The sequence below is a fragment of the Schistocerca piceifrons genome, chromosome 8 (assembly GCF_021461385.2).
Source record: "Schistocerca piceifrons isolate TAMUIC-IGC-003096 chromosome 8, iqSchPice1.1, whole genome shotgun sequence".
Taxonomy (NCBI): Eukaryota; Metazoa; Arthropoda; class Insecta; order Orthoptera; family Acrididae; genus Schistocerca; species Schistocerca piceifrons.
Window position 1 is genome coordinate 152,498,009 of NC_060145.1, and position 72,089 is coordinate 152,570,097.

Sequence of the window (72,089 nt, forward strand, 5' to 3'; positions counted from 1 at the left end):
CAAACAGAACACAGCATGTTGTTATCAATGGAGAGACGTCTACAGACGTTAAAGTAACCTCTGGCGTGCCACAGGGGAGTGTTATGGGACCATTGCTTTTCACAATATATATAAATGACTTAGTAGATAGTGTCGGAAGTTCCATGCGGCTTTTCGCGGATGATGCTGTAGTATACAGAGAAGTTGCAGCTTTAGAAAATTGTAGCGAAATGCAGGAAGATCTGCAGCGGATAGGCACTTGGTGCAGGTAGTGGCAACTGACCCTTAACATAGACAAATGTAATGTATTGCGAATACATAGAAAGAAGGATCCTTTATTGTATGATTATATGATAGCGGAACAAACACTGGTAGCAGTTACGTCTGTAAAATATCTGGGAGTATGCGTGCGGAACGATTTGAAGTGGAATGATCATATAAAATTAATTGTTGGTAAGGCGGGTACCAGGTTGAGATTCATTGGGAGAGTGCTTAGAAAATGTAGTCCATCAACAAAGGAGGTGGCTTACAAAACACTCGTTCGACCTATACTTGAGTATTGCTCATCAGTGTGGGATCCGTACCAGGTCGGGTTGACGGAGGAGATAGAGAAGATCCAAAGAAGAGCGGCGCGTTTCGTCACCGGGTTATTTGGTAACCGTGATAGCGTTACGGAGATGTTTAATAAACTCAAGTGGCAGACTCTGCAAGAGAGGCGCTCTGCATCGCGGTGTAGCTTGCTCGCCAGGTTTCGAGAGGGTGCGTTTCTGGATGAGGTATCGAATATATTGCTTCCCCCTACTTATACCTCCCGAGGAGATCACGAATGTAAAATTAGAGAGATTAGAGCGCGCACGGAGGCTTTCAGACAGTCGTTCTTCCCGCGAACCATACGCGACTGGAACAGGAAAGGGAGGTAATGACAGTGGCACGTAAAGTGCCCTCCGCTACACACCGTTGGGTGGCTTGCGGAGTATCGATGTAGATGTAGATGTAGATGTAGATGTAGATCCAGCAGAAAGCCCATTCCCGCCTCCGCTTGCTGAAACTCCTGTCCGGCCGGACATAGGGATTGCATCCTTCAACCATCCTCCACACCTACAAATCCCTCATCCGTCCTATCCTCTGTTATGCCAGCGTCGCCTGGATCTCCGCCCCCACCCGCTTTTACAAGGCCCTCCAAATCCTTGAACGCCATGCGCTCCACCTTGCCTTCCGTATCCGCCTTCCTTCCCCCACACGGCTCCTGTATGAACTGATCCCCTTCCCCCACCTCCTCTTGTTCCTCCAACATCTCCGCATCCTTTACATTGTTCGCAGGGTTGATCCCCCCCACCCTCTGGTTTCCTCCTTCCTCTCCACCCCCCGCCCGTTGCCGCGCCTCTATCGCTGTATCCCTCCCTCTCTCCACCTCTACACCCTCCATCTCCTTCATCAGGGCAATTTCCAACGCCTCCCCCTCCCGGATGACGAACTTCGCCGTGACATATACCCTTCCTTCCAACTATAACCCGGCCTTGTTCCCCCCCCCCCCCCTCCCCAGGGCCCCCTTCTCCTCTTTCCTCCTTCTCCCAGAGCGGATTTTCCTCCATCCCCCCCTCCCCTGAGACCCTGCACCCCATACTTGCCTCTCTCCTTCCCACATCCCTCCCTACCTGGCCCTCTTCCGCGCGACCCCCATTCCCCCCCCCCATCTCTTCCCCTCCCTCCCTTCTTCAGGTCTCCCTCATCTCCTTGAACCTGGCAGATCCTCTGTATTGATCATCATCAGTGTGCCACATCAGTGTTGTGTTTAGTGCTGTTTCTCGTGTGCGTCAAGAGGTGTGATTTTAATTGTGTACTGCCTTGAGGTTCGCCGTCAGTGTTACGTTGTGTGCTATGCCATCCGTCAACACCTTTATGCTCCAGTCATACTGTGTGTTGTGTTCTTTTAATCGTCGCAGTGTGTGGCTTTTTGTGTGTGCTACTTTTAAACAGTTTTTTATCTCCATTTTACAGTCACCCCATTTTTTTTTTTCCTTGTCTATTGCCTTCCATGATGTTCTCCCTTTTTATATATATGTTCGCCTTCTTCTCTCCTTTGCTGTTTTTAAATGTCTTCTATTTGTTTTGTTCTATGTCTTTCGGCTGAAGAGCAGCGCATATGCTGCTGCCAGCCCGCCCCGATGGGGAATTGAAATACAATAAAGAAAAAAAAAAAAAGTCGACCACAGTTCCTAGCATGTTTACGCCAAACACAAAAAGAATTTCCTGCAAAACTACAACACGTAGTAACTCTGATCGAAAGAAACATAGCCTTATTATATCACATATAGCTAGTTCAGATAGAGAAAAATTACATGTATCCATTCAATTCCCGACAGTGAGCATGAATGTATAATACTAATGTTGAACCATTCACCCTCATCCGATAAAATGCCGAACTGTAAAAAAGTGGGTCCAAATACAAACCAAATAAGTATTATTAAATGCAGAACAAAGAGAAGCTTACGTTCTCAGGTCTTTAGAAGAGTTGCAAGACTGTATAACAGAAATCAGCACGTTTTGTCTAGCCATGGGGTTACAGACTAATGTACACGGCTGTTGCACTTGGTCGGTCAATACAGGGACGGTTAATGCTCCCCGGTCAGGGCACCAAATGCGGACATTTGTGGTGTGGTGTTAACGGCAGACTACGGATGGTATGGTAATTTCCTAGTCCAGTTTCCACTAGTCTCCGAACAGTGGTGCGGGATGACAGAATGTTGCAAGAAGTCAATTAGTTGTTTCCGGATGGCAGGCGTTAATGTGAAGGAGTTACAATGTGCCTGGTGCATAACACGTTGATGCTCCCTTGTAGTGGTCAGATACGGTCGACTGGATCCTGAACGACGAGCTCGGCTGCCCTCACGTACCAGTGCTGTCCTACATCGGGCCACGGTCACAACCGAATGTCCCTGAAATCTGGGTACAGCACGGTTCGGCCAGCTGCCGAAATGGAGACACACAACGAAGCCCCTTCTAACCTCTGTCAGGTGCTGATAACGATGTCTCACACCAACACGAGGCCTCTCCGACCCCTTCACAGTGATCACTCAACACATAACGCTGTTCACGCCCCTTATACGCCTTTTCAGGCCTGGTAACATCACCAAACACAAACAACACTAACGTACTCTGATGGCCGTTTAGTTTGGCAGAGACAATTGCGACTGATAACTAACACACGTGGTGACGGTGTATGCCTGTACGGAGTTACGCTGACCTTCGACCGTGTCTTACTGTGTTTCACATTTTTTTGTCACCCAGTGCATTTTGAAATTACAGGAGAGTAGAAGACGCTACATAATGGAGGTTCACATAGTACAAAATAACTTTTCATATCTTCACACCTCTGTGCTATCATGGTCTTCTGACTTCGATTATCTTGTATAGCCTGTTAGGAATATAGTGCTATACTTTTCAAAATCCGGGTACTGTCGCTAAAGTCACACAGGTGTAATTTGTGTTAGGGACAATACGTGGCTGTTAGCTAATTACCACAGAAATGAGAATAATTTGGATGTGAAGAATCATGGTGGAAGTAGTTTTAAGTGTTTCGTATTTACATCGTTTTCATTGTTGCGTTTTGGTAGTGACATCAGTATCTTGTTAAATTTGTCAACTTTCCGCGGGAGGTAGCTTTTCGAGATTTCACGACCGCCAAAGACTGAATCGCCAAAAAAATGGCTCTGAGCACTATGGGACTCAATTGCTGAGGCCATTAGTCCCCTAGAACTTAGAACTAGTTAAACCTAACTAACCTAAGGACATCACACACATCCATGCCCGAGGCAGGATTCGAACCTGCGGCCGTAGCGGTCTCGCGGTTCCAGACTGAAGCGCCTTTAACCGCACGGCCACACCGGCCGGCTGACTGGAAGGACGATTCATAATCAGTGTTAATTGTGCCCCGTGATATGTGGCTACACTGGTTAAAATACGTGTAAGTCTGAGTCATATAGCATGTAAAGATTACGATAAAATCGTCTTGCCATTTATGTAATGAAAAATGGATATTGGTGTTAAGAGACCTTTTCCTAGGTGGTTGTTTACAGCTGTTATATATTAAGGAAAAAGCATATTTATTCCATCAGCTGTACAATTTTGTGTTTATTCTCCACCGGTTTCGATTGTTACTATCTCCGCAGGAGAAAAACAGCGTACATCAGTGGATCAAACAGACATTGTCGTCATATGTGAGCCAGATTTACGAAGGTGGTTTGAAAAGTTCTCGGAATCACCACGAGAGGTCAGCGCTAGCACAACGAGTTGTTCAAGTGATATTCATTGGGCTGTTGCCTGTAAACCCGTGCCATGTCACTGCTTTTGGAAGAGAGCTGTAGCGGTGACGTGGCTCTGTTGTTGTTCCCGCCTAGTGATTTGAGAAGACGGAAAAAAAATGAGATTCGAGCAGTGATTAAGTACTTCGCAAAGAAAAGTATGAAAGCAAAGGACATTCATGCCGATTTCTTGAATACAATGGGGGACTCTACTCCTTCGTATTCAACTGTTGCCTAGTGGACAAATGAATTTAAATTTGGTCGGAAGAGCTTAGATGATGATACGCGCAGTGGCGCGGCCAAGATGTGTCACTACTCGAGAAATCATTCAAAAGTGCACAAAATGGTCATGGAGGATCGCCTTTAAATTGCGTGAAATTGCTCACGCTTGCCAGATGTCACCTGAAAAGTGCGTATCACATTTTAACTGAAGAATTAGAAATGAAAAAATTATCTGCAAGACGGGTGCCGCGACTCTTGACGCTGGATCAAAAACCCATGCCGTCGCCATGTCAAAATTACGCGAACAAAGTTACGAAATGTTGCCACACCCGCCTTGTTCACCTGATATGGCTCAGTCACACTTCCATCTCTTCCCAAGACTGAAAATTTTTCTTGGTGTGCGGAATTTCACTTCAAACTAAGAACTGATACCCGGAGTTAACAACTATTTTGGAGGCCCGAAGGAAACTCATTTTCGAGATGGGATCAAGGTACACGAACATTGTTAGACCAAATGCGTTAATCTACAAGGAGAGTACATTGAAAAATAAAAAAGTTTTGCCGGCCGCGGTGGTCTCGTGGTTCTAGGCGCGCAGTCCGGAACCGCGGGACTGCTACGGTCGCAGGTTCGAATCCTGCCTCGGGCATGGATGTGTGTGATGTCCTTAGGTTAGTTAGGTTTAAGTAGTTCTAAGTTCTAGGGGACTGATGACCACAGAAGTTAAGTCCCATAGTGCTCAGAGCCATGTGAACCATTTAAAAAAGTTTCAGTGATGTAGTACATTTTTTCTACTCCGTTCCGAGAACTTTTCAAACCACCCTTGTAGAACATGTATAATTGTAATAACAGTATGTTTTAAAACAGTCCGTGTAAACGCCATTTGTTGTGACACAATTACAGCGTTGCACACTTGGTGATAATTCTACAAGTAGTAATTAATATTAATGTTAAGTGTGGAGTTATCATCAAGTGTGCGGTACTGTAATTATGGCAAGGCACAGCACGTTTTTAAGGTGTGTATTAAGAAAGACTATGACAGTTACATATGTTCTGCGTTTGGTTGTCTCATATATGACGAAAATTTATGTTTGATCCATTGAGGTACACTGTTTTTCTTCTGAAAGACGATTAACAATCGAAACTGATAGAGAAAAAACACACAACTCTACAACTGATGGAACAAATATGCCTTTCCCTAAATTAATGTTAGGTTTGTAGGAAGTGTAAGAGTAATAGGAATTTAAAGGAAAACTGTCTAGAAACGAAAACTGAGGCGAGTATTTTGTTCCTGTAGAACAAGAAATGATTCATGTCAGAAAGTGTAGATTTATTCCAAATATAGTGTCGATAACTATGAAACTTGTTACAGTTTATCGTAGATTACACCTTTATTTGGAAGAACTATTTTACTGTTTCCCGTAAAAATATATAAAGTCAAGTGCAGACTAATTTTAACGTGAAACTCGTATCTCACTTACTATGGCAGTTACATATTCGTGCTTTAATTACACAAGACTTCTGCGATGTATTCATCACTAAGTACTTAAATCAGAAAGTTCACAGTTAACGTGTTTGTTATGTCATATTTGTCTCGTGCTGTCTCTCTCTCTCCACTACAGACGTTGACAACGGGAAATTAATAAACGCATAAAGAGCAGTATAATAGCATAATGTCAGTGTTAAAAGCACTTCCCGGTTTCTCAATACTACATTGGTTGGTGACCATTCATCTGTCTACCCACCTACCATTAGTCTTATGAGTGACTAGAATGTCGAGATACCCACGATCCAGCAGAATAATGTCAAACAATGAATTAAGAGACATGTCAAAGAGGACAGAAACAAGTTTGCTCTGAAAACGCATGGAGACTAAACGGCCAGTGTTGTGAGTAGCCTCCAAAACATGGCGGACGCAGTGTGTCGCCAGGTGCTGGCCCTATTTACGTTGGGTTCCGAGAGTACATAGAGGCGTGACACCATTAGCTGCAGACTTCTTCATTCCTTCTTCGTTGTTTTCTTTTTCTTCTGTTCGTGTGACGCAGAAGTTCTGGCTGTGATTAGCCTGTAGAGTGTCCTGACTGCCACGACAGCGATTGTGAGAACTAGGAGCGCTCCAGACAGCAGCAGGGCAGCGACGTCCAGCAGGAGGTACTGGTACCAGCTGAGGTGGAGGGCGGCGCTGCGCAGGTGGGGGGCGCCCCGGTGCCTCAGCACGTACTCTGTCCAGTACACGGCCGTCTCCACAGGGCTCTCTGGACGGTCCCAGAACAGGCGGGACCGCAGCTTAGCGTTCTCGCGGTACCTGCAAACAACAACAGCCGACATCTGGTATGAAAATTCACTCGGTTTCATAACAGAAGTTAAAAAATGGTTCAAATGGCTCTGAGCACTATGGGACTTAACATCTGAGGTCATTAGTCCCCTAGAACTTAGAACTACTTAAACCTAACTGTGGTGTCACCGCCAGACACCACACTTGCTAGGTGGTAGCTTAAATTGGCCGCGGTCCATTTAGTACATGTCGGACCCGCGTGTCGCCACTGTGTAATCGCAGACCTAGCGCCACCACCAAGGCAGGTCTCGTGATACGAGAGAGCACTCGCCCCAGTTGTACGAGAACCTAGCTACCGACCAGATGTACGAAGCCTTTCTCTCTCATTAGCCGAGAGACAGAATAGCCATCAACTAAGTTAATGGCTACGAACTAGCAAGGCGCCATTAGCCATACAGTGATTGTACTTAAAGTCTCCTGTGTATCGTCAAGATCGATGTACCACAAGGATTAATTAAAGTTAAGTATTAAACCTGCTCCGTACTTTTCTTCCTAACATTAATTACGTATCCTGTTCCAGTACTTCACGCCCGTCTGCGTTAGTCTAGCTTGCCTTTTCAGCCATCTCAACTTCACGGTGTCGGCCCAGCTACCGACACAACACTAACAAACCTAAGGACATCACACATATCCATGTCAGAGGCAGGATTCGAACCTGCGACCGTAGGGGTCACGCAGTTCCAGATTGAAGCGCTTAGAACCGCTCGGCCACACCGGCCGGCTAAAGTTAAAAACTATACATACTTGAACAAAAGAATGGTTGCACAAAGCGGGAAACGATAATGCGGCAAAAATAAAATACGAAAATATAGATCCAAACACGTTTGAAACACAAATAAGGATGTATCAGTTTGGGATGACACAAGTAACATCAGTACCCTTAGCAGTACTAGAGAACTCACGTTATTGTACCTGGTAGTAATAATCAAAATACTGCTACTCACAGAGGTCCAGCGTGGACCTTAATTATCCCATGGCACCGAAACGTGGCAGGTATTCTAATGCCTTCAAGTGGAAGCTGTTATGTATGAGACAGAACTATGGCGCTCATGGAAAGCGGCTAAGTCACGCAATTTGAGTCTTAGTCTGATCACGAGATGTGTCTATTAATTGCACGCGTTGATTACGAAGGCTGACGTGAGGATCAATGAACTATACTTGACGGGATGTATCTGGAACATCTTAGGTGATTAGAAAGTAATAGACAGGAATACAATTAAATACTTAGCTTTAAGTCAGCATCAGCGATGAACGTCGATCTTGACTTTGTACAATAATATTTACAAGTGCAGTTATAGACTGAACTGCGAGTACTGCTTTACAATTCCGATTGCTTCACAGTCAATTGGCAATCCATAAACGGTATGTGGCGCCTGGCTAGGTCATAGCTACTGACTTAGCTGAAGGCTATGCTAACTAGCGTCTCTGCAAATGAGACCTCTGAAGCTATAACAAGTGAACTATTCCTATTAAAGTCGGCTGTAGAACTGGGCAGTGCGCTAGCTTGTCTCGTAAGACCAGCCGAGTGGCTGCGCTCGGTCTGCTAGCGTCGACAGTGGCGACTCGCGGGTCCGATGTGTACTGACGGACCGCGGCCGGTTTGAAGTCTACAACCTAGCAAGTGTGGTGTCTTGCGGTGACACCACAGAAGCGATTTACAAAGGGAAAAAAAAAGTAGTTCCAAGTTTGGCTACCAGATGCTGTGATTGCAAGAAAGACGTATAGAAATGTTTCGGCATATCCGTCACTGTTAAACAGGACAATTACAGTTTTCAACACTGCATTCAGCTGTAATTTCATTATCAATTTATTTTCAACTGGTTTCGACGATGCGCTTTGTCATCGTCAGTCCCTCCAAATACACAGTGTCTTACTTTTCCTGAAAGACATCACTCAGGAAGTCCCAAGTGGAAATAACCGGTATCCGCCTAAGCTTTTGTAAGTAATCACACACGGTGAGATCACAAACTTCTGTTTGCGGTCTCACCACATGTGGTTGCTTACAAGAGCTGATATGGATGCCGGTTATTTTCACGTGGGACTTTCTGACTGATGTCTTTCGGGAAAATTTGGTCACTATGTATCTAGAGAACCTGCAGATGACGAAGTGTATCGACGAAGCTCTCCGTCCGAACAGGCCATGGAGGCCCAACGGTAGCGACCGGCTGCCGTATCATCCTCACCCCACAGGCGCCACTGGATGCGGATATGGAGGGGCATGTGGGCAGCACGCCGCTCTCCCAGCAGTATGTCAGTTTACGAGGCCGGAGCCGCTACTTCTCAATGAAGTAGCTTCTCAGTTTGCTTCACAAGGGCTGAGTGCATCCTGCTTGCCAACAGCGCTCGGCAGACCGGATGGTCACCCATCAAAGTGCTAGCCCAGCCCAACAGCGCTTAACTTCGGTGATCTGATGGGAACCGGTGTTACCACTGCGGCAAGGCCGTTGACATCGTCGAAACTAGTTGACAATAAATTGATCGTGAAATTACAACTGATGGTAGTGTTCCAAACTGTAGTATAGTAATATTTCCATTTTAATGGATTAGGAACGGGACACGAGCAAGAAAGGTCAAGCAAGTGGAAGAGGAATAATAATGATTTCATTATTAACTGCTGCTTACACAGTTTGTTCACTATGTGCACCAAAGACGTCGATGAGATACCGTACACCGCCATATTTACGCCTGGCGATTAAAATTAGAATTTTTTTCCAGTATAAATCGGTTCCGCATTAAAGTGTTAGCATATCTAACAAGGTTCGCTGCCAGATGGTAATTACACAGAACCTCCGTGAGTAGCTTCACTTTAACTATAGCCACATAATGTGATGCCCTCGACGTTCTGTATGAGCTCCATTAGAACTGAATTCAATATCCGTCGCAACGTTACACTGAGGGCGGAAAGGCTCTAGGGATGGACTCCCACGTGCATTCCAAATAGCCACAGTAGAATATTAGGTTAGGTGGTCGAGGTAAGCGATGCATCCTCTACACTATTTGCTATTTGCAGGGGTCTACTTCAGAAGTCTTCCAGTTTTCCCAGGTGGCTGAACTGTAGTTCATGCACAGTAGTAGAAAGCTCGAGTTTCGGAGATGTCTGAAGGGGAAAATGACACAGCCCATCAACTTGGAAGATTTTGCCTTCAATGACAGCCACGAGCTCATGCAGAGTAAGATTACGCTTGCTTACCTCTGAACAGAAAAGAGAAGGGGGCGGATTGTAATGTGGACCAAAATTCGTCTGCTTTGCCGACCTGGACTTCACCACCGAATATATGAACATGGATAAATCAAGCTTCTTGGCAGATGAAATGTATGTGCTGCACTCGAACTCGAACCTGAGACGTTTGCCTTTCTTAAGCAAGTGCTCTACTGACTGAGTTATCCCAACACTACTTATGAGCCGCCCTCGATACATCACTTCCACCAGTACTCCATCCCCTACCTTCCAAACTTCACATTACTGCTGTATACATTGTGGGACTGTCACTCCTGGAAGAAAAGCGCACGGTTTAATCTGCCAGGAAGTTCCAAATCATCGCACACTCCGCTGCACAATGGATAAATATTGAGTGTAAGGTTCGGAGCCCGAGATGAGGCAGCAGAGCAAGCAATGGAAACAGAAGCACCGGTGAAAAGCACACTGAAGTGCCAAAGAAACTGCTACACCTGTCTAACATCGTATAGTGTCCCCGCGAGCACGCAGAAGTGCCACAACACGACGTTGTATGGACTCGACTAATGTCTGAAGTAGTGCTGGAGGGAACTGATACCATGAATCCTGCCGGACTGTCCATAAATCCGTAAAAGTACGAGGGACGGAGATCTCTTCTAAACATGATTTTCCAAGATATCTCAGATATGCTGAATAATGTTCATGTCTGGGGCGTTTGGTGGGCATCGGGAGTGTTTAAACTCATAAGAGCACTCTTGGAGCCACTCTGTAGCAGTTCTGCACGTATGGGGGGTTGCATTGTCCTGCTGGAATTTTCTGTCGGAATGCACCATGGACATGAATGGATGCAGGTGATACGTACGTGTCACCTGTCAGAGTTGTATCTAGACGTAGTATCAGGAGTACCATATTACCCCAACTGCACACGCCACACACCGTTACAGAGCCCCACCATCTTGAACAGTTCCCCGCTAAGATGATTGGTCCATGGATTCATGAGGTTGTCTCCATACCCGTACACGTCCATCCGCTAGACACAATTTGAAACGAGACTCGTCCGACCAGGCAGCATGTGTCCGGTCATCAACAGTCCAATGTTCATGCTGACAGGTCCAGGCGAGGCTTTACGTCGTGCCGTCATTAAGGGTACACGGATGGGCATTCGGCTCCGAAAGCCGATATCGATGATGTTTCGTAGAATCACTCGCACGCTGAAACACGTTGATGGCCCAGAATTGAAATCTGCAGCAGTTTGCGGAAGGGCTGCACTTCTGTCTCGTTGAACGATTATTTTGAGTCGTCGTCGGTTCCGTTCGTGCAAGATCTTTTCCGGCCGCAGCGATGTCGAAGATTTGATGTTTTACGGGATTCCTGATATTCACGATACACTCGTGCACTGATCGTACACGAAAATCCCCACTTCATCGCTACCTCAGAGGGGCTGTATCCCATCGCTCGTGCACCGACAATAACACCACAATCAAACTCATTTATATCTTGATAACCTACCATTGTAGCAGCAGTAACCGATCTAACAACTGCGCCAGACACTTGTTGCCTTATATAGGCGTTGCCGACCACAGTCCCGTATTGCATGTTTACATATTTCTGTCTTTGAAGACACATGGCTATACCAGTTCCTTCAGTGTATGCGTGTGTCTGTTTGTGTTCAGATAGGCTCTGAGAACTATGGGATTTAACATCTGAGGTCATCAGTCCCCTAGAACGTAGAACCACTTAAACCTAACTAACCTAGGGACATCACACACATCCATGCCCGAGGCAGGATTCGAACCTGTGACCGTAGCAGTCGTGCGGTTCCGGACTGAAGAGCCTAGAGCCGCTCGGCCACCGCGGCCGGCTGTGTTTGTGTGTTTGTATGTGACAGAGAAGAGGAGAACGAAGAGCACAAACGTAATTGTGGATGGTAATTTTGAAAAACATTTTGGAGTATCTGAAAGAAATTTTGGAGTATCTGTGGTGCTCTGTTGCCAAATGACGCCTGCGTATACTAGAAAATTATCGAGTCGTAGGAACTGTCTGATGAAGTGCTAGAAGAAGGAATGGCAGACAATGTGGAATACATAGGGCATCCAGAATTAGAGTCAGAGTTTAAATGAACTCTGAATGATTTTCGATCAAATAAAGCGGAAGGCATACATAACAATTCGCAGTTTCGAAATCATTGGCAGAAATGGCAGCCAAACGGCCGTTCAGGTTGTGTATAATCTATGAGAAATCACGTACAATCCGCTTAACACTTAAGCAAGCAAATTTCCGACAAAAATAATATACAAATGAACAGAAAATAAAATTTAGGATTTATTATGCAACGATCACTTTGACTGGGATAAAGGCAGCAGAGAGATAGTTCCGACGTGCTTGATAATGGAGGTAAATAACAAGAAAAATCGAGACATATTCAAAGCGTTTGCATATTTACAAAAAAGCGTTAGACACTATAAAATGGTGCAAAATGTTAGAAATTCTTAGGAAAACAAGTGTAAATAAGTAAAAGACGTGTAGTATACCATACGCACGAGAACCAAGAGGAGAAAATACGAAAGGAAGACCAAGAACGAAGAACTCGGATTAGAAAGCGATAAGACAAGAACGTAGTCTTTCGCTGCTACTACTTAATCTATTCATTGGAAAAGAGCGCTGCGCGGGATTAGCCGAGCGGTCTCGAGCGCTGCAGTCACGGACTGTGCGGCTGGTCCCAGCGGAGGTTCGAGTCCTCCCACAGGCGTGGGTGTGTGTGTTTGTCCTTAGGATAATTTAGGTTAAGTAGTGTGTAAGCTTAGGGACTGATGACTTTAGCAGTAAAGTCCCATAAGATTTCACACACATATGAACATTTTTTTGAAAAAGAGTGACATTAAAATTCGAGTTGTCAGGATGTCAGTGATAAGATTCATTGATGATACTGCTGCTCTCAATGAAAGTTAGGAATTGCAGATCATTTTTGAGTGGAATGAACAATACAAAACGAGCAGACACTGTAGACTTAATCTAAACAAAAGATAGGCGAATGTAATGGGAAGTTGCAAAAATGAGACTGGCGATAAACGTAACACCAAATTTGTGAATCACAGCGTAGACAAAGTTAAAGAATTCTGCTACCTTGAAAGCTAAATAACAAATGACGAAAGAAGGTTGGTTAGTTGATTCGGGGGAGGGGACCATACAGCGAGGTCATCGGTCCCATCGGATTAGGGAAGGATGGGGAAGTAAGTTGGCTGTGCCCTTTCGAAGAAACCATCCTGATCTTTGCCTGAAGTGATTTAGGGAAATAACGGAAAAATTAAATCAGGATGGCCAGAAGCAGGTTTCAACCATCGTCCTGGCGAATGCGAGTCCAGTGTGATACCCACTGTGCCACCTCGCTCGGTGACGGAAGAAGCAAAGAGGACATAAAAACTAGGCCAACAAGGTATTCGTGTCCTCAAAAAGTTTGTTGGAATCAAACACCGCTCTTAATTTAAGGAGAAATTTCCGAGAATTTGAATCTGAGATACCGCGTTGTTTGACAGTCACTGCAAGACTTTGAAAACTATAAAATTTAAGCTTTGATATGTGATGCTATAAACTGATGTTGAAAATTGTGTATACTGGTATGGAACGAGGAAGTACTTCGCAGAACCGATGAGGAGAGGAGCGTGCAGAAAACATTGACAAGGTACTTCAGGGAGTTGTAGAGGCTAATAGCTGTAGGAAAAGTCAGAATTGGCTTATATCCAACAAGAGGATGTTGGATGCTGGAATTCCCGATGGTCCGTGACAAACCAGTCAGAAAACTGATGATCACCACCCCTCCTCACCAATCCCAAAAAGAAGAAAAGAAGTACTAAATACTATGGTGTCCTGAAGAGATAGCAAGAGGTTGCCAAACATGATTTCCCACAAAAGCTGTCCTATGTCGTTTATTTATCACCACATACATGCCCAGTATTTGCAACTGGCACTCATGCATAAAATGTTTTTCATCTTCCCTGCTCCACCAACTTGGAAACAGACACACCCGCTCTTTCCTCATACAGAGAGCCAACGCAGTTCCAGAACGACCACGAGGAATTACGCGAGGTGGTGATAGTACGAACTTTATAGTAGCCCCTCGTCTTACTAAATAGTCGGTAAACAGTTTTACTATTCAGCGCACAGGAAAGTGGTACCATTGTCGAGAGAGGAAATGACCCGGTTGAATTTGGAGAGGGAAGATAATCGAAAGTGGCGTGGAAGGAACCAATCCTGACGGGCTTTTGGAAAACCTTGGAAAAATATAGATCAGTTTAGTAAATCGGAGATTGCACCTGTTTTAAACACTGCTCCATCTCGCTCCATATCACTGGTATATAAGGAGGATAACAATAGCAGAGTCTTCCCTAGGAATCATTCGGTGGTTATGGATTCGCCTGTGCTGGGGTCCTCTATTTCTAGATTTAGCGATTACGTATTAAATTAAGTTCGTTGCAGAATACCTATCTTTTTTGGGTTTTCATTCTTTAAAATGGTTTGATACGTCCTAGCGAGATTTCTTCTCCTATGGCAATCTCTTCATTTCAGAGTAACACTTATGCCCAAAGACTTCTATTGTGTTGAGAAGAAGTAACACCACAGCTATATATTGAGAATATCTTTACTCTCTCAAATGACTGATTCTGGCCGCACATTACCGCCACCCTCAGACCCCATCATTGCCAAAAGAGTGTTAGATTTCCTTTGGGCATTTATTGTGGAATTCTTGTTACTAGTACACGTGGGCTAGCTTTCCTCAGGAGTCTCTACTCGACACCGTGTTGTCTCCGTCTCCGTGTTATCTCGCGCCGCCGAAACTAGTCCTGTGAAACAATAAAGACATTCTCAAGATATAGGTGTGGTGATACTTTTTTTATATGTATCATCAGTTAAAATCCCTCGTCCATGCAATACGATGGACATCCACAAATTTAACTTCCATGATTTCTCTACAACTTTTCCCTCTATGATCCCCTCTTGTACCATATGAGTTATCGTTTAGTGTCGTAAAGCATGTTCTATCATTCCGCCTCTTCTTCTAGTTAGTGATTTCCTTTTCTCGTCTATTCTGCCTAGATCTTCCTCTTTTCTTAGCGGTCCATTTAATTTTCAACTTCCTTCAGTATCGGCACACGTCAACAACTCGATTCTCTTCATTTTCTGTTCTGTATAGTTCGTGATTTACCTCCGCACGCGTATTCCCAGAAATTTCGTTCTTAAGTTAAGGCATATATTTTATTCTAGTTCTTCTTATTTCCTCGTTGCTTCATCCACTGCGTTTTATTTCACTTCCCGGGTCTCAGAATTCCTTCGTCTTGTCTACTACGTGTTCCCCAACTTTTATATCAATTTCACTGCTAACCTCATTGCCGCTACTCCTTAATACTCTCGCGTTTCTTTGATTTACTCACAATCTCTTCTTCTTTCCCAGTAGACCTTCCATTACTTTCAGCAGGTACTGCAATTGTTCGTCCAGTAATGTCATCAGGGTAATATTATCACCGACATCCTTTCAGAACTTTAACACAACTTCTCAACTTTTTAATTATTTTCTTCGTTAGATCTCGTCCTCATGGTTGTATCTCAACTCGAGTCAGGTAAGCCGTGTGCATCATTTCTGCGACGACCATGTTAACTTTATTCCGTGTATCTTACTTCAATAGTTTGTGTAACGCGTTTTATGAGATGAAATTCGAACCAGAGGGATATTTACCAAAACTAGCGTGGAATCTACGTTTAAATTACGTTCAGCTGGTCAGGTGTATCTTACATATGATTGCTATTCTGACTCGCGGATTCCATCTGGGCCTGAGTCATCGCCCTACTTTGTCAGCTAGCATGCTCCCCGTTATTTTGTACGAACAGGTGTCTGTGAGCCATAGACTGTTTCTCGTAAGATATTACATGCGATTTACAAAACACACAATGACTCACGTTGGGTTGTTTAAAACTTCATTAACAGCCCACTCCACCGACTGAACACTGATGTTCTGCAGATCTAGTCTGATGCCGTATCCATAGCTGGCGATCCTCTGGACGTTATAGCGCTGCTCGGCAGCAACTGGCATACCAATCACCGGAACACCTCGAGCGGTCGCCTCCAAGGAGCTCTGCAGTCCCCCATGGGAGATGAAAAGCTGCACGTTTTTGTGACCTGAAACATCATGATCATTATCGTCATCATCATCATCATCATCATCATCAGTGACAAACAGATATGTTAGCTACAAAACTTGAGACACTTCTGGTCATTAAAATTACAACATCGCGAAAGCAAATTGCAACAAAATAGTTGGGTGCGTAAATGATTGTTTTTTAGCGCAACCACACGTAGCAGGTAGGAGCAATGGTACGTAAATTCTGTACACAAGGAAAGTTTATGCATTGGGCTCCTCTTCAGTAACCAGCTTTGAAAGTTGTTTATGGGAGGATCATGTTATGCCTGTATAAGCACAAACGTATACAACCACATCTTGGAATTCGACAGCAGCAGAATCGCTGCCTGTCAACTGCGCTTCATCACCCACGATATTGTTGCTGATGTTGTAGGGCTCCAAAGTACCATGCCCGTACGTAATCGATGGGATCAGTAGAGAGCCACACACATCGCCATGCTGTATCCAAATCGAGCCACAGTACTAGCACCCGATTGGATAGACATATACACTCCTGGAAGTGGAAAAAAGAACACATTGACACCGGTGTGTCAGACCCACCATACTTGCTCCGGACACTGCGAGAGGGCTGTACAAGCAATGATCACACGCACGGCACAGCGGACACACCAGGAACCGCGGTGTTGGCCGTCGAATGGCGCTAGCTGCGCAGCATTTGTGCACCGCCGCCGTCAGTGTCAGCCAGTTTGCCGTGGCATACGGAGCTCCATCGCAGTCTTTAACACTGGTAGCATGCCGCGACAGCGTGGACGTGAACCGTATGTGCAGTTGACGGACTTTGAGCGAGGGCGTATAGTGGGCATGCGGGAGGCCGGGTGGACGTACCGCCGAATTGCTCAACACGTGGGGCGTGAGGTCTCCACAGTACATCAATGTTGTCGCCAGTGGTCGGCAGAAGGTGCACGTGCCCGTCGACCTGGGACCGGACCGCAGCGACGCACGGATGCACGCCAAGACCGTAGGATCCTACGCAGTGCCGTAGGGGACCGCACCGCCACTTCCCAGCAAATTAGGGACACTGTTGCTCCTGGGGTATCGGCGAGGACCATTCGCAACCGTCTCCATGAAGCTGGGCTACGGTCCCACACACCGTTAGGCCGTCTTCCGCTCACGCCCCAACATCGTGCAGCCCGCCTCCAGTGGTGTCGCGACAGGCGTGAATGGAGGGACGAATGGAGACGTGTCGTCTTCAGCGATGAAAGTTGCTTCCGCCTTGGTGACAATGATGGTCGTATGCGTGTTTGGCACCGTGCAGGTGAGCGCCACAATCAGGACTGCATACGACCGAGGCACACACGGCCAACACCCGGCATCATGGTGTGGGGAGCGATCTCCTACACTGGCCGTACACCACTGGTGATCGTCGAGGGGACACTGAATAGTGCACGGTACATCCAAACCGTCATCGAACCCATCGTTCTACCATTCCTAGACCGGCAAGGGAACTTGCTGTTCCAACAGGACAATGCACGTCCGCATGTATCCCGTGCCACCCAACGTGCTCTAGAAGGTGTAAGTCAACTACCCTGGCCAGCAAGATCTCCGGATCTGTCCCCCATTGAGCATGTTTGGGACTGGATGAAGCGTCGTCTCACGCGGTCTGCACGTCCAGCACGAACGCTGGTCCAACTGAGGCGCCAGGTGGAAATGGCATGGCAAGCCGTTCCACAGGACTACATCCAGCATCTCTACGATCGTCTCCATGGGAGAATAGCAGCCTGCATTGCTGCGAAAGGTGGATATACACTGTACTAGTGCCGACATTGTGCATGCTCTGTTGCCTGTGTCTATGTGCCTGTGGTTCTGTCAGTGTGATCATGTGATGTATCTGACCCCAGGAATGTGTCAATAAAGTTTACCCTTCCTGGGACAATGAATTCACGGTGTTATTATTTCAATTTCCAGGAGTGTAGTTCGCACGCTCGTGCAGGATCGTGCAGCCACATCTGGTACCTTGAGTTTGTAGATTTTATTGCTTGTAGAAAATATCCAGTAAACAGCTTTACAACGTCTGGTGTGCTGTGGACTGTTGGCATGAGCATTTTGCGAGTTACATGGACAGAGGAGAGGCACCACATCGTCTTTTCAGACAAAACCAGGTTCTCATGCATGTATGATGTGCGTGATGGTGTGTGGAGTCTCTGAGGATAACAGGGAAATTTTCATTCAGCAGTCACTACATTTAAGATCTGTTAAGGCAGGTGACTGTGCCCCATCTTCTAGCTTTGTAAAGGTGCATCTGTTGCCGACATGTTATTGCGTTTCACGTACCGTTATAGTGAAGGGATTGACAAATGGGAAGCCGAGTATACCGACCTGGTCAAAGAGGGGATTCAAATTCAAATGGCTCTAAGCCCTATGCGGCTCAACATCCGAGGTCATTACCCCTTAAACTTAGAACCACTTAAACCTAACTAACCTAAGGACATGGCACACAGCCATGGCCGAGGCAGGATTCGAACCTGCGACCGCAGCAGCAGCGTGGTTCCGGACTGAAGCGCCTAGAACCGCTCAGCCACAGCGGCCGACTCCAAGAGGGGGAATTTCCTTGTCTGAACGTTATGTAATATGTTACAGAGTTGTGGAATGCCTGTGGGAACGCTGTCAGACACATCCATGGGTTTGAATACCTGGACACTAGCTGCGTATAACCGACGATCGGTCAACAATGCTACTGATACAAGAGAGAAAGATTATCAGCGGCCGCCGCTGAAACCGAACAGGAAACACCAAAAAAATAAAGAGACATTTCTTTGACGTCATCATTCCTGTAATGATCGAACAGTGGCGAGATTTTGTTTAACTGAATTTTGATTATGGTTTATGGTTTACAAGGTAGTTAAGAATTTGATGATGCACTAGTATTGCTTGTGTGAAACTATAAATGCGTTATTGTTAAATGCCTTTGGATGTGATTTAGTAGTTTAAACAGTACTGATGTGACTGGACGGCCTGCTTCATCTGTTACGTTAGGGTTTTCAGTGCGGTACTAACGACGTAACTCATCATAACTGTATTAGTAATTAGTTTAGGAAAGTGAATTATTTCTTGACTTTTATGAATTTTTCCTGTCATGTGCGGTTGAAACAGTAAGGTCGGACACTTCACTTCCTCTAAGTAGTCAGTCAGGTCCTGTTCACGATTAGTAGAAAATTGTTCATGTTCAGTGGATTACATTTTTGTAGATTAGCCACTACTCTGTGTGGATCCTTCCTGAGGCGGCGACAACAATTAGAAATCCTTACAGTTCAAGCACGTCGGACTATGAACAGAACAACTAATCTCAATGCAAATACATCGACTGATAAAGGGAAGCTTTGTGCATCTGATACAGAAAAGCTTTACAGTCATTCAACAGGATAAGGCAAGACCATATAGTGTCCGTTCTGTGCTGACCTACCGCTACATAGTGCTTGTTAGACAGTTACTGAGACCAACACGTTCTGCAGATCTCTCACTCATTAAAAACACCTGATCATAGGATGCCGAGAGAGTGACAGACCAGCACTAACCGTTCACTACGAATAACGAATGCTCGCACAAAATCGAAGCAGCACGGAATGACTCACCCGTGCCTGTCACCCAAACTGAGTTCAACTCGATGCTCGTCCGGGTTACAACGAATTCTGCTGCCAGAGCTGGCAGCTCAGTGCACTAAATTTCACACCCTGTATGCCAACAAATCAGCTGCAAACCAATCATGTACTCTTTCTCTTCGATTCTATGCACATAATGTGTACAATGTCGTTTATTTTGTATTCTTCATGCTGTTGTAATTTTAATAACAGTGTAGTCACCTAACATTACCGCTGGATATATTGGGTAAACCACATCAAATACTGACGAATCGATACCACAGACCGAACGTGAGGAGAGGGGCTAGTGTAATTGGTTAATACAAACCATAAAAAAATGCACGGAAGTATGTTTTTTAACACAAACCTACGTTTTTTTAAATGTGAACCACGTTAGTTTTGTTAGCACATCTGAACATATAAACAAATACGTAATCAGTGCCGTTTGTTGCATTGTAAAATGTTAATTACATCCGGAGATATGTAACCTAAAGTTGACGCTTGAGTACCACTCCTCCGCTGTTCGATCGTGTGTACCGGAGAGCACCGAATTACGTAGGGATCCAAAGGGAACGGTGATGGACCTTAGGGACAGAAGAGACTGGAACAGCACATTACGTCCACATGCTAACACCTTTTTATTGGTCTTTTTCACTGACGCACATGTACATTACCATGAGGGGTGAGGTACACGTACACACGTGGTTTCCGTTTTCAATTACGGAGTGGAATAGAGTGTGTCCCGACATGTCAGGCCAATAGATGTTCAATGTGGTGGCCATCATTTGCTGCACACAAATGCAATCTCCGACGTAATGAATGTCGTACACGCCGCAGTACGTCTGGTGTAATGTCGCCGCAGGCTGCCACAATACGTTGTTTCATATCCTCTGGAGTTGTAGGCACATCACGGTACACATTCTCCTTTAACGTACCCCACAGAAAGAGGTCCAGAAGTGTAAGATCAGGAGAATGGGCTGGCCAATTTATGCGTCCTCCACGTCCTATGAAACGCCCGTCGAACATCCTGTCAAGGGTCAGCCTAGTGTTAATTGCGGAATGTGCAGGTGCACCATCATGCTGACACCACATCCGTCGACGCGTTTCCAGTGGGACATTTTCGAGAAACGTTGGCAGATCATTCTGTAGAAACGCGATGTATGTTGCAGCTGTTTGGGCCCCTACAATGAAGTGAGGACCAATGAGGTGGTCGCCAATGATTCCGCACCATACATTTACAGCCCACGGTCGCTGTCGCTCTACCTGTCTGAGCCAGCGAGGATTGTCCACGGACCAGTAATGCATGTTTCGTAGATTCACTGTCCCGTGGTTTATGAAACCCGCTTCATCGGTAAACAAGTAGAACTGCAACGCATTCTCTGTTAATGCCAATTGACAGAATTGCACTCGATGATTAAAGTCATCATCATGTAATTGCTGATGTAGCGACAAATGAAACGGGTGAAAGCGGTGACGATGCAGTATGCGCATGACACTACTTTGACTCAGTCCACCGGCTCTCGCAATGTCCCGTGTACCTATGTGTGGGTTCATGGCAACAGCAGCTAACACACCAACTGCACCCGCTTCTCCTGTGACGGGCCTGTTACGGACCCGTTTGCGTGCTACGACCATACCTGTTGCATACAGTTGGCGGTAGATGTTTTGCAATGTGCGGCACGTTGGATGCTCTCTGTCCGGGTACCGTTCTGCATACACCCTGCTGGCTTCAGCTGCATTTCGTCGACACTCGCCATAGATGAGTATCATCTCCGCCTTTTCAGAGTTCGAATACACCATGGTCACAGTTCCTACATGACTACACTATCACAGACGACTGGTAACACGGTGTACTACAGTTGGTCTGCGTGCGGAGACGAATGCAGAACAACAATAGCAGCAAGCGCTACATGCGGACGCTGCGACAGCTAGACCAAACCACAACAGTGCACAACAGCCACACTCGCAAACACGGTCGTCGTCGTAAACATGTCCCTGCAGATGCTGCTCGCCGACCGTGGCCCGTGTTTGTTACAACACGCAACTGAACGTCGGAGGTTTCAAGCGTCAACTTTAGGTTACAATATCTCCGGATGTAATTAACATTTTACACTGCAACAAACGGCACTGATTAGGTATTTGTTTATATGTTCAGATGTGCTAACAAAACTAACGTGGTTCCATTTAAAAAAACGTAGGTTTCTTTTTAAGAAACATACTTCCGTGCATTTTTGTATGGTTTGTATTAAACAATTACACTAGCCCCTCTCCTCACGTTCGGTCTGTGGAATCGGTTCGTCAGTATTTGATGTGGTTTACGAAATATATCCAGCGGTAACGTTAGGTGACTCACCCTGTATATATAGGGTGGTCCAGTGATCGTGACCGGGGCAAATATCTCACGAAATAAGCATCAAACGAAAAAACTACAAAGAACAAAACTTGTCTAGCTTGAAGAGGGAAACCAGATGGCGCTTTTGTTGGCCCGCTAGATGGCGCTGCCATAGGTCAAACGGATATCAACTGCGTTTTTTAAAATAAGAACCCCCATTTTTTATTAAATATTCGTGAAGTACGAAAAGAAATGTGAATGTTTTAGTTGGACCACTTTTTTCGCTTTGTGATAGATGGCGCTGTAATAGTCACAAACGTATAAGTACGTGGTATCACGTAACATTCCGCCAGTTCGGACGGTATTTGCTCCGTGAGTACATTACCCGTGTTAAAATGGACCGTTTACCAATTGCGGAAAGAGTCGATATCGTCTTGATGTATGACTATTGTGATCAAAATGCCCAATGGGCGTGTACTATGTATGCTGCTCGGTGTCCTGGACATCATCCAAGTGTCCGGACCGTTCGCAGGATAGTTTCGTTATTTAAGGAAACAGGAAGTGTTCAGCCACATGTGAAACGTCAACCACGACCTACAACAAATGATGATGCCCAAGTAGGTGTTCTAGCTGCTGTCGCGGCTAATCCGCACATTAGTAGCAGACAAATTGCGCGAGAATCTGGAATCTCAAAAATGTCGGTGTTGAGAATGCTACATCAACATCGATTGTACCCGTGCCATATTTCTATGCACCAGGAGTTGCAAGGCGACGACTTTGAACGTCGAGTACAGTTCTGCCACTGGGCACAAGAGAAATTACGGGACGATGACAGTTTTTTTTACACGCGTTCTATTTAGCGACGAAGCGTCATTCACCAACAGCGATAACGTAAAAACGTAAAAAGCGAAAAAAGTGGTCCAACTAAAACATTAATACTTCTTTACTTACTACACGAATATGTAATAAAAATTGGGGTTCCTATTTAAAAAAACGCAGTTGATATCCGTTTGACCTATGGCAGCGCCATCTAGCGGGCCAACCATAGCGCCATCTGGTTTCCCTCTTCAAGCTAGACAAGTTTCGTTCTTTGTAGTTTTTTCGTTTGACGCTTAATTAGCGATATATTTGGCCCGGTTACGATCAATGGACCACCCTATATATACATATATATGTGTGTGTGTATGTCTGTTCGATGTGTGTGTGTGTGTGTGTGTGTGTGTGTGTGTGTGTGTGTGTGTGTATGTCTGTTCGAAATTCCTCCTAAGTCACTCGACCGATTTCTACCAAACGTAACACGCATATCATTTACTGTCAGACAACAATCCTATGGGGGTACGAACCACCTACCTATCATATCAGGAGATATGACGTCATATACTGAGATCCGTGAAAACCGGGCCGTCATTCGTGACGTCTACATTTATTACTTCTATGCCACTAAGTCTGTTCGCAACACATTTTATAGACAGTATCCACATACGCCGATTAATGCACCTACAATAATATATCAAGGTACCACACACAGTTCAGGAGATATGTCGCATACACTAACATGAGTAAAAAAGTGCCACATTGTGCAAGAGATTTAAATGTATTACTTCTTTGCTACATACTCTACTCGCAACATACAGTTCAAGAGATATGACGCCATAAGCACTTAGATGCGTGAAAAATTGCCGTGTCGTGCTCAGAGACGTTAACGGGATCGCTTTATAGACACGCGAGGCAGCTGCGTGCACCGTACAGAAACTGTCCACGATACTGTACTTTCACATTTGTATATATACACATTTCTTTGTACGACTGTTTCATGATTTGAAAGGTGTTTTCACGAATACATGGAAATTGATATTACACTACAAACATAGTTTTCGTTTCTAATAGAAAATCGGCAATATGAATACGCGGGCAATGGTGGGCTTGTCAGGTAGTTGCTAATAAATTAATAACATGACACCCAGGTGGCAGGTTACGTAATTCACGTAAATTGCGTTTCGGTAACTTGTGGGCGGTTCAGATAGGGTAGTGATGCGTAAGATATGACTTCAAGCAAGCAAAGGTCTCTTAGCCTGTCCTACTTAATTACGTCCCTTACCTTCAAGTTGGTGCACCCTAGGAACCTGAGAAACCCTGTGAAAGATTGAGCACCCAATCCCAGTGGGCAGACGAGAGGGGGAGAATTGATCCTTTGAAAAATAGCTGATGAGCTGATAACCTATATCCGGAAAAAGTTTTAATACCAAAGCTCAAGGAAATTTAGGCGGATGGACCCTAAGGGAAAGACATGGAAAAGTTTAAGAGAAATGGGAGAATTGCATCATGAAAAATATGTAGAGATATTATACAGAATGGGAACCTTAGGAAGTCTGATAGGAATAGTGAAACAACAAGGCGGATATCATGGTCTTGTAAGAGATAAAATGGATTGGACAGGGTATGTTCCACAAACAAAAGTGTATTGTGTACTACAGCGGCTACAGTAGCTACCCATACTTGGTGTGGGATTTATAGTCAAAGCACTGAACAACACGTGATAGGATTTAAAGCAATAAGTCTATGTTATAAGCCAATGAAGGGGAAATTCTTTAACTACAGTCTCCCAGATGCCCATGTCCCTACTGAGGAGAAGACAGCAGAAGAGAAGGAGCTTAGCAACAGTGCCGAAAATGATATAAAGATGGTGATAAGTGATATGAATGCAAAGGTAGAGCAGAACCATGTCTTCTACCCTACTAGAGGTAAATACAAAAAAACTACATATTCTGAAAAGAGTCAAAGATATTATAGTGCATAGTTCTGCTTCGCCGCATCACCAGGTCCAACAACGTGCGTATGAGCGGTAAAGCACTTGTGCGTTCACCAGCATTGTACTCTGCCGTCAAATCTGCAATTGCAGAGTGGCCAAGCCCCCAGCCCCACTCCTTGTTATGAAGCTGACGGTCCAAAACCTTGTTGTCTACTTTTGGTTTCACCGTCATTAAACCACTCTTTGTACATGCTATCGACAGACGACTAGCTTCGCTGTTTCTGAGAACTCATTCCTAAGCACCGGGCCATAACAGTCAGACCTTTTCTAAAAGTCACATATGTCACCGGATCTCCCCATTTGCGGCCAGTATTGTCGCTAGAATATTTCTCTATTCCTATTGACTCATCCTAATGACTACCTGCAATGTAGTATTGGCGCAAAAAAAACCACGTCGTTGGGTGCACTGTATTGCGCTATGAATGTGAAGCTTTTGCAAGATTTTTCTCTCCACTTCCCTCTGTCTCTTCTTCTGTATGTTAGTTCTGTCTTTACCATTCCCCTTTGACGGTCAGTTACCTTTCATTGGTTTAACAGTTATTTTATGCAACATTAAAAAATAATTAATGGGGAGTAATGACATTTCGGAAACACATTTGTTTACGTAACATATTTAAGTGATTAGTATTGCAAATCACAGGTTAATGTAAGCGCGAGGTAAGTTCATTAATAATCCGTGTAGCCACCACAGTCTTGAATGCAAGAATGCAAACGTCCATGCATTGTGTTTTACAGGTGTCGGATGTAGGTGTTTGAGATGCAGTTCCATGCTCGTTGCACTTGATCGGTCGATATATGGACGGTTAATACTGTTCGTAGATGACACTGAAGTTGCAGTTCCATGATGTTTCATATGTGTTCGATTGGATCTGCTCATCGAGCAGGCCAAGCCAACATGTCGACCTAGAGTATGTTGGGTTATAACAGCGGTATGTGGGCCAGCGTTATCCTGTTGGAGAACACTCCCTGGAATGATGTTTGAATGGCAGCACAATGGGTCGAATCACCAGACTGAAGTACAGATTTTCAATCAGGGTGCGTGAGATAACCAGGAGAGTGCTCCTGCTGTCGTACAAAATCGCACCCCAGACTGTTACGTCAGCTGGCCAGTGTGTGTAGCACTCAGACAGATTGGTTACAGGCCCTCAACGGGCCTTATTCTAACCAATACACAGCCATCACTGGCACCGAGGCAGAACCAGCGTTCATCAGAAAACACAATAGGCCTCCACCCTGCCCTCCAACGAGCTCTCCCTAGACTCCACTGAAGTCGCAAATGGCGATGGTTTGGAGTCACTGGAATGCACACTACAAGGTGTCTGGCTCGGAGCTCACCTTGAAGTCACCAGTTTGTAAATGTTCGTTGTGTCACTGTGGTATCACCTGCTGCTCAAATTGCTGCTGCAGTTGCAGCACGATGCGCCACATCTATACACAGAACACCTTAGTCTTCTCTCTTGGTAGTGCCACGCGGCCGTCCGAAGCCCGGTCTTGTTGCGACCGTACCTTCCCGTGAACACCGCTGCCGACAGCCGTGTATAATGGCTACATTCTTACCAAGTCTCCCTGCAGTTCCGCAGAAGAAACATCCAGCTTCTCGTTGCCCTATTGCACGACCTCATTCAGTCAGGCATTTTTGACTTACGAGGTGCATTCAAGTTCTAAGGCCTCCGATTTTTTTTCTCCGGACTGGAAAGAGATAGAAACATGCGCATTGTTTTAAAATGAGGCCGCATACATTGTCAATACGTCCCAGAGATGGCAACACCGTACGGCAGATGGAATTTTACCGCCAGCGGCGAGAATGAGAACTGTTTTAAGTACTTAAAATGGCGACATTTTCCTTACTTGAACAGCGTGCAATCATTCGTTTTCTGAATTTGCGTGGTGTGAAACCAATTGAAATTCATCGACAGTTGAAGGAGACATGTGGTGATGGAGTTATGGATGTGTCGAAAGTGTGTTCGTGGGTGTGACAGTTTAATGAAGGCAGAACATCGTATGACAACAAACCGAAACAACCTCGGGCTTGCACAAGCCAGTCTGACGACATGACCGAGAAAGTGGAGAGAATTGTTTTGGGGGATCGCCGTATGACTGTTGAACAGATCGCCTCCAGAGTTGGCATTTCTGTGGGTTCTGTGCACACAATCCTGCATGACGACCTGAAAATGCGAAAAGTGTCATCCAGGTGGGTGCCACGAATGCTGACGGACGACCACATGGCTGCCCGTGTGGCATGTTGCCAAGCAATGTTGACGCGCAACGACAGCATGAATGGGACTTTCTTTTCGTCGGGTGTGAGAATGGATGAGACGTGGATGCCATTTTTCAATCCAGAAACAAAGCGCCAGTCAGCTCAATGGAAGCATACAGATTCACCGCCACCAAAAAAATTTTGGGTAACCGCCAGTGCTGAAACAATGATGGTGACCATGTTCTGGGACAGCGAGAGCGTAATCCTTACCCATTGCGTTCCAAAGGGCACTACGGTAGCAGGTGCATCCTACGAAAATGTTTTGAAGAACAAATTCCTTCCTGCACTGCAACAAAAACGTCTGGGAAGGGCTGCGCGTGTGCTGTTTCACTAAGACAACGCACCCGCACATCGAGCTAACGTTACGCAACAGTTTCTTCGTGATAACAACTTTGAAGTGATTCCTCATGCTCCCTACTCACCTGACCTGGCTCCTAGTGACTTTTGGCTTTTTCCAACAATGAAAGACACTCTCCGTGGCCGCACACTCACCAGCCGTGCTGCTATTGCCTCAGCGATTTTCCAGTGGTCAAAACAGACTCCTAAAGAAGCCTTCGCCGCTGCCATGGAATCATGGCGTCAGCGTTGTGAAAAATGTGTACGTCCGCAGGGCGATTACGTCGAGAAGTAACGCCAGTTTCATCGATTTTGGGTGAGTAGTTAATCAGAAAAAAAATCGGAGGCCTTAGAACTTGAATGCACCTCGTATATCACCTCATGACGTTCAATCTCAAAGGTAACTCGCGCTGACGATGGTTACAACGTGTATTTCAAGCAAACCTGATTTGCATCCTCATACCAAACAGGCTTAACTGGAGATACTGAAGGTCAGTGTGACCGTGTCGGAAAATATATTTAATCGATCATTGTAATCTCCATATCTACCCGCCAGGGTAGCCGAGAACGCTAATGCGCTGCTCCCAGGACTCGGGTAGGCGCGCAGGCCCCGGCTCGATTCCGCTCTGCTGGTTAACGACGAGGGCCGGTCTCGCGGCCAGCCTGGATGTGGTTTTTCGGCGGTTTTCCTTATACCGCAAGGTTAATACCGGGCTGGCCCCCACGTTCCGCCTCAGTTACACGACTTACTGACATTTAAATACTTTCGCACTATTTCATTGCTTACACTAGACGCAGGCAGCTGGGGTACCCTACTTACGTTCCGTGAGGTTCGGGGTGTCGGCAAGAAGGGCATCCGGCCAGCCTCTGCAAATAACACTGCCAAATCCGTGATAACAAGACCGACAGCGCGTTGGCGCGGGACAAGGCCCAAAGAAAGAAAGAAATCTCCATATCAACTAAAATATCGTTGTTCCTAAAGCAATTTTCTTTACGACGATCGGACATGAGTAAGGGGTCTCAAAAGAGTGAACACGCTTCATAACAAACTTGTCAGTGTTGCCTAAACGTCAGAGCGCCTCTTTTTCTTATGAATATTAATGTCATCAGTTCTTCATTTTCAATGAAAATGGTGCTTGGAAAAAAAAAAAACACGATTTGCTTCCTTTATAGAGTTTGTAAGTAACACTTTGCACTGGTATAGTGAGAATAAGATAAGAGAAAATGAAATGAAATGATCGTGTGGCATTGTTGGGCGAGAGCTTCCTTCCTGGGGAGCTTGACCGCCGGGTGCAAATCTTATTTCAGCTGACGCCACATTAGGTGCCTTGTGCGTTGGTGGTGGTGAGGACAGCACGAGTCCCAGTCGCTCTAACTCCGCCGGGAATCGAACCCGGCCCCGCTGCGTCATAGCAGGCGCGTCAGTACTCAGCTAAGCAGGCGGACTAACGTAAAAGGAGATTTGGGCGGTAAACAGACACCTAGAGGTGTTGTATAAAACTACGGAAAACACTGCCAGAAATGGGTGCTTGAACATAAATGCAGATGCTAGCCGTCTGTCAGCTGCGCTGCTGTATTAGACCACGAACGGCACTTTTCCGTCTCCTCAATACAGGAAAGTGTCACTCGTGGTCAGAATAATGTTGTACGTAGTTGTGAGTACAATATGTCAGAGCTAAGTGACTTCGAGAGTATGTAAATTGGTGGTGCTCGGGTACTACCGTAACTAAGACAGCCGGAGTGTTTGGAGTTTCAAGAAGGAAAGCGGGAAAACATCATCCGCTAAGTCACAAGGCGGCCTAAAGTGTGTGTGAGTGATCAGGAGAGATGGCCAATGAAGAGGACCGTGACGAGAAGTAAGAGGACCATAGTTAAAAAAGCCACTACCGAACTGGATGTCGCACTGGCGAACCTTAACACCTAAACAACACAATGAGAGCTCCGTAAGCAGGTAATAGGGGGGCGAGCTGGGATTGAACAACTATACATCAGTGATGCAAATACCCGTAACAGGCAAACTAGAACTAAGAGGCAATGGAAGAAAGTCATTTGATCGCATGAGTCCTCTTTCACATTGTTTCCATCTCTGGCCGAGTTTACGTCCAAGGAGTGAAACACGGCGGGGGTTCAGTGAAGATATGGGCAGCCATTACTGGTATCCCACTGTTACTCCGTGACCAGTTTGGCTGATTAGGTCCATTCCATGGTACAATGTTAGTCCCCCAATGCTGACGCTATGTCTCAAGACGACAAAACCTCAGTTCACACATCTCGCATCGGCCAGGACTGACTTCGTTAGCACGAGAACGAACCGTTGCAACTATCCTATCCACGACAGTATCCAAATCTCAAAATTATTGAGCCTTTGTCATCTACCTTGCCGAGAAGGTTGTGTAATCGCTATCCACCTCCATTATAGTTACCTGAATGTACCTCTATTTTACAAGAGGAATTGTACAAGATTCCATTGAAATTCATACGGGTCCTACATTTATCCATTCCTGGAGGAGTGGAAGCTGTTTTGAATGCCAAAAGCTTTCCTACAGCATAGCAGGAATGGCAATGTGTTGTGTTTTTGGTGTTTCCATATTTTTGTCCACCACCTCAAGTACCGAGAAGAGGATCGGTACTTTTCTGTTTGACGTCTTATATCCGATGTCCTTCCTGAGACCCGCTAGATACCCAATTGCAGAGGGTTCTCAAGACGTTTAAATAACTTACGAGTATCAAGTGATTTTCAATTTTGGTACGCCTACATTTACCCCTGCACTCTGCAAAGCCCTGTGAAGTGCCACCAAAAAGTACTATCCACTGTATCACTTATTAGCACTTCTTTCCACTCTCTTCGCGTACTGAGCATGCGAAGAAATATTGCTCTGATGCTTCTCGCACGATGAAATAAGTCGAATCTTGTTCTCGCAGTCCCTACGGGTACGAACGTAGGAGATTTCATTAATTTTTATTTACACGTCAAGTCCCGTATGACCAAATTCAGGAGCAAATCTCCAAGGTCATGGAACGTGTCAGTACATGAAATTACAACGTGAAAGTAATAACAGATAAAAATAAAATGTTTATGAACCCGAGAAAAATCAATCCACATGTTTAAGTAACCGCAATCAACAAAACAACAAGAATCAGCTTAATTTTTCAAGGACCTCTTCGACAGAATAGGAGTGACCCATGAGGAACCTCTTGAGTTTCTATTTGAAAGTGCGTGGATTACTGCTAAGATTTTTGAATTCGACTGGTAGCTTATTAAATGTGAATGGAGCAGTATACTGCACACCTTTCTGAACAAGAGGTAAGGAAGTCCGATACAAATGCAGGTATGATTTCTGACGAATATTAACTGACTGAAAGCTGCTTATTCTTGGGAATAAGCTAATATTCTTAACAAGAAATGACAGTAACGAGTATATAAAGTGAGAGGCCAATGTCAAAATAGCCAGACTCATGAACAGGGGTCGACAAGAGGTTCGTGAACTTACGCCACTTATTGCCCGAACCGCATGTTTCTGAGCCAAAAATATCCTCTTAGAATGGGAAGAGTTATCCGAAAATACACTCCTGGAAATGGAAAAAAGAACACATTGACACCGGTGTGTCAGACCCACCATACTTTCTCCGGACACTGCTAGAGGGCTGTACAAGCAATGATCACACGCACGGCACAGCGGACACACCAGGAACCGCGGTGTTGGCCGTCGAATGGCGCTAGCTGCGCAGCATTTGTGCACCGCCGCCGTCAGTGTCAGCCAGTTTGCCGTGGCATACGGAGCTCCATCGCAGTCTTTAACACTGGTAGCATGCCGCGACAGCGTGGACGTGAACCGTATGTGCAGTTGACGGACTTTGAGCGAGGGCGTATAGTGGGCATGCGGGAGGCCGGGTGGACGTACCGCCGAATTGCTCAACACGTGGGGCGTGAGGTCTCCACAGTACATCGATGTTGTCGCCAGTGGTCGGCGGAAGGTGCACGTGCCCGTCGACCTGGGATCGGACCGCAGCGACGCACGGATGCACGCCAAGACCGTAGGATCCTACGCAGTGCCGTAGGAGACCGCACCGCCACTTCCCAGCAAATTAGGGACACTGTTGCTCCTGGGGTATCGGCGAGGACCATTCGCAACCGTCTCCATGAAGCTGGGCTACGGTCCCGCACACCGTTAGGCCGTCTTCCGCTCACGCCCCAACATCGTGCAGCCCGCCTCCAGTGGTGTCGCGACAGGCGTGAATGGAGGGACGAATGGAGACGTGTCGTCTTCAGCGATGAGAGTCGCTTCTGCCTTGGTGCCAATGATGGTCGTATGCGTGTTTGGCGCCGTGCAGGTGAGCGCCACAATCAGGACTGCATACGACCGAGGCACACAGGGCCAACACCCGGCATCATGGTGTGGGGAGCGATCTCCTACACTGGCCGTACACCACTGGTGATAGTCGAGGGGACACTGAATAGTGCACGGTACATCCAAACCGTCATCGAACCCATCGTTCTACCATTCCTAGACCGGCAAGGGAACTTGCTGTTCCAACAGGACAATGCACGTCCGCATGTATCCCGTGCCACTCAACGTGCTCTAGAAGGTGTAAGTCAACTACCCTGGCCAGCAAGATCTCCGGATCTGTCCCCCATTGAGCATGTTTGGGACTGGATGAAGCGTCGTCTCACGCGGTCTGCACGTCCAGCACGAACGCTGGTCCAACTGAGGCGCCAGGTGGAAATGGCATGGCAAGCCGTTCCACAGGACTACATCCAGCATCTCTACGATCGTCTCCATGGGAGAATAGCAGCCTGCATTGCTGCGAAAGGTGGATATACACTGTACTAGTGCCGACATTGTGCATGCTCTGTTGCCTGTGTCTATGTGCCTGTGGTTCTGTCAGTGTGATCATGTGATGTATCTGACCCCAGGAATGTGTCAATAAAGTTTCCCCTTCCTGGGACAATGAATTCACGGTGTTCTTATTTCAATTTCCAGGAGTGTATAATACCATACGACATAAGCGAATGAAAATAAGCAAAGGAGACTAATTTTTGTGTCAAACGGTCACTCACTTCAGATATCGTTCGAACAGTAAAAGTGGCAGCATTAAGTCTTTGGACTTGGGCTTTCCACGACAGTTTACTATCTATTTGAACACCTAGAAATTTGAATTGTTCAGTTTGACTGATCATACTCCCATTCTGTGAAATTAATATGTCAGGCTTTGTTGAATTATGTTTTACAAACCATAAAAACTGAGTCTTACTTTGATTTAGCGATAGTTTATTTTCTATAAGCAATGAACTTAAGTAATGAACTGCACTATTTGAAACCGAGCCAATGTTGCACACAACATCCGTTATTGCCAAACTAGTGTAATCAGCAAACAGAAAGATTTTAGAGTTACCTGTAATACTAGAGGGCATAGCATTTATATAAATAAGGAACTGGAGTGGCCCCAACACTGATCCCTGGGGCACCCCTCCCCCCTCCCCCCGCTAGACTGTACTCCACTCAGACCCCATATCATAGCTATTCTCAACCTTGTGAAAATTAAACTTCTGCTGTCTGTTTCTAAGGTAAGAAGTGAGCCAATTGTGAGCTACTCCCCGTATTCCATAATGGTCCAACATCTGGAGCAATATTTTCTGATCAACTTAATCAAATGCCTTAGTTAAACAGAAAAAGATGCTTAGCTTTCGAAACCTTTTGTTTAACCCATTCATCACAGAGAAAAGAGAATAAAGCATTTTCAGTTGTTAAACGATTTCCAAAGTCGAACTCTACATTTGATAGCAAATTGTGTGTTCTAAAATGATTAAATTACACGGGTCTGCAAAAAAATATTTTTTGAAGGTTGTTTGAAATTTGATAACTGAATCTAATGTACGTTTCAGCGCTGATTCCAAAAATGCAATCCATTTTTTTCTATAACGTCAGGTTTTCTCACAAAACAGGAAGTATTTTTCGGTATGATTACAAAATTTAAGCAGTTTATCACATTTTTTCCGACGTTATAGTATTTTATTTTATTTATAAATCATGTTCTAAGCTACATTTCCAGTACACTTCCATTTGTCTTTAAGCTCATAAGTCCCTATAATAACGCTTTCTCTTTCTGTCGAAGCTTCTTTTATTGCTTTGCCAGCTGTGGACTCGTTGAGGATCATCTGTATTTATCATCGAGCAGTAGTCCGCTATCATGTTGACATTCCATTTTCCTTGACATCTTCTTTCCATTTCTTTGATGTCTTGGTGGAATCTTTATCCCTGCTCTTCACTTACATCACCAAGGTTTGCAGGGAAGTAGTGGCTCTAAGCACTATGAGACTTAACTTGTGAGGTCATCAGCCCCCTAGACGTAGAACTACTTAAACCTTACCTAAGAAGATCACACACTTCCATGACCGAGGCAGGATTCGAACCTGCGACCGTAGCAGCACCGCGGTTCCGACTGAAGCGCCTAGAACCGCTCGGCCACTGCGGCTGGCCGGGAAGTAGTCAAGATGTGAGCGGAGAAAATGAACTTTAATGCTTCAGGTCCATGAGGAACAGAGCGAATGGCTGATTGAATGTTAGGGTAAGAAATATCCTTTTTGTTTTTCAAATTGAAATCTCGTACGTTACAAGAACATAAATAGCAATCATCATTATGATTTTTGGGCCCCTTCCAAATAATTGGTATTCCGAAACGTAAGGACTGCTTTTTACGTTGAAACCATTGCCTCAGTTCTTCAACACACACGCTGAACAAACTTTGTAAGGGGCCCAAGGCTTATCTTGATCGCCTAACTTTATACCAAAATAGGCGAAATATACTTTTTCAACAAAATCGGAAAAGTTTCTTTGTTGCTTTTTAATGTAGCAGAAGCAATCTGACGAGTTTATACAACCTCTGTTATCCATTGTCCATAAAACAACTTCACAACACAAGAAAACAGTCACTACTTTAAAGCACTAGTAACAACAACACGTGAACAGCACAGAGTGAAGAGGTACTTTGAACTGAAGGACAACAGCAGAAACTCACTGATTGGTGATGGCGGGGGAAGGGGCAGCGCGACAGACATGAAAATACTGCTGGTTTCTCCTAATTACTCTTTATTTTACGTATATCAAGTATAAAAACGGCTAAATAACAGTTTATGGAGATCCTAAAAACCAAAATTCAAACTCACTAGCGTTCTGAAATATCGGAAAATGCTAAAACTATACAAGCAATTTATGAACTAACTGTATGTCATGGAAATTTTTCACTATTTTGTCCAAAATCAGCGTTAAAAATACTATAAAAACCACTTAATAAATTAATTTTTATGTCGCAGACCTGTGTTATTCTTACATACACAGCGTTTTCAATAACTTTAGCAGGCACTGATGGCATAGAAATAGGTCTAAAATTGTCTAAGATATCCGTTTCTCCCTTTTCATAAAGCGGCTTTACTACTGAGTACTTAAATCGTTCAGGAAACTGACCATTACTACTGGAAAAATTACAAATATGATTAAATACAGGGTTAACATGTGCATCTCAGTACTTCTATATTCTGCTAGGCACTCCACTCCTTCATATCCATGAGAGTCCTTAGTCTTCAGTGATTTAATTATTGACTCAATCTACCCCTTTTCTGTATCACAGAGGACTATTTCAGACATCAATCTCGGAAAGGAATTTGCCAAGAAAGTTATATGACTCCATGCAGAAACTTAATTTTTATTTAGTTCACTAGCAATGCTCAGAAAATGATTATTATATACTGTACATATATCTTTTGTATCAGTAACAGAAATATTTTTACTACGAACTGACTTTATATAGTCAACGTTGTGTTGCTGACCAGACACTTCCTTCACAACTGACCATATGGTTTTAATTTTATCCTGTGAATTAGCTATTCTATTTGCATACCACATACTCTTTGCATTCCTAATAACATCTTTAAGCACCTTAGAATATTGTTTGTATCGGACTACTGTAGCTTGATTGTGATAACTTGTGACATTTTGATGTAATTTCCGCTTTGATCTACATGATAACCTTGTCCCACTAGTAGCGACCCGGGTTGCCTATTACTGCTAGTACCACGTTTAGAACGTTATAATGGAAAGCAACTCTCAAAGATCATGAGAAATGTGTTAAGGAAAGCGTATCAGTTCCTAGATTCTTCACTTAAAGCTGAATATTGAAATTTCTCAAGTAGACTGTCGTGGGAGAGTTGGCGTCTGTTCTCCATTGCGTCAGAAGGAGACTCGATGTCGGCACATAAGCTACTCCTCTCGGGTAGCGCCAAAGGGCCCCTATCCGGCCGAATGTTCGCAATTAACGGTGGGGCATGCACTCACACCACATGACACTGCACAGAAGTTTGACATTTAATTCAGGACATTCGCTCAAAGACAGATGATGAGGGACTATTCACTACCGCCTCTTTTTCGCTTGCCTGCCAAATACTGACAAGGAAATTGTCATCCACCAGCAGGATTCGAACCTGTTTAGCTGCGAGTCGAACGCCACTGCACAAGTGTGCATTAACGACTTTAGCCGTGGAGGCGGGTTAAGTTCCCTTTTAGTTCTATGTGGTATTCGACCCGAACACTTGAGCAAATTTGTAGAACAGGTCGCACGACTGTTTTTAATCCATCTTCTTTGTAGATTGACTGCATTTTCCTGGTATCCTTGAAATGAACCAAAGCCTATCATCTGCTTTGCCTATGGCTAAGTCTAGTCATTCCACTTAATTATCCTACAAAATTGTGATACCTAGGTAAAGTATAAATTAACTGATTCCATACATACGTTTTTGGATAGGATTTGCCTTTAGGAAAACACAATTTTTGTTTTTTAACCCAAACATGTTTCACTGCAGTTGTTGCATCTTCGGTGGGCTTTTATTTTATGGCTGTTTAAGATAGAGAATGTTCCTTACTGTCTGTATACATGAAACTATTAGTTTTTAAATCGTAATTAGAGATATTTAAAAAAACACATAAAATTATGAATTCAAACCTTTTTACCACATGGTGTGGTTTTTCTGATGTATTGTGTTTCTACGGTGACTGTTTTGTTTCGTAGTTGTCATCTGCAACCACTTGACCTTAAAGTAGATAAATTGTTTAAGCCAAAATTACGATTTGAAAATTGTTATGGCTATTCCTCAAACTATATATATATATATATATATATATATATATATATATATATATATATATATGTGTGTGTGTGTGTGTGTGTGTGTGAGTGAGAGAGAGAGAGAGTGAGAGTGAGTGTGATAGTGGGTTTGAGGATTTTTTGTGTAGGGTGGGGTGGTGGGGGTGGGGGAGGGGTGAGAGCACACACACACAAAAAAGTCCTTGTAATAATAATAATAATAATAATAATAATCCCCCTGGAGGCCTGGGAAAAGAATAGGCCTCCGGTATGTTCTGCCAGTCATAAAAGGCGACGAAAAGAACAAACCACTAATAGGGCTAACCCCCCTTTTAGTGTGATTAGTTGGTTCAGGACAGAACTAAAGAAGCCTCGAACAAGCGCCGTCATGGTCGGGGACGACGCTTGAACCCTATGCCCGCCCACAATGGTAACAACACTGCTAGTCAACTGGAAAATGATTTAAATCCAAATAGAGGTGTTTTGCAGGATATGCTTCCTGCAGCCACCCTAGAAGGAAAACAAAGACAGAGGATGAGATGGTCAGATGAAGTTAATCGACACCTCATGTTCTGTTATTACCAAGCAACAAACCTAGGAACCAACACAACTGGATACAGATCACAAGTATACACAACATTTATTACCAGATACCCAGAATTAAAATATTTAACAGAACAACGAGTAGCTGATCAGATCCGTGTAATAATCAAAAATAACAGGATACCCCAGTCAGAATTAGAAAACATCAAACGAGAAGTACAACAAATACTGGAACAAAATAATATGCAATCAGAAGAAGAAGAAAATACAGTAATGGACTCAAACATCCCAGAGCAAACAAACAAAGAACAACACGCATCAATTAAACAATCAGAGCAAAACGAAATCTTAAAACAGCCACCAGAACGAGCACAAATAGAACACAAAGTGACACACATGTTAGATATAGAAGAAAAATTTCAGCTGACATATATAGAATACAAAGACACAAATACAGACATTAGACCATTCTTGCATAGACCGCCAAATAACCCACAAGTCGAAACAACAATAAAAACTATCAACACAATCATACACAACAAAATAAATGAAAACACAACTATGGAAGAGTTACAACTACTGGTTTATATAGGAGCACTCACTACACTAAATATAAACACTAGGCAGAGATCAGAACCAACCAAAACGCAGAAGAAACCCACAAAACCAGCATGGCAACACAGGCTACAGACCAGAATAGAAAAACTGAGAAAAGACATCGGACAGCTAACACAATTCATAAGAAATGAAATGTCAGAAAAAAAACGAAAAAGGTTAGGTAAAATCTCACAACAAGAAGCGATAGAGCAATTAGATGAAAAGAAGCAGAAATTACAAGCGTTGGCCAAACGACTTAGAAGATACAAAAAAAGTGTAAATAGAAGGAAACAAAACCAAACATTCAACACAAACCAAAAGAAATTTTACCAGACAATAGATAACACACACATTAAAATAGACAATCCACCAAACATAACAGACATGGAACACTTCTGGAGCAACATATGGTCAAACCCGGTACAACATAACAACGATGCACGGTGGATGCAAGCAGAAACAGACACATACAAGATGATACCACAAATGCCTGAAGTGATAATTTTGCAACATGAAGTCACCCAAGCAATTAATTCTACTCACAATTGGAAAGCCCCTGGAAAAGATAAAATAGCAAATTTCTGGCTAAAGAAGTTCACCTCAACACATTCACATCTAACCAAATTATTTAACAGTTACACTGCAGACCCATACACATTCCCTGATACACTTACACATGGAATAACTTATCTGAAACCTAAAGATCAAGCAGACACAGCAAACCCAGCTAAATATCGCCCCATAACATGCCTACCAACAATATACAAAATATTAACTTCAGTCATTACACAGAAATTAATGACACATACAACACAGAACAAAATTATAAATGAAGAACAAAAAGGCTGTTGCAAAGGAGCACGAGGATGTAAAGAGCAACTGATAATAGATGCAGAGGTGACATATCAAGCTAAATCTAAACAAAGGTCGCTGCACTACGCATACATTGATTACCAAAAAGCTTTTGATAGTGTACCCCACTCATGGTTACTACAAATATTGGAAATATACAAAGTAGATCCTAAATTGATACAGTTCCTAAACATAGTAATGAAAAATTGGAAAACCACACTTAATATCCAAACAAATTCAAATAATATCACATCACAGCCAATACAGATTAAGCGTGGAATATACCAAGGAGACTCATTAAGTCCTTTTTGGTTCTGCCTTGCTCTGAACCCACTATCCAACATGCTAAATAATACAAATTATGGATACAATATTACTGGAACATACCCACACAAAATCACACATTTGCTATACATGGATGATCTAAAACTACTGGCAGCAACAAATCAACATATCAACCTATTACTAAAGATAACAGAAATATTCAGCAATGATATAAATATGGCTTTTGGAACAGACAAATGTAAGAAAAATAGCATTGTCAAGGGAAAACACACTAAACAAGAAGATTACATATTGGATAACCACAGCAACTGCATCGAAGCGATGGAAAAAACAGATGCCAATAAATATCTAGGATACAGACGAAAAATAGGAATAGATAATACAAATATTAAAGAAGAACTAAAAGAAAAATATAGACAAAGACTAACAAAAACACTGAAAACAGAATGGACAGCAAGAAACAAGACAAAAGCTATAAATACTTACGCTATTCCAATACTGACCTACTCATTTGGAGTAGTGAAATTGAGTAACACAGACCTAGAAGCACTCAATACACTTACACGATCACAATGCCACAAATATAGAATACATCACATACATTCAGCAACTGAAAGATTCACATTAAGCAGAAAGGAAGGGGATTTATCGATATAAAAAACCTACATTATGGACAGGTAGACAATTTAAGAAAATTCTTTCTAGAAGGAGCAGAAACTAGCAAAATACACAAAGCAATCACTCATATAAATACATCGGCTACACCACTGCAATTTCATAACCACCTCTACAACCCTTTAGATCACATAACATCAACAGATACGAAGAAAGTAAATTGGAAAAAGAAAACATTACATGGCAAGCACTCGTATCATCTAACACAGCCACACATCGATCAAGATGCATCCAACACATGGCTAAGAAAAGGCAATATATACAGTGAGATGGAAGGATTCATGATTGCAATACAGGATCAAACAATAAACACCAGACATTACAGCAAGCATATTATTAAAGATCCCAATACCACAACAGATAAATGCAGACTTTGCAAACAACAAATAGAAACAGTAGATCACATCACAAGCGGATGTACAATACTAGCAAATACAGAATACCCCAGAAGACATGACAATGTAGCAAAAATAATACATCAACAGCTTGCCTTACAACATAAACTTATAAAACAACACGTTCCCACATACAAGTATGCACCACAAAGTGTACTGGAGAATGATGAATTCAAATTATACTGGAACAGAACCATTATAACAGATAAAACAACACCACATAACAAACCTGACATCATACTCACCAATAAAAAGAAGAAATTAACACAACTAATCGAAATATCCATACCCAATACAACAAATATACAAAAGAAAACAGGAGAAAAAATTGAAAAATACATCCAACTGGCTGAGGAAGTCAAGGACATGTGGCATCAGGATAAAGTTGACATTATACCAATTATACTATCAACTACAGGAGTCATACTACACAATATCCATCAGTACCTCAATGCAATACAGCTACATCCAAACTTATATGTACAACTACAGAAATCTGTAATTATTGATACATGTTCAATTACCTGAAAGTTCCTAAATGCAATATAACACATACCATACAGTTAAAAGGAAGTGACGCTTGATCAAGGTCCGCGTCACTTTCCATTTTTAACCAGACTTAACGTCTGAGAAAGTAAAGAAATAATAATAATAATAATGAGATATCCTCAAACCTGCTCTCACTCTCTCTCTCTCTCTCTCTCTCTCTCTCTCTCTCTCTCTCTCTCACACACACGCACACACAGACACACACAGACACACATGCACACACACACACACACACACACACACACACACACACACACACACACAGAATTAATTAATTTCATGCATAGCCATAATAATTTTCAAATTGTAATTTAGGCTTAAGCAGTTTACCACAAACTGTGAAACAAAACAGTCACTGTAGAATCACAATGTATCAGAAAGACCACACCATGTGGTAAATAGGTGTGAATTTATAATTTTATGTGTTTTTTTCAAATATCTGTAATTACTATTTAAAAACTGATTGTTACATGTATACAAACAGTATAGAACATTCTTTATCTTTAACAGCCATAAAATAAAATCCCACTGAAGATGCTGCAACTGCAGTGAAACATGTCTGGGTTGAAAAACAAAAACTGTGTTTTGTTAAAGGCAGACCCTATCAAAAACATGTATTGTTAAAGCAAACACGAAAGAAAGAGCTTCAAGATGATTATTACTGATTCCACATCATACCAAGAGTTTTTACATCTGTGAAGCTCAAATTGCTATTTTTCTAACCGTTCAAAGAAAATCACGAATCTTAACACCATGCTGTACCTTTGCAACATCTGTTTGTTTTAGCATCTTTTTCAGACAGTACTTCATTACCGATAACTGCGTTATCTGCAAAAATCTGAAATCACAATTAATACGGTCTTCAGCGTCAAAACTAAACATCAACAACTAGGGTATCGACGCATTTCCCTGCCGCACGTCAGAATATGTTAGTTCCATATTTGTCGATGACTCTGCATCCTGCCTACCTACCAAGATATACTTAATTCAGTCACAAATTTCGTTCGGTAGCTCATATGCTCGTACTCTCGATAACAAAGACTGGTTTTGTACAGTACCAAAATGGTGGTCCGGTGTTGGGTAAAGTGAGAGATACAGCTAAAGTAAATTTAATATACATAAGTTGAAAACAAATACATTTTGACAGAAAGAGTGGTATACCTTACCTAGCAAGTCAGACTGCGGAAACCATTTTCTCAGATGCACATTTGCTGGTTTCCCAGACATGGTGTCGTTCTCCCATTTCCACAGAACCTGTTGCTTCAGTTTAGAAAAGACTGTGAGGAAGGTTTGAACCCACTCCTGTGGAAAATCTGCACTCTTTATTAAAGATCCCATGCTGAAGAATATTACTCCGTCTCTTGCGTTGTCCATTACATTCTTTAAGTCCTTAAATGAAAGAAGAAAGAGTTACATTTGCATCACGAAGAAACAAACTGTCGTTGTTTCTGGCCAGATACGACCATACATTTAATACAATATTCCTGGTTGATGTTCACCAAAATGTGTAACTGTGACAGTGACTGCAATAGTTAGGTATGTATGTTTGTAAATACACAGGATCTGCCAGAAGGAATGGTCAGGGATGACAGGAACCATCTTTCGAAGGAAAAAAGGCATATCAGAAGAGCTGTATCTTCAATACTCTGAAACAAATCTCTTCTCTTCAGGCTCTTTGCTTTCCATGTTCTCAGAGGTGATATTACGCACAAAAACAGGAGAAAACTCTCCAGTAAACCTGGGCTCTAAAGTGCGTACCTTAAGAGCTATGAACACTTGTTCATCATCGCTACTGTGAAACGCATTTCCTCTATTGCACAAGTGCTCATAGCTGTTAAGGTATGCATTTTAGAGCCCATTTTTAGTAGACATTTTGGCTTCGTAAGATCGGTCCTGTCCTATGCCTCAATATTGGCCATTTCTCCTGCAACACCTGCATAGCGTGAAATCGTATCTCACTTTATTGTACTTAACGGTTCTTGTGATTCTTTGCCCGCATACTCATATACATCCATTACACCGTTTTAACTGAATAGCTCACGACACAGATTTGCGAGGACATACTTTACAATCTAAGGTAATTCCCCAAAATTGTACTCTTTCTTTGATACCTGGTACATATGGGTGGAATATGAACTCTAAGATCCGGCTCTTCATTCTTTCCCAGTAGTTTTATCCAGTAATCCTTGCCACCCTCTATAATGTTCTCCATTGTACATCTTATTATTCTGATCGCTGTAATGGTCCTACTTCCGCTTACTTCTGATAAAGCCGCTAATAACAATTCCCCTCACCCACCCATCACACTCGCAAAAGAATTCAACAAGATCTTATAACCCATCCATTCTCAACGCGTTCGTAAACAACGAAAACAACACCTACAGCTTCCTTCCAAACAATGTGGCTTTCATTCCAAGTCCTATCTACAGACATAAGCTTCAGAGCGAAAGATCCACAAATTTATTACCCGTAGACATCGAATAAGCCTTGGACCGTGTACCGTTTTCTGGCCTCATTTTGAGAAATTTCACACTTGTATACTTCCAATTAAATGTGTCCACATTGTTACATGCTTCCCTTTCATTGAATATTCCAGCACGAAACTCAGTCTTCTCCATTTTCAATCACAGTCGACATACTGACGAAGCTAAAACGCCACAAAAAAAGAAAACAAGGTACATGTGTGCATATCTTACGAATTTCTCGATTGGACCAGCACAGACAACTGCTTGCTTATAAAGCAAAGTGCTCAATCTGCTAACGTGAGTTTAGCATCGAACATGGCGGCATTGACTGTGTACAGCACATGAATACTTTGGGTGATATATATTACTGCTCAGCACATAGTAATTGGCAATTTCCTCAGTTAACTTCTTGCATTTGCGTTTGCTTGTAGCAAAGCAAATGATGTCAATACTTCATCCACGATAACTACTTTCTTCAGCTCTCCTCACCTGAGCAAAGGCCCAACAAACGACGACATGAAAATCATTGCTGGTGAACTTTCATTGGTCTACCACACACTATAACACAGTCTACAGTAAGTTATAGGAGCGTGGACTGTGCGATCAAATTTTCAAAAAAACCGTGTTCAGTGAATCTAACATGTCAAAGAAAATATCTTTCTGAAATGATCATAATGAACGTATTGGCCCCAAGAAGTGTAACGATTTTTTAGAAGTTTTAAATGGCCCCAAAAAGTGTGGGATGTTCTTTTCTTTACGAACTGGTGGCTCCAGTCACCTCAACATGAAAATATTTCAGTTATAATACGATATTCTGACCCCTTTCGTGGAATTCAAAACCAATTTGTTAGATTTCATCGAACGGGCAGATGAAACTGCAATGTATGTAGATAGGGTGTTAAAAAATTCACTAAATTCAAATAATTTGAATCTCAGTAATATGTCATCGTACTGTGCTGATGGTGCCAATATAAATTATGGCAAGCACCATTCAGTCATGAAACTATTAAGTAATGAGAATAAAAAAATACTCAAAGCCAGTTGTTTTAACCATGTGCTTCGTAATGCCATGAAACATGTATGCAGTTGTTTACAATATGTACATGTTGAAGTGTTAGTATTGAAAATATATTGTCTCTTTTCCTGATCTCCCAAACGTAGAGAAACTTAAAAATCATTTTTTTTTTATTTTGTTGATGTTGAATGGGCTGAAATTCTGCGACATGTAAATACTAGACGGTTATCTCTCACACCTGCTGTAGAAAGGATTTTAAAAAACTGGGAGCCTATAATAAGCTGTTTTAAAAGGGTAGATGATTCAGACTGTCCTAAAGCTTTGAAGAAGTATTTTCGCAATGAAAATACAAAAGTACACATAATTGTTCAGTCTTATATCACTTTCTTTGTGAATATTGGAAATGTTAGCCACTGTTCTTGATTCAAATTTGAAATCTACTAGTGGAAACAACTTCAATGAAACTGTGAGTCTTTAAATTCTTACTTAGTTGACAAATTTGATGATAGTTTAAAGTATTTACTCGCACTTTGTTTAAAAAGGGAATTAACATTCAATGACCTGCATGAAATTGTGGAATGTGTCTAGTTGGATTGTATGAATGAAGATGAATTATATGCGGAATTTTGTTGTTCTAATGATCCCAATTAAATGTTCCATCTCTTTAGAGTGCAGCATTAGTCAGAAATGGAGAAAAGTTTTAACAACTTTGAAATCAAATAATGTGAATTTTGAAAACTTGGGTAAGCTGATAGGTTATGAGTACAACAGGAAGTCATGCTCACACCAAGAGAGTACTTTCTCTTGTGAGTAATAAGTGGAAAAATGTAAGGAACAGAAGTAATAAAAACCTAATCAAATTTGAACTGCAAGTTGCAGTGAATTTTCTTTATTCATGCAGTGAAATCTGTGAATTTGCTACAAATGACATAAAATTACTGAATGAGGGAAAATCTGTTGCAAAATATGTGTAAGTATTTGCAATGTGTAATTAAATAGTTATTTTTTACAGATGCTGCTTTGATTTTTGGTTAAATTTCGCCGTGATCTTAATCTACCTCATCTTTTTGTCAAGGACATAAGTATCTCCATTATTTTCTTTTTAAAAAGTTGGTCACACTAGGTAGTAATGGCAGACTCAGATCACAGCTACGGGTATTTTGGCAAGATCTCTTTCGCATGGCTCTCGTGGAGACAAGTTGGCACTTGTTTCAGTGTTCTGTTTGGTGTGTTCCTCCCTTTAATAGACGGATATTTTCGAACTAGCTTCTGGAGCAGTATGTGACGCTAATAGAAGCCTACTTGATTCTGGATTCTGGGAATCTGTAGGAACACACGAAGCTATACTGAACTTACCCAAATGTCTGAAAACAGATTGAAAAAAAATTAACGAAAATTAATAGTATTTTTATGTTTAGAAAACATCTATTTATTATTTTTACAGAAAGTTCAAAGAGTGAGAGAACACAAAGGGTCGCGTAATTGAGAAGGAATTGAGACAGGGTTGCAGCTTATCCCCCACATGGCCACAGAGCAAACAATAAATGAAACTGGGGATAAATTTGCAAAAGTAATTCAGGTTCAGTATCTGTACGGCACCGCGTCCTATGTGCATGCATGTAAAAGATATACCCATGTCAAATTGTATGGTTCTTTGGAAAATAAGGAATTTGTAGACGCAAGAGTAGGTTAGTATGTGCCATCTTCACTCATGTGGGAATATAGTGTTAGGAAATCGGATGAATCTTCTTGAAAGAACCTATATTTTAGACCCACGTTATTGCTTACAAGTCTGTTCGTTTACTGAACATTTCAGCAAACTGTATCCTGGGACAAAAGTCCAATGTGCATTGTGTCTGTTTAACTGTGTACAAGTGTGTGTGTGTGTGTGTGTGTGTGTGTGTGTGTGTGTGTGTGTTATTGGGAGAGAGAAACATCAGTTAAGGACCATAATGTATTTCATTAATAATTGCAGAACATTTCAGAAATGCGTTATCTTACCTGTGGTAGTGCCTTTGGTTGCTGGATGTGCATTCCGCCGGTCTCAATCACATTGGGTAAGTGAGGTCGGGGATAACTGAAGCTCACGTGGCTTTGAACGATTATCAGTGACGTGTTGGCTCTCAGAGCTGACAGCCGAGGCATCGCAGGATCTTTGAAATTTTTCTCGATAATTTCGTCGATTTTCGGTAAGTAGTGATAGTTATAAACGTACCTTGCGTACGTTAGAGCCGCGGTGTTTTCTAAACGCTGCCAGAAAGTCATGTGGTCTGTATAGTCGCTAAAAATATCAGGAATGTATGATGGCGTGCATAGCTCGCCAACTGCATCTGTTACCCAGTGAAATCCTCCAACAGAAGACAAGGCGACCACGGGTACATTGAATTTGTGTGAGAAAACTAAGAAGCAATCGTTCATGAAGAAGTATTCCATGACAAGCAGGTCGAACTTCCTCTCTTTTGCATTCATTAGTTTTTGAACAGCTTCCAGTGGCAAGAGTTTTTCACACATTTCGATGCCAGCGTCAATGAATATATCATACAGTTTCATGCCTTTCGTTGAGCTTAGTTTCATCATATCTTGTTTCATCACTGTAAAAAAAAAATACATTGGTAGCACATGTACATCATATACGATCGTACAATGACATAAACAATTTTTAGTATTTTACACATTTTTAGTATTCTACAGAATGAATAAATTTCAATATACAACATACAGTGCGTATTGTAACTTATAACAAAAACTGACACAGGTGAAATTATATGATAACTGCGCTGCATTTTAAAACTCTTTTTTTTTGGAACCATGTTTTATGATATTTAAAATGATTTTCATTCCAATTTCAAAACTGATTTTGCTTTTCTGTATCAGATTTTTGTACAAGACACGTCTGAAGTTTTAGCTGAAATCACAGTTTTCTCCTAACAGGCATTTTTAATTACATTAAAATATTTATTTTGTAACATTGCATAGATTAACTACACACTTCATGAGGGTAATCAGTTGTCTATGCTCTTTTAGCAATGCTAACAATTGTTACAAAACACAACATATTTATCACAATTTAATTTCCCTTTGATCAAGCTCTTTTTGGTATGGAACAAAACTTACCTTCATTGATTGTCTCTCTTCACCAGTGCCATCTCTCTTTAGTATAAAACGGTATTCAACCATCATGTTTACATTTCCCCTCCGCTCATATCTCCCTTTCCCACGTCCTTCATGTCCTCGTAGAATTATTTTCCTTGTTCTTCATTGACATTGCAAAGCTTCACAGGGAAGAAATCAATGCGTGAATGTGGAAAATGAAGCTGGCACACTCATGTTACATCCCAATTTTATGAAACTCCAACACTGATTTCATCATGGTTCTATTATTCGGGTGTTTTTTGTTGCAAAAACTTTGACCACAACTTCATTAAAAGACACCCAGGCCCTTTCTTCCACCGAATTCATTGTACTTTCAAACAAATTGTCTCCCTCTAAATTTCTGTTCTGCGACTCCAGAAAGGTCCTTTCTTTAAGTTTCTCATAAGATATTTCTGAAAATCTTGTTACCAAGTACAGGAAGCAGTCTCCATCTTTTGAAAGTGCCTTAGAGAACCACCCCATTAACAGAAGCTTGATCTGAAGAAGATGTAGTAGTATCTCCCTTGGTTCAACACTTGTTTCATTTATTATATTCTGTGAATCGCTTTGGAAAGTATTTCATTTGAGTCAGTTAGTTACCTTCCAATGCTTGTCCTTGGCTCAGCTGTTCCACTCGCGAATGAAATACGGCATATTTGTGGAGGTGTATTACTGACCAAGTAACGTGCCGACTACTAAAATTTCCACATGTTGTCTAAGAATGTTTCTCATGGTTTACGTATTTCAACACAGCTTTGAGTCTACTGAACGTACGGCATACGTTGTGTGGTGTTCAGTTTCTGTCTTATCACCAAGTCTGTGAGCATACGGCCCCACCATAGTGGCAAGCGAATGTGAATTCAGGCGAAAATGCAGTGTCACGATCGGCTGGCGCTCATGTGTTTACAGCAACGCAAGAGGGCGTGTCTGGTGCTGCAGTTTGAGAGACAGGTAAAGGAACGAGTTCACACTTCTGCAAACAGATGGCAGTGATTCTGACATGAGACTGACAAGCTCTCAGGTATGAGAAATCCTGGGGGCTGGGCGGACAGCTGTGGCTGGTCAGTTTCCTGAGGCGGAGAAACCCAGACATTGGACTAGACAATGGAGGAGGTCGGAATGGTCGCTCTATGTGACCGTTGCAGTGTGCAAAAATAAAACTAAAATTAATAAATATTAAATCACTTGAAGTGCTGAGGAACTAGTATGCTCATTGTAACGAGAAAAGTAAGACGATTGTACCAATAAAGATGCGCCATCGATATTTAAATACTTTACAAGTCACTGCAAATTGAATGTTTGGTATTATTCTAGCAATAAAAATTTATATTTTGGCAAAGCATTATGCGTTTACAGCAAGTGAGGTGTCAATCGATAGATCTCATTGAGTTCTATCAGACAGCAATAGCAGACTAATTATGGGCCAGAATGGGCCTTCCTTATCACAAAATCTTGTTTTTTTAAACTAAATAATAATTAAAATCTTAAAAGTAGAGGCAGAATGCAAGACTAGATTTAACTAAGGAATATTAACATGATGAACTGTACTTATTTACTCTATAAAACGTGCAACCACAAAATCGTTATTTATACGTAAACTACAGCAGATAAAAAAAAAATCAAATTAACACAGAGGGGGCCAAAAAAATGTATCCACTGTTTAAAAGTCCATAACTTTCAAACTAATTGACGGAGTTGTCTCATCTTTGGTAGTGCAATAGTTTGTAGTTTCGGCAATCGCCACACAAAGGTGGTATTGCGTTGTTTTGTTTTGTCAGATGACAGTCGCCAGATAGTCAGTGTTTTGTTCTTAGTTGCACCTAGTTACTCGAGTAAACATGGCTGGCGCGAGCCTTACATTTGATGAGCTTTAGAAGCTTCAGACATCCATTTTACCTGCCATCCGAGACTTGTATGGAGACGGAAGAGTTTACCTACAACAAGATGGTGCCCCAGCCCACTACCAAAATCGTGTTTGGGCGTATCTCGACGAAAATCTACCAGCAAGATGGATAGGGCGTAGAGGTGCTGTGGAGTATCCACCACGTTCTCCAGACCTAACTCCTCTTGACTTGTACCTGTGGGGAACAATAAAGGACGTCGTTTATCACACATTGGATGAACTTCGAGAATCCATCGCACATTCAACTGCAAATATCCAACTGAACACGTTGCAGCCAGTAGTTCGTGCTGCAGCTCGGCGGCATCGTTTGTGTGTGGATGTTAATGCTGACCATTTCGAACACCTACAGTGATATCTTTGTTGGACTTTAAGCTACACTTTCACCAAAAATGAGACAACTCCGTCAATTAGTTTGCAAGTTATCGACTTTTAAACAGTGGATACATTTTTTTGGACCCCTCTGTATACAAAATTCTAAGAAAATTTATGTGTTATTTGATGTATAACATGTACATAAAATGTTACAATTATGGTTTTTAGTATATTAAGGTAATATTATAAAAAGTATTTCTTTTCTCACACATCAGTATGAGGGTTTATAAGCATGGCGGCTATGTTGAAAGAGATAGTCATGGTTAGGACCTTGGTGAGGAAAGATCTGTTGTGGTTTGATGTTTCCACGTGGGCAGCGAGACCCTTACATCACTTGGATGACGTAATATTCCTAAATATTTCACTTCGGACTTGTAAAAATTTCGAAGAGTATCGTTGCCTTCTGCCAGTTTTTCCATTCCTCTGTACAGAATTCGTGTTAGTATTTTGCAACCATGATTTATTAAACTGATAGTTCCATAATTTTCCCACTTGTCAGCTACTGATTTCTTTGGAATTGGGATTACTTCATTCCTCTTGAAGTCTTAGGGTATTTCACCTGTCTCATACATCTTGCACACCAGATGGAAGAGTTTTATCATGGCTGGCTCTCCCAAAGCTATCAGTAGTTCCGACTGAATATTGTCTACCCCCAGGGTCTTATTTCCACATAGATCTTTCAGTGCTCTGTCAAATTCTTCTCACAGTATCATATCTCCCATCTCATCTTCAGCTATGTCCACTTCCCTTTCTTTAATGTAGCCTTCAAGTTCATCTCTCTTGTATAGGCCTTGTATATATTCCTTCTAACTTTTAGCTTTCCCTGCTTTGCTTAAATCTGGTTTTCCATCTGAGGTCTTGATATTCATACAGCTGCTTCTCTTTTTCCCAACGTACTCTCTAATTTTCCTGTAGGCAGTGTCTATTTTTTCTCTAGTAATATATGCTTCCAAAATCGTACATTTGTCCTGTAGCCATTCCTGCTTTGCCGTTTTGCCCTTCTTGTCAGTCTCATTTTATAGACATCACCACTTCCTTTTGCCTGCTTCATTTGCAACATTTTTATATTTTCTCCTTTCATCAATTAAATTCTGTATCTCCTGTTTTATCCCAGAATTTCTCCTAGGCCTTGTCTTTTTATCTATTTGATCCTCTGCTGCCTTCACTATTTCATCACTCAAAACTACCTATTCTTCTTCAACCAAATTCCTTTCGTCTATTCTAGTCTATTCTTTCCTAATGCTCCCTCTGAAACTCTCAATAGCCTCTGGTTCTTTCAACTTATCCAGGTCCCATTTCCTTAATTTACTACCTTTTTGCAATTTATTGAGTTTTAATCTACGTTTCATATCCAATAAATTATGATCAGATTCCACATCTACCACTGGAAGTGTCTTACAATTTGACATCTGGTTCCTAAATCTCTGTCTAACCACTATGTAATCAATTTGAAATCTTCCAGTGTCTCCAGGTCTCTTCCATGTATACAGCCTTCTTTATGATACTTAAAAAAGTGTTAGTAACTATTAAATTATGCTCTGTGCTATATTCTACCAGATGGCTTCCTTTTTGTGCTCCTTTCGCGAGTCCGTATTTACTTACTATTTTTCCTTCTCTTTCTCTTCCTGCTATTGTATTCCAGTTTCCCATCACAATTCATTCTCGCCTCCTTTAACTATTTTATCTCATCACATATTTCTTCAATCTCTTCATCATCTGCGGACCCAGTTGGAGTATAAACTTGTAGTATTGCGGTATTCATGGGCATCGTGGCTATCTTGGCTACGATAACGATTTCACAATGCTGTTCATAGTAGCTTACGTGCATTCCTATTTTTTTATTCATTGTTAAATCCACTCCTGCATTACTCGAATCTGACTTTGTAGTTATAACCCTGTAATCACCAGAGCAGTAGTCCTGTCCTTCCTGCCACCGAACATAACTACTTCCCACTACATCTTACTTCAGCGTAATCATTTCCCTCTTTGAATTTTCTAACCTTCCTGCCCTATTAAGGGATCTAACATTCAACACTCCAGTCCATAGATTGCCACTTTTTATCTCCTGATGACGACATCCTCCCGAGTAGTCGCCTCCAAGAGATCCAAAATATTTTACCCAAGAGGACGCTATCATCATTTAACCGTACAGTAGAGCTGGATGCCCTAAGGAAAAATTACGGCTATAGTTTCCGTTTGATTTCAGCTGTTCGCAGTACCAGGACAGCAAGGCCATTTTGGTTGATGTTACAAGATCAGATCAGGCGATAATCCAGACTGTTGCCCCTCCAACAACTGAAAAGGCCGCTGTACACTACAGCTGTACAGTTTTATATGGTAACTATCTCCGCAGCTGAGATTGAAGAAATGTATGATGATGTAACAGGAATTATTCAGGTAGTTCGGGGAGACGAAAATTTAATTGTGATGGGAGACTAGTTTCGACAACTGGCAAAAGAAAAGATGGGAAAATAGTTGGTGAATATTGACAGGGGGAAAGGAATGAAAGAGGAAGCCGTCTGGTAGAATTCTGCACAGAGCACACAAGCGTATCGGCATAGCCGTCACTGTATGGTCCATCTAGTTTATAAGTGTTGATTTTATTTACAGAACTGCATTTTCATTGTCTTTATTATTAGAATTGTATGTGTACATATTTCTACAAAAGGGACATGGAGATATCGGAAGATTTCAGAGTGATTATACAATGGTAAGACAGAGATTGGAAACCTGAGCCTAAATTTTAAGACATTTCTGGGGGTAGATGTGGCTCTGATCACAATTTATTGATTTGAACAGTAGATTAAAACTGGAAAAATTGCAAAATGAGAAAATTCAGGAGATAGAAACTAGATAACTTGAAGGAACCAGAGGTTACTGAGAGTTTCAGAGGGAGCGTTAGGCAACAATTGACTAGAACAGGTAGTTTAGAGAGATGAAATAGTGAAGACAGCAAAGGATCGAAAAGATAAAGAGACAAGGTGAAGCAAATATTCTTGGATAAAACAAGAAATATGGAATTTAATTGACGAAAGGAGAAAATACAAAAATACTTCATATGAAGCACGCAAAAGGAAATGGAAACGTCTATAATATGAGACTAACAAGAAGTGCAAAAAGGCAAAGCAGGAATGGCTACAGGATAAATGTACGAATTTGGAAACTCATATCACCAGGGGAAAGATTAATGCTGTCTACAGGAAAATTAAAGAAACCTTCCCAGAAAAGAGAAGCGACTGTATGAAAATCAAGAGCTCAAATGGATAACCAGTCCTAAGCAAAGGAGGGAAAGCTGAAAGGTGGAAAGAGTATATAGAGGGTAAGTATAAGGGCTATGAATTTGAAGACAGTATTATAGAAATGGAAGAGGACGTAGATGAACATGAGATTGTAGATACGATACAGAGAGCCTACCATGACGAAACTCTTCCATTTTGTGGGCAAGATGTATGAGACAGATGGAATACCCTCAGTGTTCAAGAAGACTATAACGATTCCATTTCCAAAGGCCCCGGTGCAGATAAGATTGGAAATTATCAAACTAGAAATTTAATAATGCTTAGTAGCAAATTACCTAATACGAAATCTATAAATAAGAACGGAAGAACTGGTAGACGCTAACCTTGGGAAAGATCAGCTTGGGTTCCGCATAAATGAAGGAACACTCGAGCCAATACTGACCCTGTAACTTCTCATAGGAGATAAGTTACTTCTCATAGAAAATAGGCTAAGGAAAGAAAAACATATGTTATGTTAACCGGGGACCTAGAAACGACAGAGAGGCTCCGTCCCCGCCGCAGCAGCAGTGGTCCGCAACCCCACGACGACTACCGCAGTCCACACCGAACACAGGGTTACTGTGCGGTTCGGGCCCCAGTGGACCCCCCAGGTAACGTCTCACACCAAACGAGTGTAACCCCCATGTTTACGTGGTAGAGTAACGGTGGTGCACGCGTACGTGGAGAACTTGTATGCGCAGCAACCGCCGACATAGTGTACCTGAGGCGGAATAAGGGGAACCAGCCCGCATTTGCCGAGGGAGATGGAAAACCGCCTAAAGCCCATCCACAGACTGGCCGGCTCACCGGACCTCGACACAAATCCGCCGGGCGGATTCGTGCCGGGGACCGGTGCTCCTTCTCGCCCGGAAAAAACACATGTCTATAGCATTTGTAGATTTAGAGAAAGCTTTTCACAGTGTTGACTGGAATACTCTCTTTGAAATTCTGAAGGTAGGAGTAAAATACACTCCTGGAAATTGAAATAAGAACACCGTGAATTCATTGTCCCAGGAAGGGGAAACTTTATTGACACATTCCTGGGGTCAGATACATCACATGATCACACTGACAGAACCACAGGCACATAGACACAGGCAACAGAGCATGCACAATGTCGGCATTAGTACAGTGTATATCCACCTTTCGCAGCAATGCAGGCTGCTATTCTCCCATGGAGACGATCGTAGAGATACTGGATGTAGTCCTGTGGAACGGCTTGCCATGCCATTTCCACCTGGCGCCTCAGTTGGACCAGCGTTCGTGCTGGACGTGCAGACCGCGTGAGACGACGCTTCATCCAGTCCCAAACATGCTCAATGGGGGACAGATCCGGAGATCTTGCTGGCCAGGGTAGTTGACTTACACCTTCTAGAGCACGTTGGGTGGCACGGGATACATGCGGACGTGCATTGTCCTGTTGGAACAGCAAGTTCCCTTACCGGTCTAGGAATGGTAGAACGATGGGTTCGATGACGGTTTGGATGTACCGTGCACTATTCAGTGTCCCCTCGACGATCACCAGTGGTGTACGGCCAGTGTAGGAGATCGCTCCCCACACCATGATGCCGGGTGTTGGCCCTGTGTGCCTCGGTCGTATGCAGTCCTGATTGTGGCGCTCACCTGCACGGCGCCAAACACGCATACGACCATCATTGGCACCAAGGCAGAAGCGACTCTCATCGCTGAAGACGACACGTCTCCATTCGTCCCTCCATTCACGCCTGTCGCGACACCACTGGAGGCGGGCTGCACGATGTTGGGGCGTGAGCGGAAGACGGCCTAACGGTGTGCGGGACCGTAGCCCAGCTTCATGGAGACGGTTGCGAATGGTCCTCGCCGATACCCCAGGAGCAACAGTGTCCCTAATTTGCTGGGAAGTGGCGGTGCGGTCCCCTACGGCACTGCGTAGGATCCTACGGTCTTGGCGTGCATCCGTGCGTCGCTGCGGTCCGGTCCCAGGTCGACGGGCACGTGCACCTTCCGCCGACCACTGGCGACAACATCGATGTACTGTGGAGACCTCACGCCCCACGTGTTGAGCAATTCGGCGGTACGTCCACCCGGCCTCCCGCATGCCCACTATACGCCCTCGCTCAAAGTCCGTCAACTGCACATACGGTTCACGTCCACGCTGTCGCGGCATGCTACCAGTGTTAAAGACTTCGATGGAGCTCCGTATGCCACGGCAAACTGGCTGACACTGACGGCGGCGGTGCACAAATGCTGCGCAGCTAGCGCCATTCGACGGCCAACACCGCGGTTCCTGGTGTGTCCGCTGTGCCGTGCTTGTGATCATTGCTTGTACAGCCCTCTCGCAGTGTCCGGAGCAAGTATGGTGGGTCTGACACACCGGTGTCAATGTGTTCTTTTTTCCATTTCCAGGAGTGTACATGGAGCGAAAGGCTGTATAGAACTTCTACAGAAATCAGACGGCAGTTATGAGGTCGAGGCGCATGATAGAGAAGCGGTGATTGAAAAGGAAGTGGGACAGTGTTGTAGCCCATCGCCGATGTTATTCAATATGTACATTATGCACGCAATAAAGAAAACAAAAGAAAAATTGGTGTATGAATTTAAGTTTAGGGAGAAGAAATAAAATCTTTGAGATTTGCCGATGACATTGTATTTGTCACAAAAAAAAAGGATTTCCCAGAGTAGTTGAACGGAATTGACAGTGTCTTTAATGGAGGATGTAACATGTAAATGAATGAATGCAAAACCAGAATAATAGAATTTAATCGAACTAAATCAGATGATGCCAAGGGAACTAGATTAGTAATGGGGAGACTAAAAGTAGCAGAGGAGTTTTGTTATTTGGGCAGCAAAATAACTGATAATTGCCGAAGTAGAAATGATGAAATATGTAGGCTGGCAATATCAAGAAAATCGTTTCTGGAGAGAAGGGATTTGTAACCGTCGAATGTAGACTTAAGTGCTAGCATGGAATATAGCCATGTACAGAATTGGAACGTGAATGATTAACAGTTTATGCAAGAAGACAATAGAGGTTTTTGAAATGTGGTGCTACAGAAGAATGATGAAGATTAGATTGGCAGATGGTGTAAGTATTGAGATGCTACTGAGTAGAATTGTGGAGACAAAGATCGGTTGATGGGACACATTCTGAGACATCAAGGGATCACTAATTTAGTATTGAAGTGTGAGGGGTAAAAGTCTTAAAGGGAGACCGATAAATGAATACAGTACACAGACTCAGATGGATGTTGCTTGTAGTAGTTATTCGGAGACGAAGATTCTTGCACAGGATAGAGCAGCATGGAGAGCTGCATCAAACCAGTCGTTCAACTGGTTACCACAACAACAGTGTGAACGAAAAAAAAAAAAACATTACAGTAAGCATCGGTCTGCAAAAGAGCTCCTTGCGAGATAATTGCGAATATTTGTTTCGAAGTTGCAACTACCTACAGTATGAAATACTGCCCTAGTTAATACAAAAGTTTTCGGAATGTAAACTTTTTGATTAACTCCCACTAAATGGGCTCAAATCTCACATACGGCTCATGGTTATGGAGTGTGGCTGCCGAGAATTCTTCCGGGTTGTATGGCCGTGGTCCATGGAACTCTTCTATCCCTAACGTTTCGTCCAAAGCTACGTTGGACATCTTCGGAGGTGCTTCTGGTTGTGCTGTGCTCAGTCGCCAAGACTCAGCACAACCAGTAGCACCTCCGAAGATGTCCAACGTAGCTTTGGACGAAAAGTCAGGGATAGGAGAGTTCTATGGACCACGGCCATACAACCTGGAAGAATTCTCGGCAGCTGAAACATCAGGTCGTGAAAGCCTTCATTGTAATGGAGTGCGGTACATGCCTGATGAGTCACTCTTTGCTGCCGAAGTAAGACGAAATCTGACGCGCCGATATAGTCCAACATAGATGGGACTATTAGATTGGTGCATAAGTTCGTAGCGTTTTTGTTTTGCATTTTGGTATTCTGGTTGCTGTTAGTTTATATATGGATTGCCAATTTTTATTGTAGTTCAGTGTTGCTGTTTGGGTTTACATATTGTCATTTGGGGATAGTGAGTGTGGCTGTGATACTAGAAAACGGAGTGCCAGTTGGAGAAATCGGAACATTTCCCACATACTCTTATGTTTGAATTCAGTAGAAAGGTGACAGCAGCGGCGCAGCCAGAAGCATTTGTGCCGTACACGAAATAGTACCACTGGACAGAGCACGGACTCGCATTGGGGAGGACGACGGTTCAATCCCGCGTCCGCCCATCTTGATTTAGGTTTTTCTATCCATACATCGCTCCAGGCAAATGCTGGGATGGTTCCCTTCAAAGGGCACGGCCGACTTCCTTCCCCATCTTTCCCTAATCCGATGAGACCGATGACCTCGCTGTTTGGTCTCTTCCCCCAAAACAACCCAACCCAACCCCAACAGAGCACGGCAATAAAATGGTTTTCTCGTTTTAAGGAGGATCATTTTGATGTTAGTGACCCTCTACGTTTAATAAGAGCTGCACTTCAGGGTTCGATTGATCGTTCAAACTCATTACTTCACAATGATCCACGCCATTGTACTCGAGAACTGGCAAATGTGATGAACTGTGATCATTCCACCATCATGCGACATTTGCATGCAGTGGGGAACGTTCTAAAACCGGGAGTGTTGGTACCGCATGCTCTAAGGCAAACTCACAAAAATCAGCGGGAGGGCACAAGTGCATCTCTGCTTGCTCGTCAATTGACTCGTGAGCAACACCGACCACTCCTGCCTTGTATCATTGCTGGTGACGAGAAATCGTGTCTTTATGCTAAAATAAGGAAAGGAAGGAAGTGGTTGAGCCAAAACAAAGCACCAACTCGCGGTACAAAGACCTGTGTGCGTTCACAAAAGATAATGTTGGGCACGTGGTGGAGCAGCGACGGTGTGCAGTACTACTATTTTGCTTCCCGGAGGTGTAACCATCACTGCTAACATTTGTTGTCAACAACTGAGACGTCTTGCAGACTCAATCCAAGGACAATGACCAGTCTGAATGTGTGAAGTAATGCTATTCCACGATATCGCCCGCCCGCATTCTGATAGACTGACAAAAGACACTACACAGGCGATGGTTTGGGAAGTCATTTCACATCCATCATATTGACCTGATTTTGGGCCATCAGATTTTCACGTTTACCGTTTTCTATCGAACAACCAAGGAACTTTCTTACTGGATAAAAAAACCCTCCGAACATGACTAGCTCTTCGCCTTAAAATCGCGTGATTTCTACTGTCACGGAACCATAAAGTTACTCCAGCGCTTGCAGACTGTTGTAATTATTGAAGGAGAATATGTTATTGACGAATAAACTCCCTGTTATGTGTATCTGCAGAGTTTATTAAACTTGTGGAAAAAACACCACGAACTTATGCACCAACCCAACACCTAGGTCTGCAAGATCACCTGAGCTCAATGCTGTGAATTTTTTCTGTCTGGGTTAGCTGGAAAGTGAGGTAGTAGCTGAGCTGTTCTGCATACGCCTGAGATGCTGTGAGTCCGGTGTTTGGTGGCCTACAGAAAGAGGAGCTCCCCATAAGATCGTGTAAGTTTAAGAAAGGCGACAATGTTGCCCAACAGAAATGTCTTACTGAATAATAACAATCATGCATGAAAATACTGGTATCACATCACACATGAATAGTTAATGAAAGGGCTCACCTACCTACAAGAGAAACTAGTGGTCACTATAACAATGTGGTTTTTTACCGTAAAACATCGACATATGAATTATCCACTGAGGTAAGTATGTCAACATTTAATAAATGGGCAAGGAATTGTAGATGAGAAATATAGCCTTGGCTCAGGTAGGTGCATGCAATAAGGCTTAATCATGAAACTAAGAGTAAATGGTAGATACACCAAATGACTGCAAGAATGCTTAGTGGTTTAGGAAAAGAACCCGGAAAAATAAGTACGAACACCAATAGAATCACCAAAGTGCATGGTAGAAGCAAGTAGCTGGCTGCAAACATTAAAACTGTGCAATTAAAGCGTGATGAAAATTAACTAGCCTTGCATTCTCCTCGGCTCAGTGGTTGCATTGGCGGCTCATTCTTACTGCTTTCATAAAGCGGGAATGTGGAAGATGGTGGCAGTAATGGTTGGAAATTCTGAATCCAGCTCGACATCTGTAATCTGAAATAATATGAAGACGTCCTTCTGTACCACAAGTCTTGTCTCATCGGTCGTCTGGCAGCAAGTGTTTACTCTTGCATCCCCCAGCAGTGAGCGTTGCTCTGCAGTTGACTATCTGCAAGTGTCCTCTGCCTTAATTTTCTGGAACTCTGTTGTTCCTGTCAGTGCAGGAATGTCGTCGGCGAATTGCAGCACATCCAATAATAATTTTGTAAATCAGTTTAGCAAACTCCTACTCTCACGGAATTTGTGATGATTAATTAATGAGCTTGGTGTGCGGAGGAAGTCAGAAAATCTCTCCCAGGCTACAAAACTTGGCCTATCGAATGACTTACACATAGGTACACGGCGGGAAAGCGCATGCCCTACAGAAATAATTATTGTGAGCCAATCAGAGCGCCTGTTACAAAGATTTTAAACTAACATTCTTCTTTGCAGAGACCACAGAATAATGGTGGATCCCACACTTCTTCGTTACGGAGTCTGCATCTAACTAAATACGTTATCTTTCTAAAAAGATTGTTTTAGGTGACATACAATGGAGTTTTACTGCACAGCCTGGTGCGCAGATGTGGGCTGAAGCAAATTCTGCGCTGTCTGCCTGCTCTGAAGGACGACTCCCAGCCCTGAACAACTTATAGTCCCCCCCTGGTCCTTTTAAGTTCTATGCCGTTCTAGCCAGCTCGGAAGGTTTCAAGGCTACAGAAAATAATAGGCCGCTCACCATAATAAACAAAAAGGGAAATCAAGAAGTAACTAGCTGGACAATCACTGGCAGTAGTGAATACTGCCTGAGTTTATGATGCAGTGTAAAATGGTGACCACATCGATCATGGCGATGTGCATACAACATTATGAAACAACGGTTTGGAGATAAGCTGCCATGTAACAAATTGTACAGCACTCCCACTGTTATTGTTCAAGATCTGAAGTAGAGAATTTCACAGTATTGTCAATATTTACGAGATGATCCTGGGTGTTTGAAAAAATCCTAAACCCATTGCATTACTGCATCCAAATGTGAGGACCACTCGTAGAACACTTCCTTTCACAGGATGCGAGTGTACAGTAAATAATATGTAGCGTGCTGAAGCAATATTGTATTTCTTTTTTTTTTTTTTTTTTTTTTTTTGCCGGCCGGAGTGGCCAAGCGGTTCTAGGCGCTACAGTCTGGAACCGCGTGACCGCTACGGTCGCAGGTTCGAATCCTGCCTCGGGCATGGATGTGCGTGATGTCCTTAGGTTAGTTAGGTTTAAGTAGTTCTAAGTTCTAGGGGACTAATGACCACAGCAGTTGAGTCCCATAGTGCTCAGAGCCATTTGAACCATTTTTTGTATTTCTTTTTAAGGCAGGCCACGTATGAAACCAAAGCCTAATTCGATTTGCATTACATCTGTAGTAATTAGGGCACTATATCACACTGAAGTCAGTGAGACTTCGTAACCACATATTCGGAATTTTCTAGCAACAATTCACCCCCAGCTGTGCAACTACCTCTAGCGCGTTCTTATACATTACATGGCCTGATACTAAATAAAGTTTTCGGTTACTTTTCACGGATTTCATGTTTTCAGGGCTACATGGAGAAACAGCTTTTTATTATTCTCCTTGAATCCAGCAGACACTCATAACAAATATGCTGAAAATTTGAACAGCAGAATTTGTAATTCGTTCGATGAGAAAACTAAGAGAACCTTATTTTCGGAACTGTCATAGCGAACAACGATATCAGATGTCTTTCTAAGACACTATCTAATAAGCGACATGTACAGTGAAATAGTAGTTCCGTTTGAAACATTAGTTATTCTCTTTATATCTCAAATTGCAAAAAAAAATTATGTACTGTACATCTAATGATCATGCGAGGAAAAATAAGCAGTGCATTTACTTACAAGTCATTGGAAATACAGCTGGAATTCGGATAACGTCCCAGTTTTCAGGTATATCTTCCTCTGACTCGGTTATCAGCAGTGTGATGTTGTGACCTCTTTCGGACAGTCCAGTGATGAGCGGTTTGAGCGAAAACCAGTGACTCCTAGCTGGCAGGGGAAAAAGGGCCAACACATTCGCCGCGTTCACATGGCTAACAAACAAGTCGCAGGTCATGGATATCACCAGAGCAAGTAGCCAGCCACCCTTCATCTGCAACAAAATACGTGTGTTTCAGAATCTCAGTGTAAACACCTAGTTAATGTTTTTTGAGCAACAGTATTTTGCACCTAACGTGTGTTAGTAGAAGGCCGTAAAACCTAAAATAGAAGAGGGTGAAATATTGACGTTGCCTTTGCATGTTGCCTATCTAACTGCATTCAGGGGTAACAAAAATTTGATTTTCAGTATGTTGTATAAATAGAACCGAATTTAAAGATCTGAAATACTGTCACAGCCTAGTAATTAACCTTACGTTAAAGATTTAATAGAATAAATCAAGAATTAAAGTTAGAAGCTGAACATATATCTTAAGGCAGTGTAACTCATGGCGTGAAAATTACCTGTACTATATTACTTCAACATCTAAGAATAAAACTGCTCAACGACTTCCAACGAACACTATAAATAATTTCAAACCTTTTTGAAACTTTTTCTCGCCGACAGCCCTTCAGAATAATTAAAGGAAAAAGTTAACAGCTTATTAAATTTCCGCTGCTCGTGCAGTAAAATTGACGAATCAGCCATGCCATTTTAATTAATTATTTCTTCACTAGTAACTCTGTTCGGAACACATTATGCAGAAACTATCAACTTACTGTACGCCGTTGCTCGAGCCCGCAAAATTCTATTCAGGAGATATGGTGTCATTAAAACCTACATCTACATAAGTACTCCGAAAGCCACCCAATGATGCGTGGTGGAGGGTATTGAGGTGCATGAAATAAACTGCTTTTCTTAAAAAGGAGCCCAAGTTGCCCAGACTACACTCAAACAGTGCTCGATAATGAGAGCTATTAGAGACTCCAACAAACTCTATACATAATTTCAACCCTTTTTCTAGAATTTTTCCTCTCCACAGCCACACAAAATAAAAAAATAAATAAAAAGAACGAAAACAGTTTTTCAATTACTAAACAAGGTTGACGTAAAATATTTATCACAGTAACTCATTAGTAAAATGATCAGATGTTTCTAGCTGTTTTGTACGTGGGGGTTCGCTTGTTTAAAGAACTGAGGACGAGGTTACAATTTATAAGTTAAGTTTGTAAGAGGACCATGACTAAGGAATTTGTCGCTAGCGCACTCGAGCAGATGTAATTTCGATGGATTGCTCACGCGCTGCCTGCGATATGTAAGCTATAAGAGAATCTCAGACCAGAGAGCAGTGTTAGCTGCAGTAAGAGCTGTGTCAGTAGAAGTAAGACGTAGCTAGCAGTCTGGTGTATTGAGTTGGCTGGGCCGGTAGTGGGGAGCGATGGCGGTGCCTGAGCTATGTAGTATAAGGTAAAAGCAGCCTCGCGCATATGTACTATTGTTATATCAAGTCCCATGTAAATGTTTTTAAAAAAATCTCTTAATAAGAATCTTTCTTATAAAAAGTAACTTTTGACAATCATTCAGCTCAATTTTAAGATTTTACTAATATCTCCAAACCATGGTCATCATGATTATTCTAAAGAAAAATCAGTTGTTTCTTTTTATACAGGGTGTTACAAAAAGATACGGCCAAACTTTCAGGAAACATTCCTCACACACAAATAAAGAAAATATGTTATGTGGACATGTGTCCGGAAACGCTTAATTTCGAATCCCGCCCAGGGCATGGATGTGTGTGATGTCGTTAGGCTAGTTAATTTTAAGTAGTTCCAAGTCTAGGGGACGGACCTCACATATTACGTCCCATAGTGCTTGGAGCCTTATAGCCAGCGTTACATTAAAAATAAAATTTTTTTCAACCGTTGATAAACCAGATATCGTATTTTGTAACATGTACATGTGTCCGGTGTTTTCTAGTATGCGTTACTCTGGTATGTACGTTGTGAATGCAATACTGCTACTGAAACAATGTAGGGTAGCGGCTGTAGGTTAGGAAGAAAGTAAAGTAATGTAAGAGAACTGATACAGTTATAAGTCAATGAAACATATCAGAATCGCCTACGTTCTGAGGATGGCTCGTACTTGTTCCTCTAGATAAACGTCAACAGTGAATGGGGGAACGCGACAGGGTCTGAAAATTAGTTATGACAATTCCAAAATTATTTACATATTGAGGAGAAAACTGTACAAATTAAAAGGAAGAAACAGCTGATGAGCTTTTCTGTAAGACGAAAAAAGAAATAAACAATGGACTGGAGTAATTTTTTGTAACTATAATCGCAACTAAAGTTCAAAAGTATGTGAGGAGAAAAGTCGACAATTAATGAGTATTACTAATACAAACTTGTGGCAGTGACATGACTCTTAATGACAAAAACATTTGGGAATTTGGCAGTTGACAATACAGATTGGATGTTGGGAGTAATCATGAAAGACAAGAAAACAAATCATCTAGGGACAGGCTAAGTTGGAGGAGTGTAAGATTTAATCCGGACTGAAATAGTAATACAATGAAAACGGGAGGAACATGCAACTGTAAGGATCGACGGTAGATCTAACAGGAAAGTACTTGAATGAATTTCAGGATATACAAAGAGACAGCAAAAACGACCTTCGTGGCAGACATTCGAAACTACACTAACGCAACGTATAAGGAGTTGTTTGAGGTTGCCTCCAATCAGTAGGTTAAGTGGAACGACTGATATTATACAGTAACGGGAGCTTACCTTATAGAGAAGCAGCGCCGTGGCCTGTAGAAAGTGCAGCAAAAAGACTACTGCTGTGTGATGCAAGGCCTGTATATTTGTATCAGCCGCTGGAAAATGGAGTGGTTTATATTGCTTTCTCATTGTGAACAGGAGATAACGAGACGGCACGAGAGTAGCGTGTCACGGATACTAATTGTTTTGCTGTCTCATCGTGAAGATAAGGTTACTTATCGAGGAGCACGACAGTAGCGTCTTTCGTCGTTCTTCCGGCGAATTTCCAAAATATCAACAGCTATTAGTAGCGCTCAGGAGGTGGCGGGATGCTTGTATTAATCTTATGAGTCAAACTACACCCGACTAAGAGATATACTCGCACAGGTTGTCCATAAATTCACGCTATCATTTCAGAAAATGAAAACTATTAGAGAAAAGTGGTTTGTTATACAACATTTAGCAGCACTAAAAGTTTTTTTTCCTTTGTATTTTGTTGCAGATTTGTCTTCGAGTGCATCAAAATGGCGATAACGATCAGGTGCAAAGTGTCATCTGGTACCAAGAGACCAAAATTGCGACAATGATACTGCGGAATTATCGAAGCCAGTATGGGAGGGCACCACTGAAAGAAGCTAGCAAAATGAAACGTTTCAAAAACCTTAAAGCGACAGGCAGTGCAAAAGATCTTTCTCTAAGTAGACGTCCCCCTGTGTCTCAAGCACGTGTCAACACAGCGCAAGCTGCATTTCATCGCAGCCCTCGGAAGTCAGTAAGTCGTGCATCACTCTAATTACAAGAGACAAGATCAACTGCTCATAAAGTGTTGCATAAGCGGAACAAAGTGTAACTCGTTCTTGCATTGCAGCCAAGCGATCGTCCTATGCGGTATGCACTCGAGTGTCCAATCCTGGGCTCCATAGATGCTGACAGTGACTAGTACCTGAAAAAGTGCAGAAAACACGCTACACGTGTGAACATATTCTTGACAGCCCGGAGCTTAAGGTTGAAGAAATCGTTTATTTACGCAGAAGAATTGTACAAACATACTTTCGTTTGACCAATGGATACACGTCCGTTTGGACGATATAATGACAAGCGTCCCTGGCGTAAGAGAAACAACTGATAAGAAAACAAATCACCAGGTCCGGATGGAATTCCAGCTCGGATTTACAAAGAGTACACTGCGGCATTGACCCCTTACTCAGCTTGTATTTATCGCGAATCTCTCGACTAGCGCTATGTCCAAAGCGACTGGAGAAAAGAGCAGGTGATTCCTGTTTATCAAAAGGATAAAAGACCGGCCCCCTAAAATTACAGACGAATTTCTTTAACAGCAGTTTGCTGCAGAATTCTAGAACGTATTCTGAATTCGAATCTAATAAATTTGCTAGAGACCGAAAAGCTTATGTTAACGAATCAGTACGGTTTTAGATAGCATGGCTCGTGTGAAATTCAGCTAGTACTTTTCTCACATGATACACTGCGAACTGCGAATGAAGCGCAACAGGCAGTTTCCATATTCCTACATTTCCGCAAAGCATTTAACACGGTACCCCACTGCAGACTCATAAAGAAGGTACTAACGTACGAAGAAGGTTCCCGGATATCTGAGTGGCTCGAAGACTTCTGGAGTAATAGAAACCAATATGTTGTCCTCGACGGCGTGTTCATCAGAAACAAGGGTATCGTCAGGACTGCCCCAGGGAAGTGAGATAGGACAGCTGTTATTTTCTATATGCGTCAGTGATTCTGCCGCAATCAGCGGTTTTTCACTAATGCTGCTGTGGTGTACGGAAAGGTGTCGCCATTGAGAGATTGTGGTATGATACAAGGTGACTTAGGCAAAATTTGTAATTGGTGTGATAAATGGCAGCTGCCTCTAAATGTAGAAAAATGTAAGTTAATATGAATCAGTAGGAAAAAACGAACCTATAATGTTCGGATGCAGCGTTAGTATTGCTCTCATTGACACAGTCGCTTAAATATCTGGGCGTAACGTTGCAAAGCGATATGAAATGGACAAAGCATTTGAAGATTGTGATTGGGAAGGTGAATTGTCGACTTTAGGTAATCGGGAGAAGTTTAAGAAAGTGTGGTTCCTGTGTAATGGAGATGACATATTGGACGCTAGTGCGACCTATTCTTAAGTACTGCTCGAGTATTTGGGATCCGCACCAGGTCGGATTGAAAGAAGACGTCGAAGCAATTCAGAGACGGCCTGCTAGATTTGTTAACATGCAGGTGTTACGGAGATGTTTTGGAAACTCAAATGTGAAACCACTTAGTGGAGGCGACGTTCTTTCCCAGGAACACTACAGAGAAAATTGAGAGGACCTGAATTTGAAGTTGACTGCAGAACGATCCTATACGGCCAACCTACATTTCACGTAGGGACTACGAAGATAAGATACGAGAAATCTGGGGCTCATACGGAGGCATATAGCAGTTGTTTTTCCCGCTCTTCATATGGTTAAAAGGGCTCTAAGCACTATGGGTCATCAGTTCCCTAGACCTAGAACTACTTAAACCTAATGCATGGGGGCTTAATTAAATTTTATGATTGAAAATATTTTTAGTTTTAGTAACTGTATGTCCGATTACGTAAGTCTCGTAATCGGTTGGCCCTGACTAGTATTATTACGCTATCTGACTGCAACAAACAATGTAAGAAAATTTTCGTAAACACAGTTAATTAATTAAGTCCCCAGCAACTAAAAAACCTACAAAATCCAAGCACAAATGTAACTGTTCTATATGTGGGAGTGTGACTCAACGTATGCATCTGGCACGGTTCTTTTCCAACAAGACAAGAATTTTTAAATACCAATTATACTGACGTGACAAAAGAAATTTAGAAGAACTATAATTACGCAAGAAAACCAGAATTACACTCTAATGCAAGAACACGAGCCAGATGCTTTGTTGACTGAACCTGTAGTGACGCATTATTTCAGATACACAACTAATAAAGGAACATTATAAATTTTACCTTCATATATATTGACGAAATGCACTCATTACAATATCAACTGCTATCTCTCCCATCAAATAACTGCATACAACATGGAACAACACTCTTTACTACAACATATCCCTCCAATTTCACGACAAGCAGTGCCCACTAGCACATCTCGGTACGAACTCTTAACACATACTGTCCTCTCCGATGTCACAACAAGCACTGTCCTCTACGAGCTCTCTACTACCACTGTCTGCCACGAACTCTTAACATGCACTGTGGAGGCGGCTTAATAGTACTCTTTGGCGCACTCTCTGGCGCAGTGGCACAGTGTAGCCACCTTTCATATGCCCCTCCTCCACAGGCCAGAATTTGATGGTATTTTTGCCAGCATTGGTGGTGAAAATACCACCAAATTCGTCCAGAAAATACAGACAAAAATAAAAGATCATATTAATACTTAAATATTAGTTAAAATTTTGGCTTTGCACTGACGTTTTACTAACCTAATATATGAAATACAGTAAGCAATACAACTTCTTTTCATACATGTGACTTTACATAATAGTTTACACAATATACAAAAAATCAGTTTATACAAATGTTCACATAAAATGCTTTCAATGATTAGTTTATACAAAAAAGAACACCAACAGGTAACATCTTTTCAGTAAAAGCAGTCCATCAGTGGCACCTAGTAAAGTTTAGCAGGTACACCCAGCAACAAGTCACATTAGTTCAGTAGAAGCAGTCCATCAGATGCACCCAGCAATGTTGAGTAGGTGCAGACAGCAACAAGTGACTTCATTTCAGTAGAAACAGTTCATCAGTTGCACCCAGCAATGTTGAGCAGGTGCAGACACAACAAGTGACATCATTTCAGTAGAAGCAGTCAATCAGTTGCACCCAGCAATGTTGAGTAGGTGCAGACAGCAACAAGTGATATCATTTCAGTAGGAGTAGTCCATCAGTTGCACCCCACAATGTTGATCAGGTGCACACAGCAACAGGGGACATCTTTTCAGTAGAAGCAGTCCATCAGAGGCACCCAGCAATGTTGAGTAGGTGCAGACAGCAACAAGTGACTTCATTTCAGTAGAAACAGTTCATCAGTGGCACCCAGCAATGTTGAGTAGGTGCAGACAGCAACAAGTGACTTCATTTCAGTAAAAACAGTTCATCAGTTGCACCCAGCAATGTTGAGCAGGTGCAAACAGCAACAAGTGACTTCATTTCAGTAGAAACAGTTCATCAGTTGCACCCAGCAATGTTGAGTGCAGGTGCAGACACCAACAAGTGACACCATTTCAGTCGGAGTAGTCCATCAGTTGCACCCAGCAATGTTGAGCAGGTGCAGACAGCAACAAGTGACATTATTTCAGTAGAAACAGTTCCATCTGTGGCACCCAGTAAAGTTGCAGAGGTACACACAGCAACAAGTCACATTAGTTCAGTAGAAGCAATCCATCAGAGGCACCCAGCAATGTTGAGTAGGTGCAGACAGCAAAAGGTCACATCTCTCAGCAGAAGCAGTTCGATAAAATTCACTAGCACTGATCACACAGTTCATCAGCAGAAATTAAACATGACTAAATGTCACACATCATGTTGAAAAAGTGCAGGTAACAGTTCAGAATATTTATCTTCACTAATCAGACAGTTCAGGCATGAACAATAGCTTGAATGCACATACAAATGCTTTTACAGTAAGATACAAATCATAACAAACACACAAATGATATCAGATAATTATCCTATTAACTATTACAATACACAAATACCAGTAAACCTATAATATTTATGGGTGTCAGTGCAAGCCACTACAAACAAATAAAATAATATTTAGGAGATAGGTGGGTAGGATTAGTAAAGGAAAACACACAGAACACACTCACTCATCTCTCATCCACATTAAGTACTACTGTGTAATTGAATAGTGTTAACTGTGTAAATGTAATTCTGTCAAAATCTGATGTTCATCATGTGTATCAAGTAGTACTGGCAGCAATGTATAACAGTCACTAATAGTTAAGTCAACGTCATAGTCATCATGTCAAGACCAATGTTTGCCAAGCCTGATCAAAATGTACTGTTGTTGAACAACTGTCAGTGAGCCAAGATATGCAATTACTTCCTCTCTCCAAAAAAAAGTATATACTGCTTAGTTATTTAACAAAGTGTGTGTGTAGACTATCTTCCTTCTGTTTTAGTGTTCTAGTCTGCTATCTTCATCCTCCTTGTTCCATAAGACCAACCAAAAAAAAAAATGCTCCTCACTTACTTTACCTCTTATCCATCAAAACTCCAATAATCATCTGCATCACATAATCTCAATGATACCTCAATAATACCTCTTCAATACGTCTTATCATCAATATCATTTACCTTACCTCTTGTCCACAAACAACTTCATATACTCTCAATACCTATAATAATACATCGATAAATATAAACCTCAGCACCAATATCATTTCGCTTCCATAACAACTCAACTTCATATAATCTCTATACCTCAATAATACGTCGATAAATATAAACCTCAGCACCAATATCATCTCACTTCCATCACAACTCTTTCCTCTAGTCAGTCTCCTCGAACAAGTACAGATAAAATCCTAATGCAACTTCAAGTCAGCATCCCATACAATCCGAAGACACATTGTCAACACACAACCTCTGTGTAATCCATCTGACCCAAATTTTCTACTCATTATAAATTATAAGATACATTTTGGTTCCTTGTCCATCATTAAATAAAAGAAATGCATACCTGACCTCTAACGGACTTAGTTCGAATAACTCTCAGTAATTAAGTACGATTACGGAGTGTGAATGATCATAATATTTCACAGTGTGTACACCACTTCAAGAATCATAGCAGAAGCAAACATGTGGAGTATTTTTTGTGTCAAGTGTCACTTCCTATTTCAATTGCTCACGAAAAATGCAGTGTAATAATTGTCAATGGTCTAAACCTCGTAATGGTATGTCATGTCGTTAGCTTCCTTCCTATTAGCATAAATTTATACAGCTTCCATAAAACCTCAGCTCATGTGACTTCAATGACTTTCTTGTACTAATGTCGTTCGTCGAATTATAGCAGTGAATTTTCTTATCTTAAAAATATAAGGCACTGAGCGTAAGCAAAACAAGCAATAGCGAGTAAATAGACCAGTAAAGAACAGAATGTCAACAAGTGGATGCAGCACAATTCCTACAACGAGGCTCTGCCAAGCGAACAATCTATAATTAATACAGTAATGTGACCTAAACTCTATGTTCATACACAGTATATCAGCATTTCTATACACCAAATTAAAGAGCAGTTATGACAACAAAACAGAAATGTGTAAATATGTAATCCATACAAAAAGCAGCAAACATATATCTTACGTAATAAACAAGTCATTAGCATCATATCAGCCTGAGCAAATAAATGTTCATATGTCATCTTAATAAGTAAACATGAAGGCGCAAGCAGATAAATCACAAAGTATAACTTACATACATATCATCACAACTAATCAGGTGACAATTATAATTTAAATAAATAAGCACAGCAGGCACATAATAGAAAAATATGACATCAGTGAAAAAGCAGTGCAGCCAAGCGATGCATAATATATACAAATAACAACCCTGTTCATTAATCAATAATTGTCAAAATCAGTAAATGTACACAAGCACGTCGCTTCACAAGTAAATTCATAGAACATGAAATTAGCACAAAGTATGAATCACGTAATCGCGAGCAGCAAATTACGTCTAAAGTACGTACCTAAGTGGAAATAGGTTACCTGTAAAATGAACTCAGTTAATAGTCACCTTTTTAGTTTATTACTTTCTTCTTCGAAATTACATTCTTCCTGAAATTTTCTCGATAGCAGGTCGTCTTAACGTCGGACACGCACAGAATTTACCTGAAGTTCTTAAATACTTTATACAACCGTATCCTGCAAAATACTAAATGTTAATAACAGAATTCATCAAGTCACTATAGCTTTATACTGAATTTAGTCGGAGAAATTAGACTGTGTATTTGTTTACGGCTGTCAGTGCATTCGCACTGAGCGCTCGATCAGCTGTGGACGCGTGACGTAGGAAGCAATTGTTTGCGGTCAACGACTGCCTTGTGCGGCGCGCAGACTTGACTGTTGCTTTGAGTATGTGCCGCCGCCAAAACACAGCGCGGTATCCTTGTACTCTCTGCGTGTTTACATGTAGCTGTTGGTTCCTCAAAAGTATGTCATTCCACAAAAATTTTTACGTTAGATATGTGATGTATTCCCTTAGAGCGTCGAGATTTAAGAGTTTCTACTTCAACAGTGTTATCATGAATAATTTTGCGAACCCTATATGGACCGTTATAAAGCAGAAAAAATTTGCGACACAAGCCTTTTCCTTTATGAGACAAACGGTGGGACTTAATTAATACCTTCTGACCAACTGAAAAGATTTTTAAACGACCAGGACGTTTAGCTGATTTCTCTCTTCTTGCTGCCGCAGACGCAATATTTCGTAGAGCCAGGTTGACAACTTCAGAATGCCGCAGTTTCCGTGAAGGCGGAAAAGGAACGATTTCAGAAATGCGATTTGTCGGTGCTTTGTTTTTTAGTATCATTATAGGCGGTAAAGAAGTTGAATCATTAGGGAGTTCATTCAGAATGTTTTGAAAAATATGAAGATACTGATCCCAAGTTCTGTGATTCTGATGACAATAAAGACGGCACAATTTATTGATTTCCTTCATCCATCTCTCTGAAGCGTTAGATTGAGGGTGAAAGAGTGAAATGAAAATTGGTTTAATTTTACGACGCTGTAGAGTACGAAGCCAAATTTTAGAACGAAACTGTGATCCATTATCTGATATAACCTTATCAACGTGACCGACTTCTTTAAGAAAATGTTTGATGAAAGTGTTAGATACTGAACGAGCTGTTGCTTTGCGTAGAGGTGTAAAACACACATATTTTGACGTCAACTCCACTGCTACGAAAATGTACGCAAAACCATTAGTAGATCGAACCACTGGACCAAACAAATCGACTGCAGCCATCTCCTTTAATTTCGCTGGAATGATGGGAAACAACGGTGCTCTGTGAGAAATCGTTGGAGGCTTAGCCATTTGACATAATTTGCATTTGGCAAGAACAGATCGAATACGTTTTTCCATATTACTGAAGTAACAATTTTCTCGTAATTTATGAAAGCATTTTCGGGGACCAAAGTGTGCATAACTGAGATGCGTATACCAGATCAATTTATTGACCCACTCATCAGGAATACAAACTAACCAAACGGAGTTGTCGATCGATTTTCGTTTAAAAAGAATGTCATTGCGAACTAAATAATGCTGTCTAATCGCCACACTTTCCTTTCTCCTCCACTTCACCTTAATGTCCTTCCAGATTGGATCCTTATTTTGCTCCTTAGCGATGTCCTGGAGCGAAGACGAAATAAAGTTCTCAAACGCAACACCTTGAATATACATCAAACAATAATTGTTTTCCTTGCAGTCCTCTTCAGCACTTTGTTTCAAAC

General features: G+C 42.3%; 1 protein-coding gene and 1 pseudogene across 1 annotated transcript; both read right to left on the reverse strand.

Annotated features, from left to right (window-relative positions):
* Positions 1 to 6,004: 6,004 nt before the first annotated feature.
* Positions 6,005 to 46,505, reverse strand: LOC124712061 (UDP-glycosyltransferase UGT5-like). Its single transcript, XM_047242355.1, has 4 exons — positions 46,023 to 46,505; positions 41,708 to 41,930; positions 15,960 to 16,179; positions 6,005 to 6,805 (listed from the first exon to the last, which is right to left on the reverse strand). The coding sequence occupies exons 1-4, from the start codon at positions 46,488 to 46,490 to the stop codon at positions 6,499 to 6,501; spliced, it is 1,218 nt and encodes a 405-aa protein (XP_047098311.1). The 5' UTR covers positions 46,491 to 46,505; the 3' UTR covers positions 6,005 to 6,498.
* On the reverse strand, positions 9,167 to 9,284 carry LOC124712574 (annotated as a pseudogene).
* Positions 46,506 to 72,089: the final 25,584 nt, after the last annotated feature.

Bases quoted from the DNA above. Each gene is read 5' to 3' on its own strand.
- LOC124712061 (XM_047242355.1), bottom strand. From the start codon at position 46,490: ATGAATGCAAAAGAGAGGAAGTTCGACCTGCTTGTCATGGAATACTTC. The intron at 41,931-46,022 runs GTAAGATAACGC...CTTTCATTTAAG, and splicing joins AACCAAAGGCACTACCACAG to GACTTAAAGAATGTAATGGA. The intron at 6,806-15,959 runs GTGAGTCATTGT...TGTTGTTTGCAG, and splicing joins GAAGTTTTAAACAACCCAAC to GTACCGCGAGAACGCTAAGC.